Genomic DNA, 72,089 nt, shown 5'->3' on the forward strand with positions numbered 1-72,089 from the left:
GTCTTTTGCTCTTGTACTGTGCGCTGCTTATTGTTAGTTTCCTGTATTAGATCTATGTAATCCCTCCCCCCTTTTTTTTAAGTTTGAATGTATGTTGTTTGTTACGAATGTGACCCACTTGCCTTCTGTAGTGCCCTCGGGCCATGAGGGTAAGTAAATAATAAATAATAAATAAATAAATAAATAAATAAATAAATAAATAAATAAATAAATAAATAAATAAATGCCGACGGGGTAAAAGCCGCTGGAACAGCCAAAATGGTTGTGCATACTGTACGTGGAGGTTGTGGGTTCGGCCCCCACCGGCGGGGAAAGTTTTCTCAAATATTTTTGTTTTTCTTTAGATTAATGTTCCCAGACCCTAATTGAAGCTGTAAGTAACACCCCTTATGCCTTTCATAGCTTCATTATGTTTGCCGGCTTAATATGGCTGTTACCAGAGCGTGCGGGAGCACGCCTACGCACACACACAAACACACACACGCCCACGCGCGCAAACACACAAACAAACACACGCACGCACGTACGTGCTCTAATGTGCGAAGCAAAAAGAACGCCAATTCAACCTCCCTGCTGCTCATTCAAACGTTTCCTTAGGAAGAAAACGTGATCAACTCCTTGCAAAAGTGGCTTGGAGCACATTAATTTGTGTACTTATATGCATGCTCCAGTATTACATACGGTAAAAGCGCTAGCCAATAACGTTACCCACCCGGAGAATGAAATTGCTTATGTCGAAAAGGCCAGGGCCATAAAGATTAGCAGAAGTGACCGACGCCGCCGTATCCTGTCACGCTGGTGGCCACCCCGGCTGTTCTACGCGTAGTCGCTAAACGACAAACGACACCTCGTGGCTTAAACTATACCGGAAGCGCAGCTGTCATTAATTATCAGTAGCATATGCAGTTCTATAGAGTATATTGGTTCTTGGTGCGAGGCGTCGGCTGCCTTCGACAGGCACTTCGTGCTATTTTGCTCGACGCACTTTCCAAATTCAGTTTGTTACAGCTAGCAACGAAAATATTTTCCGAAGTAAAACCATTCTGCAGAACTCCATCTGATTGATGGCTCGGGTAAGAGAAAGTTATTCCTGAAAGATACGCGCAAATAAATACCCTTGCGTGCTCCTTCTCTGCTATTTATTTCTTGTTATATGTGAGAAGATACACATGTCGCTATTGAAATTTTGTTTCCAAGAAATGAAACCGACAATCAGGCTAAAAATAGCAGGAAATTAAAGTGCCTGTAAGCTTTTGTGGACGCTGGTTACGAAATGTCTGGTTTGACTGAATCATTGAGCTGGCTTAAACCTTTGGAGCAGCAGTAAGGAATGTGGCCCTATTCTGGAAATACTTCGAAGCAAGTTTTTTTTTGTACTTTGTACTGCTTTGAAACAGAGTTCTCGGGTAAATACTGTTCAGGCACAAGCTCATAGGCTCTTAGTTCTTAAAGCGGACACTCAATGCGATGTGACGTCACAGACCGCCTTTTAAGCCCCTGTTCTGGGCAAACTGTAGCTATTAGAGAACACTATAATTACCTACTCAAGAAGAAATTGTGTTCAACAAGGATTTGGATTTTGTATGCTAGGCATTGCGGAACATCAGAATGGATACTCAGGTATCCCGAACGCCGAATTCAGTCATATGTGCGCTTCTAAATGCCTGCAAACATTTACTGAACGAATGAAGCTACGGGTACATCTTGAAGTAGCATTAGAAAAAAACAGCGAAATGTAGCAACCTCTGCAAGCGTTTTCCCAAACTAAAAACAGCGAAAATTTTCTCCAACAAACCGAGAAGGACGCTTTGCGTGATAGCTGGAGCACATCTGAAATGTCCTCATTGTTGTGAAGTTTCTTTTTCCTGGTTATTTTTTCGTCCCAAAATGCGACCATAAATGGCAGCGAAGGTGGCACAGCGAAACGAATGTACCGTAATGCCAACGCTGAAGGGACCCGTTTGTCGATGCCCCCAAGGTTATACGACCGGAATGCACTAATAATGTGGCACTTGAGGTCATCGCCACATTTACTTCCTCGTCACTGTAGCGTATACGCTCAGCATCATTCAGAAGGTTCCTGTGTGCCTGCAACCTTTGGCGACTGTGCTTGCTCGAAAACATTTTTCCTCATTAGCTATGCACACGTCGATTCACATGCCTGCTTATGAAGAACTACCCACGCGAGCGCCGAATCAGCGTATCCGCTTAGAAAATTGCAAATGAGCTACACTACGTAGGTTCCGTAATTGATGGGCAGCGAACGCGATACTTAAAGAGGCGTGGTCGATACGTTCCTTGCGAAAAAGTAGCGTGGGCGATCGTCCCAAATTTATGTGAACTGAAAGTCAGGGAGCAGCAATTATCGCCCACTACAGGGGCGGAAGGTTGGCCGCTACTCGGACAATTTTTTTTTTTTTTTTGCTTTCGCGATATTTAATCTTCTGCCGGGATTAAGAAAGAAGGACGTCGGCATGTCGGTGATCGTAAGAAAACAAGAAGGGCTAAACGAGCACGACGCACACTATAACACAGTCCCCTGAAACACTCATTTCGTGTCATGGGGTCACCCACGTTTAACCACGCAGAGACGCGCATGTAAAGAAAGAAAGAAAGAAAGAAAGATGGAAGGAAGACAAACATGTTGGATCGTTATTTATGGAGGGGAACGGATTATTGTTATGCGATATAATAAAAGGGATCTTCGGGCGTGCTCGCAGAGCGGCGGCCTTCCTTCGCCACTCACTGCGAAAAGCCAGCGGCAAGCGCATAACAAGTTACGACCACTTTGGCATGAACATCGTCACATGGGTGATTTTGGAAAAAGATAAGCTCACAGGAAGTAATTTCCTATGTATAAGCTGTCTCTGTAGTCGCCGTCGTGAGTTATTTACGCGCGTGAAATTTTGAAGTAAAATACGGCTTCAGCGTTATTGCAAAGCTTCTTCCGTGTCTTATGTAGAGCTGAGGCGGCGTATAAATTGTGTTTAGGAAGGGCAAATTTTTAACAGCGAAGCTGTTTTAGCTCGGCGTAATATGTCGTGACCCACACTTATCATCATGAACCGGCGCGCGCTCTCTTTGCCCTCTTCCTCCTCTTCGTCCTCTTCTTCGTCTTCTGCTTTGCTCCCAGAACACTGCGCCGATTTGTCCGGCGTATAGGAAGGGGGAAGCACAAAGTGAAGCAGATATGTGAGGTTGAGGAGGATGACGAAGAAAGAAAAGGAGAGGCAGAAAGAAAGAAAGATATACACAAAGATAAAATCTTGGTGAAAAAAAATTCATCATGAGGCAGCAGGATTCAGGCACGCTACAGCACATAGCATAACCTTGTACAGTATCGTATCGCAAGGGGGCAGAAAAGGGAAGTGATGGTGAGGAGGAGGGAAAGAAGGATGGGAGAGAGCAAAGCATAGCATATAAAGAATGAGAAAGAGAAAAATAGAGAGAGTGTGGGACAAAGATAAGACAGAGAAAGAAAGATAGAAAGAGAAAGAAAGAGAGAAAGCGAAAGAAATAGAAATACACAGAGACGAAAAATGTTGCAGTGGCTTAGCTCGGCTATGCCAGGATAACGTAGCGTTAGCGAAGGTTCAGCTAATTATTCTTAGCTCCTAATTGTCTAGGATTAGCTTGATTATCATGATTACTGCTGCTCCAATCACACGCACACGGTATACGTATTATGTGGCACATGTATATTTATTTTGCCAGGCAACTACTTCGGGATCCGATGAGTTAAGCTTCTCCGCTCTTCTGCGCCGTTGAGCAGCATTTCCGCTCTCCTTCTCCATGGCTAAGCCACACTGGCAAACGCCAGTCAGAGGCGCTATCAAGCGGCTCCAGCGCAGTCTCAGACGGCGACTGCACAGCGAAGGCGAATAGCTGCGCGCGCGCCGGCGCCAATACGTCTGCTACGGCTACGACGTCACTCCTCTGGAAAGCGCAGACCGGCGGCGGCGAGTCGCGCGCGGCAGCGGCGGAGTGCGCGGGAGGTGCCGGCTCCGGTGTGTGACATCACTGATCCTCGGGAATGCGCAGCACGGCTCTTGAGAAGCCACGCAAAACTGGCTCGGCTAGGCCAGCGCAGCTAACGCTACAAAAAAAGACAGAAGAAACAGTGAGAAACGAGAAAAAGAAAGAGAAGAAGAAAGAAGGAGTAAACTAAAGACAAACAAAGAAGGTCGCCCAGCTCTACAGAGAAATACAGAGAAGTAGAGAAATAGGTTGCTCACCGAGCGGCGACGGATCGTGCTTCGCTGTGCCAATCTTTGCGCTATTTAGTGCAAAACTTCCCACATTTCTCATTGAACAATTTGCTAGTTTTTGATAAAACAATTCAATGGCACCAATTATATAGGTGCTTGCGAGCGTGTGTTCGAGATAGTTGTGCATTACCGGCGTGTAGCTAATATCGCTAATACAACGTTCGTCGGCTTCGCTTTTGCCGAGTAAAGCGTCCAGCCATGATACCTAACCAACTATTCTTGCCTGACCAGGCCACGCATAGTGGCAGCGAAGTGAAATAACGAGGATATAGAATGCTATGGAGTGATATAATAAATTCGCCTAACTGCACATGGCTGTGCGCATTGTTTTTTTGTCTACCTTTCTTTGGCTTTTCTTCTGATCTCTCGCATATGTCCGCGTGGTCTTAGGCTTACTTCACTCTCATTTTATACTTTCTGTGCTTTCTTTTTTCTTTTTTTTTAATTTTCCAAATGGGAGTAGCCCACGCCTTTAAGCCCATGGTCCGATCTCACATTTTAACACGGAAGTGTACCATGATTAATTAGGTTGGTGCCTCAGCCTAAAGCGATACAGCTGCGCTTTGATTACTGCTTTCACCTATCTCCCAATTACGGAATAATTGCCACGTTTTTAGAAAAGTCAGATTGTTTCCTTAAGGTTCGCGCTAATTGTAGCTCTGAACAACCTCGTTGATATGACAGCATAACAAAATTTAAGACTAACTTATCATTTCACGCTTGCTGCATGACCAAAAAAGGTATACTCTTACATAGTCACCTACTTCTGCTATTCGACAGTTTTTGGTAAACAAACAAGGAAAAATGAATTCTTCCTAACAAACGAATACTGTGGTACCTGAGTGTTACTCTCAAGGCTACTTTTCAATGTGTGGTTTGAAAAGCTGACCGTGCGCTGTCTTGATTTAGTATCTACTCAGTACTAAGTAGCTAACTTAACTTGTAGGGAAGATAGGACACTTTCTTAACCGAAATAATAATGTTGCATTTCAAGGTCATCACCAGAGCAAAATCGAACTGCAAAGTTTACGATAGTCAAGAGTTCGACGAAGGTTCGTCTGGTCATGTATCATGACGAGGATGAAGATGCGGTCACTGACCAAGTCAAGGTGAAAACACAGAGACGTTTTGGGACCCGTGCGTGTTCCTTGATCACACTCTTTTTCACCCTGTGATCAAGTAAGCCGTACGGGTCTCGAAACGTCTCTGTGTTTTCAGCTTGACTTGGTCAGTGACCGCATCTTCATCCTCAAACTTTACAGCAGCATTGACTGCAATGTGAAATCGCACTCTGCTATTCTTACGAAGCCGAGACAAATTGCTGAAAACTTTATCTACAATTCGCGATCCCTATGATGGCAGCACAATATAGCTGCGGCCAAGTTTTCGTGAACAAATAGTCATGAGTACATTGCCTATGCGAAAGACCGTGAAAACTTGAAAAGCCTAATTCATTGGATGAGAAATGCGAAACTAAAGCCAGGTGCACATAATTTCAGTAGCAGCAACGACAAAAAAAAAGTTTGGTAAATGAATGCATCAATTTAGTATGCACTTTATATTTAACGCCTCCCTGCCTCTTTGTGTTTTGCGCAAATATTCCACTCTAAAAAGCATTTATGTCTGCCGCAACTGGTACGTTGCGCAGCAAGTTGTGCCGAACAGGACAGAAAGATAAGATGTATGCTAATAAAATGCATAGCTGATTACACCATGATCTGAACATAAAACCGTATTATCCAGATATTTCAAGTGTCCGAGTTTAAGAAAATCCTTGAAGACCACGTTTTATCAACCTACCCAGACAACGAGAAAGAGCTAAACTTTCAGAGGGCTTAACCTTAATTTCCGTTAAATTTCACAGCGACCTCGGTCACGACACGGAGTGGTCGTGATGCAACCGACATTCCCATTTTTTTCGAATTGCCAGTCGAATTGTGAAACTCGACTGTTCGAGGCAAGTGTATACCGCCAATAAAGCGCGCCGCATTTGCAGGATGCGTTGGAGGCGACGTACTACATATAAAGGGCACAGTGTAATTGCGCTGATCTGCACTTAGGAGAACGGTCACGGCGGTCGAACGGGCCCCACGAATGTTACGTCTGTCCCCAAAATACTGCTAAGCTTTCCAATCAATTAGTGCACCGATGCAGCCTCCTGGCGCTATGAAAGCACGACCAATCTGAGCGGCACCTCAAGTGAAACTTGGATCCTGACAACCAATTCATTAGCAAGGTCTCTCTCCAATGGTGGCCTTACGTAAAACAATCACGAAACTTTTTCTACGCTCTCTTGGGGAGAAGGTTGCCGCAAACCTTTGGAGACTTTTACGCAGTGGGTGATAACGAAAATTTACGGCTGTCGAGAGCGAGGGTGCACGCTTAATTACTTTTATGGTTGTGCGTGTGCACGTGTTCTGTATGCGTGCGTGTGTTGTTTCACTTGTGTGTGTGTGTGTGTGTGTATGTGTGTGTGTGCGCGTGCGTGCGTGCGTGCGTGCGCGCGCGCGCGCGCGTGTGTGTGTGTGTGTGTGTGTGTGTGTGTGTGTGTGTGTGTGTGTGTGTGTGTGTGTGTGTGTGTGTGTGTGTGTGTGTGTGTGTGTGTGTGTGTGTGTGTGTGTGTGTGTGTGTGACGTTTAATTGGACCTGACGTTTAATTGGACAACACACTTGCACTACTGTACAAAGGGCGGCTGTTAGTTTACTGGTATATAGACTAGCTGAATTTCTACCGTCGCTGGGCGTAAGCCAGTCTACTATAGCAAGTAACAGTTTGGGGCAGAATGACCATGCTCAAGAAAACGTAACGACTATATATTGATCCCTTTTTTCTTCTGCCTTAAGAATTGTCTGGTCCGAACCGTTCTATGCTCACGCTTTCAAGAGAATCAGCCGGTCGGGAGCGGTGGATGATAAAACAAGAAAACAACCGCTGTACATTTGCTGATTACACTGGCTCAATATATCACAAGGCACTGTGCGTAATATTTCATTCAGGTATAACCCAGTGTTATACTCGCTACTTAAGAAATTGAGATTCTGAGGAGTTACTAGTGGTACGTGCTCGTGTTTCGGCGAAGGGAACCTCGCAACAGAAGGGGCTCTGGAGTCTTGCTGCCTCATATGGCAATACGTGTTTTTTTTTCTTCCTTTCTTTTCATGACCCGTTGCGTTCTTGGATCAGTGCACTGTACAAGTCCTCACTATTGCGTCACTTGCTATTTCCATAAAGTTTCCTATAAATTCACTAGACGGAACTCTGGCGCGGAACCGCATGGCGCTTCAGCCAGCATGGGAATGATAGGTAGTACACGGATTTGTCTAAACTTCGTTCTTTCGGCTCCGTTTGGCTCCGCGTCGCTTGCATCCGCTTTGTCGCAAAATGAAGTCGAGCAAAAGTCAGCAGTTCCACTTCACCACTTTAACCTTTTTAGGCTAGCCAATTCAAATCTGGTCACGAAGTTCACAACGGTCCATTCTTTTATTCGAAAGAAAACCAAAACACAGCACTAAACAAAGCCGCAAGTGCGTTCGAAGCCCGCAAGTGCGAAGACGAGGCAAATCCGTGTAGTACCCATCATTCCCATGGTGGATGAACGATCGCAGCGCCAGAGTACCCTCTAGTTAACTTTCGGAAACTCTATGACTATTTCTTGCATCTGCTGTATCAAAATGGCACTGCACTTCCTATAATGACTTTGGTGGATAAGCATTACATGCGAGTCTGTTTGCGCATCTGTGAAACGAGATGCAAATTGCACGCTCTTAGATAAGCCCAGTGGTGTATTGTGTTGCAATGCTGACTTTTTTTTTCCTATGCTTCTCTCCATCATGCATGTCAGACTTCTGTGCGTTCTGTCCAAGCCTTTGTTCTATTGCGTCACGTCAAACATAAACAATATAGTGTTATGCGATATAGTGCTGCGTAATACATTATTGTCATCGTCAATAGCACCACACAACTGCAGTCTTGATTCCTTAAATAAGGCTTACAGTCATGTGCTTCAACATTATTAATGCTTTTTTCAGCAGCTGACACGTCGGAACTACGCGTAAATTGGAACATTTCGTCATAGTCGCAAGAAAGTGATTCAAGCCTACCATAAGACGAAAGCCTCTCCCAAGGATCTCCAGTGATACCCTTGTCATTAGCATGTAGAATTAAAACTGCACCTTTCCTATTCATTTCTTAGTCGAAGGATGCGTATAACCGTCTTAAATTGAAATATAAAAAGAACGTATACAGCTGCTATGTAGAAACTAGCATTTCAAAAGTGTAAATTAAAGTTTAAGAAATGGCTCATTTAATTAAGAGTGCTGCCTATTCTCGTAAGCAATAGCTCGTGGATATCGAAATGGAAGTTCTAATATAGGATATGCACTGCATTGTTTTTTGTTGTTGTTTTTTTTACTAACGCAATTCCCTACACCTAATATATTACCAGAGAATCAACATCATTAGTAGAAGCATCAACAAAGTGAGCAGCTGAGTGGTTTCGTGTGTTGCCTTATGGACGCGTAGTGGGCCATTCGCTGATTCGCAAAAGGAAGAATTGTGGCGCAGTGGACACAGCGCAACTGCACTTGCACTAGGCATTCTAGGACAGTTTGAAACGGCTAATATGACGCGCACAGACGTTCGTTTCCTTGCGACGCGGTTGAGGCGTGCACCAAGAACCGAAGTCAGCCTAGCAATTGTGAAGGCGATGCGCACGGGGCCTGATTACGCTATCGAGTTGTATTCTTGAAGGCGAAGCTCAAGCGTCCTCCAAGTTTTTTTATTAAAATATGTCGTCGTTGTTCATCCCTTCAGGTCATATAGCACTCTTCAGAGCTCTCTCAAATGGGGCAGCGTCCCTTCAATTGTTGGGCGTTTAAGGCCACGCAGGCCTGTCCTAATTCTTGCCCAATGCACTCACTGAATAAAGCCAGTGGCTCTACTTTTAATGATTTGGCAACGCGCACATTTCCAAAAAGCCGAGCACATTACTGACGAGTCTGCCCAAACTTGAGTAAGCAGACCTTTGAACAATCATGTGCAGGGTCAGGTAACTTCTTAAACAAAAATTTCAGACATTTTCATGCACGCTACAAAAACTAGTCGGATGAGGGAGAACAATGCCATGAACTTTTTGCCAACTACGAACTTCAACAAACACGAACTGTAATGTGACGTGAAACCTGCTATTTTTCTAGTTTTCACTTCGTCGTAGTGCGCTTTCGTAAGACAGAACGACTGAACTGGAATGAAAACATCTGAACTGGAACGAAGTAAAAAAAGACCCTGTTCCCTTCCTCCTTCGCAAGACAATTTTAGCGCATGTTTTCTCAAACTCGCCGAAAAGGCACTTTTAGCATACGATTAATGCCCGAGAAGTGGCCGATGTGAACCATTCAATTACAACGTGAACCCTAAGTCGGTATTCAAGGTTAAGTAATGAAATTGTGAAAAATAATCGCGTTAGACTTTTTCACAAAGTCCAACCGCTGCTGCGATGCTGGATCAGCGAGAATCGTCCTTGAGTCTCGAATTGCACGTTTCATTTGCTGAGACCGCTGCAACACAAGCACGCGTTTTAAGTGCGCATCCGCAATTCTTTCCCGAGAAGCAAGTATCTAGTACGCTCTGCACGATGTGAATGCGTCGGCTATAAACCATTAGTGCACGGGCATACCTGCGGTGCGGGTGTCTTTGAATCGCTTACTGTATGCGTGGTCACGCACACGCGCTGCATTCGGAGGAGAGAAAGGATTAAAAGACCCACAAAAAACAACCAAATGTGTCGCTAACCATCGTCCTCGTTTCAGCGCATGACTATGGCGATTATGTAAGTGACTAGAAGAGAAAAAGCAAACGGGCCTCGTTGATTTGGTTCGACCAGCTAGTTCGGGTCTCCTGCAAAGGAAAACTGTGCTAGTGAAAGTGAACGTGCTGAGCTTATATTAGTATGCACACACAACCTTCCAACGCGTGACCGGTTTACAGCGACAGCCACTGTGGGAACGCAGCGCTGTAATTATGATCTGCACCAGCGTGCATTGCAAAAATTCCACGATATTCCTTCTGCGAGAATTTTATAAAGAAAGAATTGCGCAGCGTCGAAAGCATACGGGACTTACATATTACTAGTCTAATATTCTACCAGTCACTTGATTTTGTTCATTTAAATAAATGAGGGTGAAACGAGAATTTCTATCTGTTTTTGTGTGTTCATGTCAGGCTCCTATGAACTGGCCTAAAAGTAATGACCTTCAGTGAATAATATGAGGTAGATAACTGGTGTGCAGCAATTGTGTTTTGTTGTCAAGGGGATGGTAAACATAAAAAAACACAGAAAACTGTCGTATTCTACGTATTTAAAAAAGCACCATTCGTTTGAAAAAAGGCTGACAAAAAAAAACTGAGATTTCCAGTATCATCGTGTGTTGCGCTGGCACAACAGCATCATTTATTGTCAACGCAGTATCATACAGAACGTAACTGTCATTTCAGTGTCACTAAAATACTCTCTTCCATCGCTCCCTTTTTCATCTTGCAGGCAGACTCGTGTGTCAGTCGACAACGATATCATGTTTACATACACAACAATTCACAATGACTCGAGCAGTCGTGACCACCGGAGGAAGAACGGAAACACACGGCCATCGAAGGGAACGAAATCCGGTGACACGGGAAGAAAACACTCGTATTGTACAAGCAACAATTACTCCTTAAATATAAGACCGCAAAACAGCGATACCGGCGTACCCATACGCCTTTTGGTGCCAAGTTCATCGCATTAACTTAATTTCTGAAAACCTTAATGTCAGCACTTCATAACCATCATCATCTCAAACAGTATCGGCGCGTTACCATTGCAAGAGTGACGCCATATTCAAGTGCTTTACTTGTCAGCGGAGCCAGGTGCGCCAAAAAGGATAGCGAGAACAATAATTTAACTCTGACGTAAGCTGCACCACACCATCACTTCCGCTTGCTTCAAGCATACCTTTTTCACACCGCACAAGGCTTCAACGTGAACGACGGCACTGACAGTGCTTTCTCTTCAAGCAGCTAACGTGACAATTCAAATAACAACCGAACGATGGCGAAAGTGAGAGTGTGGAATAAGGTATGGCTTATGCAGGTCGAGTTGAAGCATGCGGAGCTGTTGCCCATGCGGTAGATAGTGAAGATGTTCGTGTTCACGTAGCACGCGCCTCAAACTAACTTGTCGGTTGAAAATTCGTCAGTATTCGACAACCAGTGATGATTTGACGGAGTGTGTTTGAAACAGCGCATACGTTATTTCCGTAAAACAGGGCATGCCGTGGAGGCGAACAATGAAAGCCACAACATACCCGGCGCGTGTAAGCGACATTAATCTCATTCATTCAGCAACAAGGAACAGGTGAATTCATACCCTCGCTTTCATGTGCAGGGACGAATACATGACGTGCAGAGGCAAGGCAGAGAGTTTCCGCACAGTCACGCAACAATACCCGAAAAAACACTCTGCTCAATGACATAGTTATAGACTGCGTACCGCAGGCGTGACCGCCATTGAGTTGATAAATATGTATGTGTTGGATCTCGTGGTTTCCAAACAAATGATCACTGAAAAATGAAACGCAAACGAGACAACTAGGCAGGAACGGAAAACACAGTGGTGCTTGGCACGTATGTCAATAGGAAGCAGTACATTCAGTCTTTGTCTACGGAAGGCGGTGTGCTGCACGATAGAGTTGAAGTCAGCGAAAGTAACACAACGCTGGTCTCTAGTCCTGAAAATTTGGCCACTTCCGATGTTAATTTTCGAGTTCCTGTTTTACCTTCGGTGCCTGCACGTTTACATGAGCGTTACAATTGAGTCACTGTAATGGCTGCAGTGCGGCCTCACATGGCTGAGCCATGAGTTACAAGGAGGAAACTGTGCGCGCATGAACGCGTTATTCAGAGCCTCGATCTCCAGAATACGGGGTCACCGGCCAGTCGCTGTTCATACAGCGCATAAAGGACGTATACGGCTCAGCACTTCCCCAAGGTCAGTAGCTGGGGGGACTTAGGGGTGGTTTATCTCGCAGTGGTCAAATCATACGTCACCTACTGCAAATATTTCACTGCAGTGGGCTCATGGTGTATCAGAAGGAAGCGATGTTTATGAGATGGCCATTAAATGTGCGCTAATAATGCTGTTCACGAAGAATGGTCTTGCTTACAAGAGCTGTAGTTAGAGCGATAACACGTTTTTGTACAGCAGTATAGCATGGGATGTTGCAAAAATACGCGTCATTCACCGCAAAAGAACTTTAAAGTGGATGAGAAGCATTAAAACATGACATATCGAAGATGGCGAAGAGATGATGAGAGGCGCTCTTTAAAACGTGAGGTTTGGTTACCCTGTCCATGTGTAGGGTATCAGACTGGACGTAGTCTAGTTAACCTCCCTGCCTTTCCTGTATTCTTGCTCTCTTTTTCTTGGTTACCCATCGGTAAAGAGGCTGAGACAAGATGCATGTACAAAAAATTCATGAGATCTCTGATACCGAGATGACTCATATTTGTAACTGAGAAGTACTCATTTAAAGGTGACTGCTGTTGATGCTTTACGTACGGCGACCGCTTAGCAATCTGATCAGGCAAGCAAATCAGGTGCCCCCCCCCCCCCACCAAGAAAAAAGAAAGAAAGCGAGGAAGCGATTCCCGCGCCTTTCTTCACGTGGCACGCAACGCTTCCTCTGTTTATTATTCGCGTTCAGTGTAATAACCGCTGCTCCTCAATGTTCGCGTGTAACATCCGCGCTGAAGTCTTCTTATCTTGACGAGTTAGTGGCACTTGTGGCGGTTCCTGATCGGCCATGAGGGCAATTTATTTATTTTAGTACTTCATAATGTAATGTCACTCAACCACTATATTTCTGTGCTTTACACACAGACGCAGTAAATACGTACTTCGGAAATAGTCTTTGCCAATTCAAGAGCAATAACTCACAAAATAAATTGCAGTGCTTGTGGAGTCGTAACTTTCTTGGTTAATTTCTCTCTGCCTGGTGTATAACACAAAAAAACTGCGATCCCCTACAATGCCATGAAAAGTCAATCGCCAATTTGGTACAACACTGCCTCAGCCTGCATATATATTAGTACTTATCTGCCTAATAGACTAAAACTGACCCCTACAGATATTCGCTGAACAGTCCGATTATAATGTGAACTTACAGGCATGTGCTTAGACGAGTGCTTTTTAGAGGCCCTGCTGTAAGGAAATGTGAATATGATGAATGAGAAAGAATTGAGGCGTATGAAGACAATTTTTTTTGAATGAGGGATTCACTTTAGACTTCTTCTGAGTCCTTAGAAGAATGTAAATGAAGAAGCGGAAAAAGGCGAAAAGTTAAGGCAAGGTACAGGAGGATAAATGTTTTCACGCGCAATGATGGGATGCTCAACTTCGCATGACACTTAGGCGCTCGTGCAGAGAGTTCAACAGCACATATTATTTGCGTGTGCTACAGACAGTGAAACGAAACTACAGGAAGAGTTCTTGGGGCCAGATGCAAGCGAGTAAGCCCAGTTTCTCGCCTGGTGCTCCCGATCTTGACAACGCTATCAACACGCGACCAAAGATTGCCCTGTCCTTGGTCGATACTCTGCAACCCCATCATCATCATCACAGCGTGTTCGTGGGCAAATAGCGGGTCTGTTCTGCAACAAAAAAAAAAAAACATTTCTCGGACGATAACTACTAAACACTCGCAAAAACAAAAAAGTGAACAAAGTGACACCACACTCGTTCATGTACGTTCTTCACGAATCACCCTGGGCGTCACCTCGATCCCTTGACTAGCGCTAGTGTGACACAGACTAACAGCCACGACACAGTCTTATTCGAGCGGACCCAGGACGCCGCAGAGTTCCTGTCGCGATTGCGTCGAAGTACGGCTTCACTGGGAGCGGCCTTCTGCTGACTGAGGGCGACTTCGACTTCGTTCTCGACGTCTTTGCCATCTCCCGTCCTCTGTCCTCCTTGGTGGACGTCCTCGACCGGAGACTGTGGGGGTCGCTCGACGATTTTGTTGCTTCCGTTGTCGTCGCCGGAGCTCTGTTTACCACCTTTTCCGGCGAAAGCGGACAGAGGCCCCTTTTTGTCGCGCAGAGAAGAAGGCAGCTCGGGCGGCTCGTAGTTGTCGGGACATCCCAGATCCTTGAGGCTGAGTCTGGCCACCTTGGTACCGCTGCTCAGGTTGCCCGGCGCCGGCGTCTGTTCGAAGCTGCATTTGACGTGCCGCAGCTCGCGCCGAAACTTCTCGTTGCGCGTGGCTTTCTCCAGGTGCAGGATCCACGCCAGGCGGCAGTCGCAGCCGAACTTGTTGCCTGCGGCAAGATGAATGCAAGGCACGGTGTAACACACGAAGCACGTCACTTGCAACGCTGGCACAAATAGCGAATGTAATTCCTGATTCTGTGAACAGAAAGCTTGCTTCCTGATCGACGTGCCTATGCTATCAATGTTTTGCCGGCGTTACGCGGTGTCATTGAATTTGTCTGGACCAAAATTCTACGAGAAATGATGCTGTTAGTGTTGCTACATTTGACAGCCATTCATACTGGTTGGTGAGGAACCACTGGAAGCACGTAATTACTGAAGCGAACCATGTAACTGGAAAATTTAGAAAAGCCACGTGCGCTCAACCACTCAATAGTGAATGTTTTTTAAGGAATCAAGTTCACTTTGGCCTTTACTTTTGCCAAGCATTGATGGCGTAATCGAACGTGTCGCTAGGTCTACTACCTACTTCATCCAATTGTGAAATTTTTCATCGAACTGTGAATACTGCCTATTTGGTCCAGTTGTGATGCTGGACACAGGCAAGCCGGGCGGCCAGTAGAAAAAATTGGAGGACCCTTAAGCTTCGCCTTTAAGAGTTGAACGCGATAGCGAAATCCGGCCCCTAGTGCGCACTTCAACCACTAAGTGCATACTTATTAATCTGTATTGTTACACACACACGCACATAGATACACATGTGTGCGCGCGCGCAAATGGTACAGGTTTTCGATCTAAAACAAGAATCGCATGGCCTCCAAGATGCACGCCGCGCGCTGGACATCTCAGAGGCCATAAAAAGTCGAGACATATTTCTCACAATGCCTCACAGATGGCAGCACATTATCTAGCGTTTGCTGTTTGCTTGATCAACGCCTCCTCGAGAAAGCCAGCGTTCGCTTGATATGTTTTCCGCTAGATGGACATAGTTGTCCATATTTAGAGCTGTTTGAAAGTTCGTGTGTGTTTTTAGCGGCGATGGCTGCACTATACCGGCCTTTTTCGACGTACTTTGATGGTCTCGCCAATGCGCCTACAAATCGCCGAGTGGGCTCGTTTTTGTCGTGACACCTGCCGAACAAAATGCGTTGAGACTCCTTCACTACATGACATTTATGTAGTGTTTTTTTTCTGAAGCAGCTGCGTTCGCTTGATATGTTTTCTGCTAGATGGACATAGTTGTCCATATTTAGAGCTGTTTGAAAGTTCGTGTGTGTTTTTAGCGGCGATGGCTGCACTATACCGGCCTTTTTCGACGTACTTTGATGGTCTCGCCAATGCGCCTACAAATCGCCGAGTGGGCTCGTTTTTGTCGTGACACCTGCCGAACAAAATGCGTTGAGACTCCTTCACTACATGACATTTATGTAGTGTTTTTTTTTCTGAAGCAGCTGCAAGTAACATCATGGCTTTGTGGTAGGACACCTGCTTGCCACGGGAACGGCCCGGGTTCGATCCTCAACTGGACCGAAGATTTTAATCTTTATTTTATTTGCTTCTTTCTCGATTTTTCGCTCGCGGACCATTGTTCGCTCACAACCAACGGTGCCGACACCGACACCGGAATTTCTGGGACACGAGCTCTCTAACGCTATCGCGTTAAAAGGCCTATTACGAAAGGGAAGCTTTGTGAAGTCGGCCTCAGGTTAGCAACGTTTCTTTGTGGATGTGCACGTAAACATGACCTATGTCTTTTGGCGTGTTCCAGAGTTACACAGTGATGTGAAGAGACCCAATTGATCCCACGTGTTTACCCGGAGATGAGGGAACCGCTAACGAAGTGTACAGAGCAATTCGCGTAGCACTCTATTTGCAAGCGTCAACACGCGCCGCTCTTCATTAGATTTTGTTTTCTTGTAACCTACTCGATTACGCGTGCCCTGCGTGGCTATTGGTGACGGCGGAAGAACACAGAGCTTACAACGAAGTTTTCCGGTTAAACATCCAATGCTTCGTCACGTTACTAACTGTTGCCATAAGTGCTCTTTTAGTTACACTACTTTATTTGTGCAAAGAGTGCTAGTACCGAGGAAGAGCTAACACACGAACCCTTGCGAAGCTCACACAGCCGAAAACTCAAACATAAGTGCCTCTGACGATGCAATAATAACGTAGCCAAATTGCAACGTGAGAGCCGAATCTGGCTCCGCAGCGTTTTTACGCCACCCTAAGAGGCGCAGTCACGCCTGGTTAGTGGGACATTAATATTCTGCAGATTTTATTAAGATTCTGCAGATTAATATTCTGCAGCTGCCTTCGTGGCAGCGAGTGGCACCGGAACGAAGCAATTACCCTAACTGGAACGACTAGCTCAGTCACAGTGGAAAATAAGACGAAGCTTTTCTGGAGATTGCGACAAGCAGGGTTTATACGAGCAGTAAGGCTCGCTTTTTACTGCAAAAGAAGTTCTTTCTTTCACACAGATCTTAACGAAAAATAAGTTGTGATATTTACTGTGCCCTAAGGGGAAGGAGAACTCGGCTGCTGGAAGAAGCGCGCATTTGAAAGAAGCCCTGCCTAATAAAATATAATTTGTTGCATTAAACCCCTGTTCGTAAACACGCATAAATGCTACCCGCTTGTTGTTGTAAACAATGTGCTAACACAAAAAAAATGAGGCCGAACTAACCTACCCTTCTGTGTTAGAGTAAACCGCACTAGCCCGCTTTTGGCGATGCCAAACAGCGCTTGCCAGCATGAGCAATTATTTAACCACATCTAGGCAACATTAGCCAACATGAGCAAACGTTTAGACATATGTAGCCAGCATTAACGATCGTTAGCCAACACTTGCCGTCACTAAGCATCTTTTAGCCAACATTAACCAGTGTTAACCAGTCCTGCTATTATGCAAGTAAACAGGGAAGGCCAGGACACCCCCATCCGCAAATCAAGTAAACTCGAGGGGGGCTGATGTCGCCAATGTTTGCTTTCATGTAAAATGATACGTTAGTCTTGTCAAGCTGTTAGAAAAACCATGCGATGCATTCCGCAACTATCGAACGTTCGTACACTCACCGGTGAGGCTCATGTCGAAGGACTCGGAGTCGATCTTCCGCAAGTCCTGGACCGTCCTCCAGGTAAGCGTGAGCAGCTGGTTCTGCGACAGGTCCACAGTGATCAGGTTGGGCGCGCCCATGAACATCTGCGCGGGCAGAATGCGGAGGCGGTTGTGTGACAGGTACAGGATGCTCAGTTGGGGCAGGCCGTGGAACGCTAGTGGGTCCACCTCGGTGACGCCGTTGTACTTCAAGTCTAGCTCGACCAGCTGCGGCATCCCACTGAACACCCGCGCCTCGAGCCTCTGCACCTTGTTCCGGAAAAGGTCGAGCCGGATGGCGCTCGACAATCCCTTGAACGTGCGGTCTGTCAGGTTCTCGATCGCATTGTCACTCAGGTCCACCTCCTTGACGGCGGTCAGTTCCTCGAAGGCCAAGTCTTCTATGGTCTTGATCTCGTTCCTCTCTAGGAACAGTTGCGTCAGCGCTGGAAGACCGCGCAGGGCCCCGGCGGGTACCCTGCTCAGCTTGTTGTCGCCCAATTCGAGCCGCTTTAAACGAGGCATCTGAGCGATAGACTCGTTCTCCAGGTCGGTTATGGCGTTCGAATCGAGCGACAGCCACGCGAGTCTAGACAGATTGTAGAAGGAACGCGTTTTCAGCACGCCCAGCTCCGACTGGGTGAACTTCAGGCGTTCCAGATGTGTCAACTGTCTCAGGGCTTCGGAGGGCACGAAGGTCAGCTTGTTAGCCAAGTTGAAAGCGTTGAAGGACAGGGAGACGAGGGACAGGTCTTTCTGGAATGACTTGAATACGGGGTGGTCCGCTGTCAGGGGCCTCGTGACGTAGCAAGAGACCTCGGTGGCGTCGTCCGGGATGTCCTCGGAGTCGCAGCGACAGTACAAGGGTTGGTCCATGAGACGACACAGGTTCGGCACCACGTCTTCCGATTCGACGCCGGCTACGGAGGGGAAAGTGCATGTTGATGCGATGAGGTAAACGCTGAAAAGACAAAAGAAAGGCGGATGATAACTAGGAAAGAAAATGAACTCTACCTTGTAATATACAAAGTATACACAAAGGATGAGTATACAACTTCGAAGTGTAAGTATTCATACAGGTGAGACTTTGATTTGGGCTACTTTGTTAGTCGTTCTTCAAAAGCGCAGCGCGAGTGAAACAGAACACTAAGAAGAAACACAAAACGACATCACAAGCACTGTGATGTTGTACGGTTCTTGTTGTTATCTTGTTTTATTGGCGCTAGCCTTTGAAGAACTATTCAAAACACTTTTCTAAGTACAATTGTTTAAATACTATAAAATCGCACTTAATATCACGGGGCAAGTTTAGCGGACATCCGCAAAGGGTCAGAAATTTTTCGGAAAAGAGAAAGAAATGAAACCTAAGGGTATTGACAATTTTTCGGTGTCAATTACAATTTATTTATACATCTAATTTTTTTTTTTGCAAACCACCACTGTTATTGACTACAACACCCTTTCGACGCTCCAGCTGTCATTCACGTTTAAAATAAGCCGCGATTGCTGCGCAATATCCAAAAGAAGAGGAAGCAAAATAAAAGTAGCTCACCCTCTTCCCTCGATATATACTTCCGCGAAACCAAAATAAGAATTCAGAAGGCAGAAAATGGCTACGATCCAAGTAGGCAGGCCTATACCCTCTCTCTTTCTCTTTCTCTTCCTCTCGAACGACTTCTCATCACTCCTAGCTGATCGCCTCAATCTTTCGAGGGGTCGGGTCTCGATTTACCCAAAGGGCTTCAATCAAGCTGAGAGGGCAGATCCCCCACAAAGCGAGGCCACCTCTTCACTAACCCAATAAATGGGCGGTCGCTTGGCGAGACGCATGCTGTGATGGTTCGCTGAAATTAATCCGGACTCGATCAGAAGGGTAAACAGGAGGCTTTCACGCTTTCGACGTCTTCACTTAACTCTGCACTCTCGTAATTCCGGAAGTGCTTCCGTCCGCGCAGCTTCCGTCTGCATGCCTCGCTCTTTTATTTTAGCTCTCTAATAGTTCATCTCTCCGCAGTATCGCAATCTGCAACGATGCGAGCCACACTTTTCGCTGATATAGCCCTTTCGTTCATTTGCTCCCTTTAATTTTGCCCACGCAAGATTCCCGCCTAATGCTGCTCCTCCGATGTAACGCAGCTAGGAAACTGCGGATTCATCGAGACGCGTAGACAGTACATACGCTCTTCACCGCTATTAACTGAGGCAATGAAGCAAGGTCTGAGTACGGGCTAGTTGGTATCCCATTTCCCCTCGCTGTAAATCACAATTTGAAATGAGGCAATGCAATGAGCGTGCTAGGGAACCAAAGATAGAGAGAGAGAGAGAGACAGAGACATGAGTGGAACGAGGGAGGGGGAACTGTTCCGAAGTATTTTCATCAAGACACTATGCTTTGCATGAAAGGCAGAGGTGGGATTCCCTACAAAACCAAGTATTAGTAGTTGCCGTTCATCATAATGTTCAGCACATCAGCGTAAAGTTAAACGGCCTGTCAACTGAAGATCCAAGTAGGCTTTCGCCTTCACATTCTGAGAAAGTGCTAAGCGTCCCGCTAATTCTTCGGAAAGGAAACAAAGGGCAGCGCTTGCGGCAGACGCCTGAACTTTTTCGCAGTCTGGAAAAACTGATTTACAAAATTGTCACTCTTTGTTGTATTGCGTCGGTTGATAGCCATTTAGGTAATCGGTCAAAATGCTTGCATATGATTCTTTTTATGGCTGACAAAATAACATTTTGATCAATTGATTGATTGATTTACTGATTGTAAGGTAAAGGAGCGAAAAGTCACCAGGGATTTAACACGTCCTAACGTCCTCTTCTGAGAAGAATAGCATTTATAATAATAATAATAATAATAATAATAATAATAATAATAATAATAATAATAATAATAATAATAATAATAATAATATTATTATTATTATTATTATTATTATTATTATTATTATTATTATTATTATTATTATTATTATTATTATTATTATTATTATTATTATTATTATTATTATAGGACGAAGAATATGTTTAACTCAAATGCCCTATGTTAGACACCTCTAAGAGCTAAGGAGTAGCCGGCGCCTTACTTGTGCGCCAACCTCTCCTTGCATCATGTAAATAAAAAAAAGAAAAGAAAGCCACAAGCGGCTGGACCTATAGGAACCTAGAGAACATACCAACTCACTAGAAAAACCACTGTGTTCCTGAATGTAATGAGCTTTGGTCCGAGTGCATCTCAGACATACGACACGTATACTGCTGCAGAACGACGTCCTGTTTTGGGACACCTTCTTGTCTGCCTCTGCATTTCATACCGCTCTCGAGAAAAAAAAAAATTGAGCACTTTAATGCTCCAGTAACGAGAGTTAGCCGCCTACATCGTTGGTGCAAAGGGCTACTTCGATGTATTCGAAGCGTGGAAATCCCTCACGACTCTCAATTGAAGAGAAGCCGGAGGTGAAGCTCCCAACATGCTGCCTATCTATGTGCTGTCTCGGGAGACATCTTGAATACAGCTGCGAAGCTCACGGGATATTTCCACTTGCATTGAGGCACAATTTATTCTTTGTGTAAACACAAACTCATTACGAACGGGAAACACACTGCAGGAAGAATAAGCTAGCACCCGTACTATGGCATAACGCTTGCCGCTTTAGAACCCCAGCCATATCAGTTTTCGGGCGCTCTTTTCTTGGGCGACACCAGCGGTCTTTACGTCATCGTCTCCGCCCGAAATAAGACTCTTTGAGCAATTCCCAGCAGACCAAGGAAACATGTAACGTATTGTCGCTGAATGAGAGGAAAATGTGAACGCTCTCTAATACAGAAAGTAAAGCTGGCATACTCTATCCGATTAGTTCCATTCAGTATTGCGGACATTGCAGGCAGAGTCAACGAGTCGAGAACACCTGCCGTGCTTCATTGAGTGCATCACTGCTCCAGTTATCATTGTCGCGTGCTCTGTTGCCTGTAATTTACTTTCTCAATATCGTGTTCCCAGAGGACCACCGCTGTCAGTGCTCGCGTTGTGCCTTGAACTAGCGGAGTAGTCGTCGACACTTCAGGCTCCTGCGCGGCAGGAAGCGCCGACAAGAGGACACGTTAAGCCTTGCGGCAGCGGCGGCGCTGAGAGAAACTGCCGAAATGCGAGTTTCGCGTGGCCGCTCAGTGACACGCACACTTGGCGGGTCACGTGCCCGAGACCTCCTCGAAGAACGGCCGTACATACCACGTTGGGGCAATGGACCGCGCCCACGAGCAGCAGCGCTTATCGGGGTCCCCTCAATAAATTTTCGCTCGCGCGAGCGACCAGCCACCGCACACTGTACCACACGCAAGCTGCCTTCGCTCGCCCTCCTTGTCGGACAAGACAGAGTGGCAGTGAGGGCATAGGGTGAACGTTGGGCTTCGGAGGCCCTGTACGCTTTCGCTTTCCCAGATGGCGTTTTTTTTTCGGGCACCATAAGTATAGCCCGAGTCGGTAGTCGCCTTGGACGCACGCCGTGGAGAGAGGAGACGAAAAGTGTTCGCGGAAGCCCACGCGCCGCCAGCGATAATAAAAGCTCCACGCACCTTACGCTGCGGCCACTCGTTGCTGCTTCCCACTCACGTTGGCTTGTGTACCGACACTCGGCGCACAAACAAACAAAACCAGCCAAAGCGCAGCGCGAAGCGTTGTTGCCACATCTACAGAGTAATACATACACACCCGCCTCGAGTGAGGCGGTTATGGTGTTCAGCTACTGAGCTTGCAGGATCGGGGCCCGGCCTCGGCGGCTAGATCATAGCGGGGGTAGAATTCACGGAACATTCGAAGTTTCTGTACACATTAAAATATGCCGGTTGACTGAAATTAATTCAGTGCCTCTCCATCACTGTCAAAGCTCTGGCAATGCATAAGCACACAAGAAAGTGGACGGGGGAGTAGCAGCCGCCTCAGTAGCATAAGTGCAGCAAACTCCAGGTGCAGCAACGTACTCGTGACGTGAACGTTGCGGGTGCGCCGCCCAAGGGTGGCAACTTCATTTTTTTTTCATCTACATTCATTTTCCGGTAGGCTACTTTAGATTCAGGCTAACCTCCCCGGGAATTTCGTTAAAGATTATTATCTCTCTATCTCAATTTAAAACTACACTAACTTTTCCTATGCTTCTATTGTGTTCATTATCACTTGGGTTCCTATAGATGTGACGCACAATGTTATAATGGGAACATTCTTTGAAATACTCATTAGTACTTACAGACTTGTATTGGAGCTACATAATATTAAAAGTCGTTCTTGCTTGTTTTCTCTGTTTAAAATGCGAGATATTTTGTTTGCCAGCAGGCAGGAAGGTGTATCCCACATCATTCTTGATACAAGTATCTCGTGCGCACACATTTAGTAACTTCATTTCATTTCATTTTTCTTCCCTTAGTGACCCCTCTAGGTGGTGTTACATAAGGGGTGGTTATACATAAATTATACAAATAGTAAATGGCATGGACGGGTGACTTGTCAGTCATGACCGGTGCGATGAGATATGCGGGCTGGAGGGGGGATAAAGTCTGCGCGGTCACGTGCGCTCTAATAGAAGTTCAGAGCTAGGGCGGTAATGCTGCGACGAAGTGCAAGAGTTAATAGAGATGATTCTTCCTTCAGTGATGACACACTGACATGGTACGAATATGATAAATGGAACAATTGTACCGCGTGGTTCTGCAGTGCCTCAAGTGAATTTGTTAGACAAGCCTGAGGCGGGCTCCAAATGGCAGCGGCAAACTCAAGCTTTGGTCTGATAATGGATTTGTAGGCTAGAAATTTTAAGTGCTTATAATTATGGTACCACCAAGAAAATGTGTTACTTGAATATGTTAAACTCGCAATGAACAAAGTCCAATACGTGCAAGAAAAACATTCTCCGCTCCGTGAGGGGCCTTGGTTTTTGACTTTATGGATTATTGATTTGACGGCTCAGAAAATTTTCAAAAGAACTATGAATACCCAATTGCACTGTCGCATGCACCCTGAAACTATAGCAGTTAAAAGAAAGCTTGTTGGATGTTTCTTGGACTGTTCGCAAAAGCAGGGATCGTAGCAAACGAATGCCCTGTTTCCTTATCTCTTATGAACATCTCAAAGGCATTCTCTGCGAGCCTCTGGTGCGTATCGGGTCGTATCTTTGACGCTGCTTGCGATAAGACCTCGGTGAAACTAGAATGTATATGACAGGCCGTAAGAAACATGGCTGCACAAAGGGGCACGGGATTTCTAGCAGGGAATGATTGTCTGTATTTGTTGAATTATGGTGTTAGATACTGTCCGCGGTAGTGAACACTGTAAAATACTATATATGTTTCGTTTGATTGCCAGCTGTAGTTTAATATCAGCAGTACCTCCTTCAGCCGTGTCAGTGAACCAGAAACGAAGACACACTCGGAATTGTAACTGTTCCAACGCAACAGCGAGCCAGTTCGCCATCCTCGATCGCTCCTTGCAAGCGTTGTCGATTCGCGTTACCAGCTCAATTGTCGCTACCGCGAGCAAAACAACAGCCAGGCACCCGATTGGTGGAGTCGCAAAAGTAAAAGAGGCAGAAGACGAAGACAGCGGTGTTGGTGCCTCCCGCAGTTTATGCACTCGGGCAGCCTTCTTTCTTACTGCCTTCCTCGCCGTCTGGTAAATCGCTGCCGCCCGAGCGCTTCCCCGCTTTCATCCGACTTCGTCTTTGCCTTTCGCGAATAGAGCCTCTACCCGGACCTTGGTCGCTTGCTTGATGTCTGTCGGGCGCTTTCTCTTCAGCCGCGCCAGTGACTCGGCTGCGCGTCTCGCATCTTCACGCTTTCTCTCGTCGACTACAGCACCCCATCCTCCTTCTTCTCTTCCCGTCCATCTGGCTGCCGAAGGTGGTAAATCGCGGCGCGGGTTTCGAAAAAGAAAGAGAGAAAGAAACATTGCCTCTTTCAAGACACCGCACGACTTCGCCGGCATTTGTTTGGAGGCCGTTGCACTCCCGCTGGCCGTAAGTGCCCCATATGGTGGTTGCGCAAGGAAACAGGCAGAGAGAAAAAAAAAGAAAGTACTTCAGAAAGCCACTCGGGGTGCTTTAGTTACGTGGACGTTTTGCTTCTTACATTTCTTTTCCTGTGTAGTTTTTATCATCTGTTCCACCGGCAGGCAAATAGGTTACGAAACACGTACACTAACGAAGCTAAGGAAACGTCTGCCAGCAGTTTGCATTCCGTACGCGTTCCGGGGAAACGCGGCATGGCAAGATGTTCCAGTCGCCACCTTGCCTCATGCAGTTCCGCTGCAACTGTGTAGCCGCGCCATTCGAAGCAGGGGAAATGGTGCATGCAGACGAACACTCACTGTTTCTTAACGGAAAGATGAGGTACCTGCGCCTGATTTCCTTATTATTTCTTTGTTACGAGAACAATCTTTCGTTGTAGACGTCATTCGTTGTAGTGCAGCAGTTGATCACGTCAGCTGTGGCCCGCGGCAGTGAATGAGGAACCGCTTTATAAGAAACCGCTTTATTCGAGTCTAGCTCGAGCTGCTCCACAACGATGATTATATATACAGATGAGGAAGTTGCACGAATGATGATGACGTCGAGATGACCAAGAAGAATCACTGGTTTGCTGCGCTCACAGTATCAACAAGTCAGATGCACTTCAACCTTCTGGTGCGCTCGATACGAGTACTTAAAGCTGTGTGTATGCATATAAACTTCGTTTTTAGGGTAAGGCAAGCGTGCTACCAAGCAATGGCACACTATGAAGACAAGCATAGCGCAAACGTCATACGTTATACAGCTTCCTTTATATGTATACTATACATTTTTATATCGACTTGTTCATTTTTTTATCATCCGAAGTTCCTTTGTGTTCCGCAGCAAACATTGTCAAACAGTTCCACGCAGTGAGCGCCGTCAGTGCGGTTGCGCACCGTTCACTATATATGTAAAGTGGAACTTGTTTGCTTCAAGGCTTCCCAGACACGGGAATGCGATTTGCATTACGACATGATGTACAACAAAAAACGGTTTGTACCGCATTCGCCTGGAACACAGACGCTGGTTACGTAGTCAGTATTTGCGATGGAACGAATTCGTGCGAACTCAGCATCATTGTTACACGTCGCAAACAGGAAGCCACAGACATTCACTCACGCTGTTGCAAAGACGAAGCCACAAAAATCCACTCGCGCAACGAGTGATGCACAGAATGAATTTGGTCGCAGCTATCGCGCTGCTTGCTTGACTTAGGTATTTTAGTGCCTTGAAAGGGGCCCCAAAGTTATGGCGCTTTCGACCTTACGGAACGTGACTCTGCATATTATTGCTCTTCGCTCTTGTAGTAGATGTCGGCAAGCGTGTATAATACAATAGAAGCAGGCGTGCGTGTTTTTTTTTTCTTTTTGTTGTTGTAAATCAGGAGTTGAGGGCAGTGGAGTTGGTTGAAGTACGGTGTACACCCTTTTCTTTCAGTTTTCATTTTGCTGCCTTATGTGCGCAGTGTCGGTTCTCTCGCCGTTGCTTCAGTCCTAGCTGTCCTGTTTATATTGTGTTGCTCCCCCTTGTTTATATATACTTTCTTCATAATTCTTACTTCATAGCTGTGCAATTGCGCGCCTGCATTTTATTAGAGACGTGACAACGCGTTTTCGTTTTAACTGAGCTTGATGTTTGCCTTTGTGCATGTCATATAACGCTTCCTCTAATATTACTGTAACTTCCGAATTTTCTGGACATGTCCTCGTTTATTATTATTATTATTTTTATTTCCTGCTACGCATTGCCTCCTAAATGCGAGGAATTCTTGGTATGTACTTGTTATACATGCAGCGTAGAGCGTAGAGGTTACAAATGTCAATAGCAGTAGACCACTGACATAAAAGAATAACTGAAAATTGAAGTGGTGTTTGTATTGTTGTCCGGCTGCTTGTTTCGGGTTCCTAAAAAATTGTGATAATAATTTCAATTGCGAGGCAATGCGTATTTTCTGTGTATGTATCATGAAAGGTGCTCTGCGTTTTAAATAAACTGTAACAGCCACTGCGGTTTCGCTTCATTTCTTCGCTACTCTTCCCTACGCGATACGTTTTTAAATGCGAAGCATTTCTGGCGAAATTCTGCGACTTTGAGCGTATCTATCTATCTATCTATCTATCTATCTATCTATCTATCTATCTATCTATCTATCTATCTATCTATCTATCTATCTATCTATCTATCTATCTATCTATCTATCTATCTATCTATCTATCTATCTATCTATCTATCTATCTATCTATCTATCTATCTAGCCGCCTACGACTTTGTGCTCTCCTGGTCGCTTGGTTCATCGAATGTGCACCAAAATTGGTATGGCGTAACATGACTGTATGACGAACATAAATGATAAGTCATAACAAGAAAATCATGACACGCAGGTCATGTACAGCATCATTTACATGCTACGCTCATGGTGCGCTGGCGGCCGTTTCGCTAGTTTGATATACGCCAAAATTGGTATCTTGCGACGTGACTGTGTGACGAACATAAATAACACGAGTTAACATGAAAATCATGACACGCATGTCATGCACAGCATGACTTACGTGCCACGCTCATGGTGCGCTGGCGGCCGTTTCGCTAGCTTTATATACACCAAAATTGGTATCTTGCGACGTGACCGTGTAACGAACATAAATAACATGAGATAACATGAAAATCATGACACGCATGTCATGTACAGCATGACTTACGTGGCACGCTCATGGGGCGCTGGCGGCAGTTTCGCTAGCTTGATCTACCCCGAAATTGGTATTGCGCGAGGTGACTGTATGACGAACATAAAAACTCGAGTTAACATGAAAATCATGACATGCATGTCATGTACAGCATGACTTCCGTGCCATGCTCATGGGGCGCTGGCGGCGGTTCGCTAGATTTATATACACCAAAATTGGTATTGCGTCACGTGACTCTGCAACGAACACAAATAACACGAGTTAACATGAAAATCATGACACGCATGTCATGTACAGCATGACTTACCTGTCACGCTCCTGGGGCGCTGGCGGCGGCTTCGCTAGCTTGATCTACCCCGAAATTGGTATTGCGCGACGTGACTGTGTAACGAACATAAATAACACGAGTTAACATGAAAATCATGACACGCATGTCATGTACAGCGTGACTTACGTGCCATGCTCATGAGGCGCTGGCGGCGGTTTCGCTAGATTTATATACACGAAAATTGGTATTGCGTGACGTGACTCTGCAACGAACACAAATAACACGAGTTAACATGAAAATCATGACACGCATGTCATGTACAGCATGACTTACGTGCCATGCTCATGGGGCGCTGGCGGCGGTTCGCTAGATTTATATACACCAAAATTGGTATCTTGTGACGTGACTGTGTGACGAACACAAAAACACGAGTTAACATGACAATCACGACTCGCATGTCATGTACAGCATGACTTACGTGCCACGCTCATGGGGCTCTGGCGGCGGCTTCGCTAGCTTGATCTACCCCGAAATTGGTATTGCGCGACGTGACTGTGTAACGAACATAAATAACACGAGTTAACATGAAAATCATGACACGCATGTCATGTACAGCATGACTTACGTGCCACGCTCATAGGGCGCTGGCGGCGGTTTCGCTAGCTTGATCTACCCCGAAATTGGTATTGCGTGACGTGACTGTGTAACGGACACAAATAACACAAGTTAACATGAAAATCATGACACGCATGTCATGTACAGCATGACTTACGTGCCACGCTCATGGGGCGCTGGCGGTGGTTTCGCTAGCTTGATCTACCCCGAAATTGGTATTGCGCGACGTGACTGTGTAACGAACATAAATAACACGATTTAACATGAAAATCATGACACGCATGTCATGTACAGCATGACTTACGTGCCACGCTCATGGGGCGCTGGCGGCGGTTTCGCTAGATTTATATACACCAAAATTGGTATCTTGTGACGTGAGTGTGTAACGAACATAAAAACACGAGTTAACATGAAAATCATGACACGCATGTCATGTACAGCATGACTTACGTGCCACGCTCATGGAGCGCTGGCGGCCGTTTCGCTAGCTTGATCTACCCCGAAATTGGTATTGCGTGACGTGACTATGTGACGAACATAATAACACGAGTTAACATGAAAATAATGACACGCATGTCATGTACAGCATGACTTACGTGCCACGATCATGGTGCGCTGGCGGCCGTTTCGCTAGCTTGATCTACCCCGGAATTGGTTTTGCGCGACGTGACTGTGTGACGAACATAAAAACACGAGTTAACATGAAAGTCATGACACGTATGTCATGTGCAGCATGACTTGCGTGCCACGCTCATGGGGCGCTGGCGGCCGTTTGTCTAGCTTGATCGACCCCGAAGTTGGTATTGCGCGATGTTACTGTGTGACGAACACAAATAATAGAAGTTAACATGAAAACCATGACACGCATTTTCCTCAATGACATACAAGACGATGTATGCAGCTCTTTGCTGGCTGCTTCGCATTACATCAATTCCCACAATGCGTGGGATCTGCCGGCTTTTGAAAACGCATCTTTCAGGTAATGCGGGGATTAGTTTGAATGAACAGGAATAGGGGCCTCAGAGAGGCTGGCCGACGTTTCGACAGGGTGACCTTTCCTTGTGAAATTCGCCTTGTCATCCTTGGCGTGTCAGCTTTAAGCGGGCTAGTCCGCGTCAAACAGCGTCAGCTACAACACGGGACATGACGTCAGCAAGGGATCCGCTTAAACCTAACGTGGCAACGATGAAAAGACGCTTTTCATAAAGACAGGTCAGCCTGTCGAAACGTCGACCAGCCTCTCTGAGACACCTATTCCTGTTCATTCGAACTAATCCGCACACTGGGTTTCCATATTTCGGTTGGAACATTTATTTTGCGCTGGCATGAGTCATTCTTTTACACTCGTACGCCGAGAGCGAGACGCAATCAGACCAGAACGCATACTTGCAGAGCAGCGATGTTGCTGCAGTGGTCTGGGGTATCAGTTAGCGTGCCAGCAAGCCTATTGACACACTGCTATGCGTCCATTAGCTATCACTATTCGTTCGTTATTCCTTTTGATTGCATCGCATCACCCTGTTGTAAAAAAAAAAAAAAAAAGCTGAGGATTCATACTAACACCGCCAGAACAACAGCTAACGTCGTGCAGCTAGACCAATCAGAAAAGATCGCTCGTGATTACTTCTCCGCTGTGCGACGACGCTCAAACTCAGTACGACCACGCTTACGGTCAATACTGCGCTCGCATCTCCGTTCGTTAACTCGCCATATACTAGACTGAGCAGCCGTGTCTTCTTTTACTTTCTTTGATTTTGTCGAGGCCGTGTGTTAGGGGTGACCTGGAGAGCAGGGGTTATATCCGTGTTTTTCTTTCTTTTGCTTCGCGTCAACTGCAGACGTCATACCCCTTTTTCTGTTCCTGGGTGGCTGCATAGTTCCTTTGGTAGCCGACAGACGGGAAGGAGGACTCTCTATTGTGGTGAAAGAGGAGCAGGCAGTTTGTCAATGCCTCGGAATTCGCGGCTCCGTACAGTGAGAGCAAGTAGTGCGGAAGTCGGTGAGGCCCTGATCGGCCGCAATTGACTGCCGCGATGGGGTGACAAATGACGACAGTCCCGCTGACCGCAGGGTTAAGCATGGTGCAGAGCAATCACGCTACTCCGTAGAAAGGATGACGTTCATTACATGACTGTGGCCACATTTTGTAAGCGTTCCTTTTTTTTTTTTTTTTTTTTTGGGGGGGGGGGGTTCGAATACATATTCCGCTTTTATTCATATATGTGCGAGTAGCGGATCGCAATGTTAGAAACGCGGGGTACCGTACGTGGTAGCCATGCTGTCAAAGGTGGACAAATGGAAAATTAAAATGATATTTACATAATGAGGTCCCAAGACTTGTAGACATAGTAGAAGGGCCTTACGCCATTTAAAAAAAAACAAGAAAACAAGGCATTGAACATTGAACCATTGTGTGCTTGAAGTAGGAGCACCTCTTTGTCGCGGGGAAGCTTATACCGCTGTCACACGGGCACTTTTAATCGCGATCAGTGCCGATCTGGATTAAGCTCGATACGGGTGAGTTGCTGCTACACGGTCACTTTTAATCGCGATCACTACCGATCGGGATCAAGACGATCGCAATCCGTGCGTCGCGATCTGGCTCACAGATCGCGATTTCGCTGACGTCTGCTGACGTGTTGAAAGCACAATAAACAAGAAAATCGAGCATAGTGCTACAAAAATATTTTAAAAAAAAACCAGCTTTCTATATAAAAAAATGTAAACTGTTTAAATTGAAACATTATTAAAAATTAAGCATATTTTGCACATTGTATTGACCCTACGCAGTTATGAGAGAAGCAGACGATAAGCAGACGACCATTGTCTCAGTACGTACTTCAACTGCCGCACCGTTGGAGTAGTTGGAGCACCCCGAAACAAATTCATTATGAGTGTCGCCAGCTTTTCGACTACGTCGCAGCGTACGCGCACTTTGTGGTCGAACGAAGAGACCTGTACATTAACTGACCGCTGGCAGGAGCGGCCGGGAGACTTGAGGCGACATATGCGGAACTCTGGCGTGTACAACGAAATTGCCGCTGTGCTGCGACTGGGTGGTTACGAGCGGCCGCCATCAGAAATAAAACTGAAGATTAAGTATTTCACCCACCAATAGAGGTAAGTGCAAGGAAATCTGTATTGAATGATGGATTTCTGACATCACGTTTGCAGAGGCACACAAAGTCTTTGATGATCGTGCGTTTCTTGAACGAATGTCCTTGCTAGCAAAGGTGTCTATGTTTTGACAGTGACATTTAAATGTTTAGTAGTATTTTGAGTGTTAGAGTAGGTGCACATATGTCCCCCTTAATTTAGCTCAAGGGGTGAACACATGGTGAATCTCAAACCGTCTCTCGTTCCCATTAAACTTCCACCTTTGGCGACGAACGACCAGCTTGCCGGCCAATGAAGCAGCTGTGCTTAATGTGTTGGCGAAAACCAAGCGTGTCTTCATTTCTTCGGTTTTCGCTCTTGCAGATGCTGTTTTGAGGCCGACATTGGCAGATTTATTTAGAAGAGCAGGAATTGTGCGCTTTTCTGCGGCACTCATTTTGACAGCGCAGTCAAAAATGCGCAGCGCCTGGCGCAAAAAGCAGATGACAGAAAGCGCGACTGCCAGCGTTGCCAAGTGTCGACGATGCGTGATGCCGCGATGCGAAGTACAACAAATGTAAAACTTTGCTCAAAGGAGACGCTCGTAAGCATGCTAAATGCTATGTAAAAAGAAAATGAGTTTCATAAACAATTTGTAAATCGTGTTACACGATTTTTACAAGTTTTTGGGCCCACTATCGCCACCTGGTGCACTTCATCTGACCAAAGCTCGATCTTGATTAGCTTGAACCATGTATCAGCGGCCATAATGTTGATCGCGATTAAGAAAAGCGATCCGGATCGCCCTGATCGTGATTAAAAGTGCCCGTGTGACACCATTACTAAAGCTCAAAGGTAAAACTACATGCAAATGCATGATGATAAACATTATAAGCGGGGAAAAAAACAAAAAAACACGAGATAATGAAGGCCAGACTTAAAGACAGGCTCAACAATGCATAAGAGCGTTTTAGATCATTGAACTAGTTTCGCTTTATTCTGCGGAATAATGAATGATTGTGCATGTAATGAAATATGTGAAGGACATTGCTTAATTACTAATGCGTGATACAACGAGGAGTCACGTCCTACGTTGACTTCACCATCCACACGCACAGTCGACGGCTTCAACTTGAAATAGCAACAGAGCTCATTCCGGTAACCTTGAAAGGAAGCTGTGACAGTGACTGAACACTCAGACTAGCGCGATGACTCTCCGCCCATGGCGCTAGCATAACCGGTTCCGAGCAGCGCTAACGGCATTTTTGTAATGTTGTAATGAAACGAATTACCTTAGAAAAATCGCCGATGTGCAGCGGTGAACATTGAAAATGAATATTCGATGGACATCGTGGTTCAGAGTAATTGGGAAACGAAGGGGCAAAGGCAACAGAGTTAAATAAGCCCGTGTTCAGTTCGCAGTGTTGACCATTCCTCTTAGGAAAGAACATTCATTCGTTCATATATGCCACACCCATCCGCATGCGGCACAATAAAGTTGAGTGCAAGTGGCTGACGAAGCCGCCAGTTAGGACGGAGAGAACACAAACGCGCGCTGGGGGAACCAGGCGTGTTCATACCGAGAAGATTGATGCGCCAAGCAAATGACAGGTTCCAAGCTTGAAACTCCAGCAGCGTCAGTTTAAAGTTTAATATAAGAAACTAACGCACTGTATTGCTTCCTATATTATATATAGTTATGAAAACCGATCTCCATGGCGAGGCATTTCAGGAGTGTCTTTTTCTGCAGCCAAATACGTAGGAGACGGCAGGTATGGGCAGCAGGTTAGCTAACACGGCAATGAAGCATCATGCCGCCGTAAAACCGGCATATAAAAATGAAAGCTCCTGAATGAAGGGTCACATACTGTTAGTTTCCTGCCGCTGCAGCTCTGATGATAACCAGCATTTACCATCAGAAGTGCAAACATCTGCTTTTGCCGCAGCAGCTGCAAGCCCCAACGATCCAGCTTTAGTGATTTTAATTATTCCAACGTGACCGCATTTAAATGTATAAGACAAAAAGGCGGTACACTAATATAGGCTACAGTAATGGCGACACGCATTTGCGCTGTAGTTCAGTCCACGTTACGAGAAAACGTAGATCGTATTGAACTGTCGAAACGTGCTGCAGCAGGAAAAGATAAAAAGAAACAGAAAAGTGGGCGACTGAGCCAAATGGGAATGTAAGTGCCTAAAGTTGAATGAAATTAAGTAAAGTAAAAGTGTTATTTTGCTTCACCCATTCCTCCTCGGTAGCAATCAAACGTCTTCATTCGTTTTTCTCATCTTGGCGCCACCATTTAATTTTATGTTTTGCTTGACTTCGACGCAGTGCAGCTGTGGACAGTCAACCAGAAAATTCTGCATTGGCAGTCAGCGGCAATCCTGACCGGCTGTAATGGAGTGTCTGTGCTCTCTCTCTCCTGGCTCTTAAAAAAATAAAGCGTGGGGCAACACTGTCACAATCAAGCATGGGTTCGGTTAACGCGAATATTTAACCTTTGTTATTAGCTTCACTACATTTTATGGCGCAAATTTGTCAAGGTTGACGCTAATTGGCAACTCGTAAGAAACTTTCTTGCGGAGCCTGAAGCGTTAACATTTCGTCTAGGAGTATAGCGCTTGCGCATGAAGGCCGCAATGCTTTGCTTATGCTCTAGAAGTGGCACGTCTGTTCCATGCGCTGGATTCTCAGGGCAAGGTCTGATGTACTCTAAATAAGCGTGCTAAATGGAGCGCATCCCGTGGAATAGAACTTTTCAGGTGAGCCTGCGCAATCGTGCGCGTGTGCAGTGAAGCGGCGCAATGAAAGGGGCGCGTGTAATGAAACGGCGTTGCGAAATCTGCACGCGTGAAATTTCTCCATCATGAACTAGATGCATTCTTTCGTTCGCTCGCTATACGCTTTGAGGCAACGCTAAACTATGCTTTAAGAAAAAAAAAAAGAGAACGTAATCTGCCTCTGAATGCTCGAATGGTGCCTATTCTGACGCGAACAGTGAAACCCCGGAGTGAACACAATAGCAGAATGGTTTTCAAAGATAGGCGTCACAATGGTGACACCGCTGTTTCTCGTTTTCGAACTACATGGTGCATTGTGAACCTAAGATGAATTCAGCCAAGCTTTTCCATTACATACATCTCTGAGTAGACTTTTATTTCGCTTCTTTTTCTCAGATGATTATTTTTCTTCCTCTTTCATCGGTTGAAAAAGGTAAAACTTACGTAAGCCGATAATATACTGTGTAATCCTTATCATCCCCCGAGGACAATAAAGTCCGCTGCTCTAATTTGCTAGTTATAACAAGAACTTGCAACGTTTACCAGTCAGTGGCAAATCTAAATTTCGAAACAGCCCGAAAGAACTGCTTAAGGGAACCTGCACTTGACCCCGTATTTCTACATATGCAGCAAAAGATAACAGTATGATAAGCAGGCACCATACAAAGGGACCGCGACACACACAAACACTATTCGCAAGGTTCAATAATCGGGAACATCGTAGCACGCAACCTTGCAGTAGGCACATTGGTCATTGATTTCATAGTGCAAGTGCTAATTAGTTCCTGACTGTTCTTAGTTATTTCACATTAGATAAGCGATGCGCCAGCAGCCATTTTCAGTTCCCAATACCATAACCCTTGCTTTCTTTCGCTCGCGTGCACTTAGTCACAAGAACGGGAGTTGTAGAATATATCCAAGAAAAGAAAGAACAGCCATCAATCACCTTGAGTAACGGCACCTATCACTTTTTTTCGAGTAAAAATTGAGGTGTGCATTTCCTCCGCCCTAGCCATTTTTTTTCTTTCCTTTTTCTGCGGCAACACACGTGATGTGGCGCACACTATACCAGTGGAAGAGAGCAGCCTATATACGTGATATGACGCAAAGTATGGCACTCGTTAAACGAGCTGGGCATCTTTGCGAAGTGACAGTGACGGATACAGATGCCGACTGGGACAGTTGCAACTTGTAACGAGGGCGCGGGGGTTGCCTTACGCAAGGGGAAAAAAAAATGGTGACAGATAACACGTCCGCATGCCGGGTGTCAACAGTGGGCGTACGCAAACCGCCATTACTGAAGCTAAAGTCGCGGTCTTGGCTCCGCTTCAAAGTCGGCCGCGCGCGTGGGTCTCCGACGAAAGGTGTCATTTGAGAGAGAGAGAGAGAGCGACGGCGAGCCAATGTCGATGCTGACCTCCCGCCCGCTGTGGGGACCGCCCGGCTGAATCACACGAAGTTGGCAACTCGGCGGCTTACTTTAGCGTGCTATTCATAGAAACTCGTTCATACAACGGCGAGACCGAAAGTTCGTGCCGGTGTCCCACAGACCTGCTGTACTGCAAGCGCAGCACTGCATTTTTTTTTACGCAAGCATTCGTACGAACGGAGAGCGGGAGGTGTCTGGCTTAGCTCTGCGCAAGGTGCAACATGTTGCGGCAGCTAAGTAATTAATCTGTGAATGAAGATCGAGCTGTGAAAAAAAAAGATTAAAAAGGCACTTCATTGCCGCATATATATGGAGATTGGCCAACTGGGAAAAATAAGTAAGAAGCAGAAGCGGCGCTAAAGCACGTCTCAAACTATACCAGCCCGAGCAATTAAGTATATTTAAGCACATGTGACTTATTTGCGCACGACCATCTCCTAGTATCGTATCAGTAAAAAAAATGGCTGGGAATGTCGCAAGCGTGAAAAATAAGGACTCAGCATAGTAGAGCATGTGTAAGCCATACCTTCGTCGCATTTGTAATTGATATTTAAAAGGTATATGCTACAATAGACCTTTTTCAAGCACACGAGCGCCACCAACGGGCGCGCAAGCGCTCATGGGAAATGTGTGTACGCCCCAGCAGCCGCCGCGACGAGAGAGCGGGCCTAGCGCTGTAGCTTTCCGCTTGCGCCGTGCCAGGACTTCTTAGACACAGTGAATTTGGCAAGGTGCAACATGTTACTGCGCAATTCAATCACTAACTTCAGTGTTTAGCTGCGACGGCCTCTCGACGATTTCCATCTGTCCCACTGTTGGACCAGTTGAGTGGCTCAGAAGCGTCACCTTTTATTTTTTTTTTTTTGGCGCCAGTGCGCCTTACGGCATAAATGAAAAAAAAAAATACAACTCGGTTGCTTATAAAGTGCAGGAGCGGTCTATGATTCGCGGATGCATTTCGAATCAACGTCCATCGACACTGTCGACGAGTACAGTGTGAGGTTCTGATATTTAAAGAGTACACTAGAAAGTGTAGTCGGATTTGGGGAAATGAGATACATTCATTGCGTCGCTCGCACTCTATATGTAACGAACGATAAGTGCCTACTAACCTTCGTTGGTGCTATAACTACAGGTTGGAATAATACTTAGAGCGAAAAAAGAAAGGAGCAGTACAAAGGAAATGCACAATCCAGTGCTCACACACAACTGAAAGTTTGTGTGTGAAAGTGAAAAAAAAAAGCATATATACAAAAACGGGAGTGCGTCGCGCGTGTCATAAAGAGGCACAAAAAGTCAAACAACCAAGGCGCGTGCTTACAGTCGATTAATGAAGCTGAATTCCTTGTCTTGTAACGACTGAGAAGATTGACTGACACAAAGTGTGGCGTTATTTGTGACATGATATGCCTTCGAAATTTCTCGCGTTGTCCGATTAGTTTGATGGTACGAAAGTACTGTGCTTTCGAAGATGGGATTACATTTTCATGACTGACATAGCTATGCGAGATGAGACGGCTCCATTCAATGAATTTCGATGCTCGCTGAGGCGCGTATTAATACATCGACCAGTCTAGCCGAAGTACACGTGGAGACAAGAAAGCTAAATTTGCGGTTAGCTCGTACACAGGCATGCCTCTGACCGCATTTTTCTTTGCCCACCGCAGACCCCTGCGAGCTATGCGACTAAGCATATTTGGGGCGGCAAACACAACGTTCACCCCCACATCGCTTCCCTTCGTTCTTCAGGTCACGCGACTTCTTATTTTCATTTCATTTTCATTTATTGACCCATACATATGTGGAATAACTGCAATATTTCTAGTTTCTTCATTATTTACGGATGGAGGACGTCCGTGTTAATCTTTCTTTGCCATGTCAACACATTTTCGCAAACCGATACAGCGATACGCAGGATATCCCGCCTCTTTGCAGCTGAAAACTGCTGCTCATCTTATGTGCGCAAGTTTTTTTTCCAATGCTGTGCGTAATCATGACACCACAATTCCTCGTTTAACAATGTTCGAATGCGCCGACGCGAAATTAAGCACCGATTTTGCTGAACGCGGACTATACTACCCGCAAACATGCTCCGCAGTGAAACCGCAAATTATCACAGCAAGGCATCTCGCAAGTGAATTCTGGTCCCATCCCATTTTTTTAAAGACGTTTAGAATGTGCTCACTTATTTATAGAGCGCATGACTTGTCAATTAAAATCAAATAATCATCTGTACACGTGCACACTGTAACACCTCTATACAGTTTGGTTAAACCCGATCACGAGCCGCTATGACATTAAATGCCATAGCGGCTTGTGAACAAGTAATCATTGAATAAATACGAATTCGGTGTTCCAGCTCACATTGCTCACGATAGCACGTTTTGACTGCATGTATCGGCACGTGATAACTTGCATGCCGCTGAACTGCTACATCCGGTATACATCCGCTCTGTAATACCTACACTGACTGCATCATTCCTTTCGCATTTCATGCGTAGAGATACATGCAGGTGCGTTCAGAAATGTGTAGTATTTAGGATTTAATAATAGTCAACCAGCGGCGACGCGTTTTTTTCGTTTGGTGCTCCCACGGCGCCAACGAGCAGCGAGCGACGGAACAGCCGGCGGGCTCGCCATACACCCTTTTCCCATAGTGCCTCGCGCGCCCGCGGAGGGTTCTGGGATCGCTTGAAAAAGGTCTATTATCTGCAGTTGCATGACTTCACTGCATACACATTTATGGGCACATTTCAGTAATTTCGCCCACTCCGCTGATCATCCTGTACGCCCTGTCGATGTTAAATGCTGTTGATTTTGTATGAGTGACTGTGTAGGTTTATTTGCCGATTTTCTTGACAGATACTGTTAACAGTTGCTAACGATGCTAGTGCGCATGAAGGACATTAATTAGCCATGTTTAGAATATAGTCTACACCACAACCCAGTACGCATTAGAGCACGACACATCTAGAACACATGAACGTACGCAGATGGCTGAAAATTATGTGTAGCAGCTATACGCAAGGCATTGGACAAAAAATGAGACGGAAAAAAAAAACGACACTGCATAATTTCGTGCGTCGGGTAATGTAAAAACGCATTGATTCGGACACTTCATGGAAGCCAATGAGAGAATAACACGCTCGAAGTGACCCCGCAAGCGCATCCGCTCGGCATTCGTAGAGGACGCCAATACTTTTGCTATCTCAGCAGAGCACAGTTAATGACTCAAACGACCATGGACGCAGCCAGGAAAGTTTTCGGGAATTGGGGGGGGGGCATGAACTCCCCCCCCCCCCCTTGTTACGCCAGTGCAAACGACGGTGAAATACCTGAGCAATGCTCTGAACAGACAGACTGTAAGAAAAGCAGACTGCAAAATAGGACAATGAACACTTACTTGACTGCATATAAGGCTAACTAAATTGTGGTTTGGGCGGGGATTAACTTGATCTGCATATCTCGAGGATGTCTTCATTCTGACACCGCAGCGTCGAACTAAAGGAGACAAAATTAACTAAGCATAGCTGGGTTTCCGAAATGAGCACTTTGGCGTCCCAGACAGCTCCCAGAGAAAGTATGGTGGAGCACAAGCAAAATTAATTTCCGGACTAGAAGTCGGTTCCGCTGTTGTCCGGCAGATCGGAAAGCCGTTAGTGAAGTTCGCCTGACATCACGGAAATGAAGCAGCCGTTTTCAAAAATACAAACACTGGCTCTCTTTGTTTCTAAAGCGGGAAACGATAAAAGAGAGCATCTACTAAGGTGTCAGTATCTTTGGCTTTATGGGAACGAAATGAGTGCTTGATTGTGCGGCTGAAATTTCAGGCTCGTATAAACGCATACAAAACGTCAGAAACAACAGAGGCTTTTGTTCTTCGGGGGTAATAGAAGTTAGGCGCACAATTAGGCCTTCCATAAGTAACAGCGCTCAAAATACATTCCAGCTGAACGAGATGACCATGCAGACAAGAAGTAAAATAATCCGCTCCGCGCTTGGCCTTATATGTATTTTAGTTCCCAGCACTGCATAGTAATTTTGCGACGACAGAACAGAGCTCTGAATGGATTTCGTCAACGCACTCCGTATGTATTCTGGCGTATTCTTCGAAGCATTGCGTTTTTTTAACGTGCGCAGGAGTTTAATTATATACATTCGTTTTTATATTTCATTCTCAGCTTAAATAGGGCTGCCACGAGTGCCAATCGAACACGTGACATTGCGCTGGGCAGTTGAATTCTTTATCACGAAGCCGCAGGCTGACATGTGGTGATGATGATATGGTGAAATACAGTAACAACGAAAACAAATCAAATACTGAAAGAGTTCAGAATAAAAAAGCACTGACTCACAAATGTGAGATAACATATGCCCGTGCATGCGCGAGTATGAAACTGTTACCTGTACTCCTTATCCCCTGAAGTACAGAACGGATGTCATGTTAAGTGTAGCGTGTAAGAGAGTTTCATATGGGGTAGCTTTCTTGTGTGTTCTTTTACTTATGTCGAGACAGATTAGATAGGGAGGGACACACATGCAATTGAATCATTGCCTCCATAGCTCTTGTATGTGGAGTACATTTCTCGATAGGTCACCATGCACGCGGCGCCAGCCTGTTATCGTACGCGGGCTTGCTCTTGAAGCGAACAGGCCTTATCTCACATGTATTCCGGAGCAGTATCGATCGATACGTGGCGCAACAACTTGGGACGCTAGGCAGATTAATGTAGGAAAGGTATTGAGGTTAGCTAGCATAGAGGCAAGCGTTAAGCACGTGGTCTTTACCTCTTTCGTATAGTTACTACAATACTTAATTAATTCCGGTTTTTCCTTAATAAACGAGTCCGTGTGAAAGATCCCAGATTAGGCATTTTGCCTTGGCAAATTCGTCAAGTTACATCGAGAAAAAGAATTGGCTGCGGCTTAGCTCGGCTAGGCCCGGTTATGCAAGCGGAAGCTTGTTACACTTGCAATGGTTCAGCTTGTTTACCCTCGCAGCCGAAGCTTAGTTCCCCAACCGAACGATATGGCTAGTCCAACGTGCCTTACGGCGAGCACTCAGTACCGTTGTTTCGTCAGTTTCCGAAACCGTCGCCGAAGTCGAACGCGAGGCGTCCATTGTCGCCCCTAAAGCTCGTCGCTGCCAGCTTTCTGCATCCTTCTTCTGACGTTTAGCACATCGAAGTTCCCGTTCTTCACTCGTTTCAGCCTGCCACTTGGCGCGTGGGTACTCATGTTTCCGTTTTAACTCGTTAGCAAGCCGAACGACACCGCAGGATGGTTCGACACAGCTTGCCGCTTTCGCCGCTGGGACTGCGCAGACAACTTTGGCCCAGATGGACCAGCGTCCTCGCTCCCTTCTTCCATCGCGCGACCATGGCACCGCGGCTGAACAGAAGCACTCGCCCGCTGACCCGACGTGGCAGAGAGCGGCGAGTCACGTGGTTAATCACGTGGGCACGGCTGGCGAGCCAGCGTTTGTCATCCTAGCAGCCATTTTCCTTCCTCCATGCTAGCAGCGGTCGGAGCAGCGGGGGCGGCGGCGGACGCTGGTAGTCAGGCGGCATGCGTTCTTCGATTCAAGGCCAAGCGTAGATACACGGCGAAACTCGCTCGAATAGGCCTGTAGAGCTTTCGCTTTATAAATTACTTTCAGCATTTTTAGTGAACATTCGCACGTCTCGGAGCTCTTTCCCCACAACCGTCCTCAGCAGCAAGACACACCGGCTACACCCTCACGTAAAACTGCAACTACGCTTCAAGAGTACCTATGGCTGGTTAAGCATAGTTAAGTTTAAAGCACAGTCGCTCAGGCTTCCATTTCTTTCTCGCCTGTCATGCCGGAAAAGCCACACAATAAACTTTACGACAAACTCAATACTGAACAAATAAACTAGGGAAAGAGGCGCACGCATAATATGACGCATGTTTTTTTTTTTTTTTTTCGAGGAAGATCTCTAATTTAGAGTCCAGCATTCTTATTTGTAAGAGAGACCACTAAGCGCTTTTTTCTCATTGTTATTTATGAAGCTGCGCTGCATATACTGCAAGCAACAGGTGTTGCTCGATGTACGAGCATACATTTACTGTACAAGTCGGAGCCCGGTGCAGATATTACGAGGAGTTTGGAGTAACGTGGACTGTCTATTCACCTTAGTCCTAACTAGAACAGTGCACGCAGACACGACGAGACGCCACAGGCGTAATTAAGGGCATGCAGCAGTTGTACGCCGGCGCGCTCGTTTGAGCTGTGAGCCTGTAGCAGTGAGATAAAGGAAATACACGGGACAGCACTGCGTGGACCGCTGTCACTTATGGTCGTGCTCGTCAGACGTGCAGCGTCCCCTTTCCCCTTGTCTCAGTCTTTCCTGCAGCTCGCCTGGCTGTGAACGAGGGCCAATAAGCGGTCGCTAGTTGTGCCTCGTTACGTGCGTCCGGCGTCCCCTTGTCCTTGTCTGCGTTTATGCATGTCGCCATTCATGGTGTGCGGTGGCATTAAGACTGCTGCGCTTGCGTGACACACTGTGGTCTCGTATAAAACGAATTCAACAAGTCGTTGCATGTGAAATATAAGTGTGACTACGCATGCTGCAAACTCGTGCCCCTCCCTACTTCTGAAACATCGCCACCAACATCACCGCCACCGAACGCGTGCGTCATCAACGCATGTTGAGAACTCGTATGATATTTCGCTGGTCGGAACACGGCAAGCACATTGCGGTTGATTTTTAAAAGAAACACTAATGTACAATTTTGAAATCAATTACAACCGACATTAGCCATCATAGCGGATCGTTTAGCCAATATAGGTCATTGCAATTATAGCCGAGAGAGAGAAAGATAAAATCGAAGGAACGGCAGGGATGTTTACTCGGTTTGCTACCCTACACGGGGGGAGGGGGAAGTGGAGAAAAAAGAATAGAGAGAGCAAGGAGGAAAGAGGCAACAAGTAATACGCGCACACACATCAGTGTTCACCGCACACACACAGACAGTCACAACCTAGAAATTTATACAGCAAAATATTGGCATAATTTCTTATTGGCATTACGATGAGATCGGTAAACATTGACTACGGTAAAGTTCCAGTAAATTACAAGTTGTTCGAATACACTGTTCTTTTGTTCTGTTTTTGAACACGAAAGTGTTTTATGCCGGGTCCATCAAGACTTTCATGACGTGTTTCCGTCACGGAAATACGCCAGCAAAATAAACGCCATGGGAAAGAAAGAAAACTATAAGTTCCGTTTATAAGAGTCGAACTCATGACCTCTCTGTCCGCGACGATGGCAAGCGGGTGTTTAACCCACTGAGCTACCACCAAACACATAACGGAGGCTACATGAACGCGCATTTTATCTTTCACACTTTCCTCTCACAGTGCTCTTGGATGGATAGATGGATGTTATGAGCGTCGCCTTTATAACGGGGCGGCTATATGTGGCACCAGGCAGGCTCGAAAAAAAAAAAAAAAAAGAAGAAGACGCGCCGTTGCTACGACCGTCCCAACGTTTCCAACAAAAGGGGAATTTCGTCAACGCTTTAACACACTGCGAGGTGGTGGCTTTAGACCAAGCCTCGCTCATAGCATTCATCCATATCGAAAAATAGCACTCCGACGCTAGCCTGGCTGGCTGTCGCACCGCGTTCCCCGCTCACTCTGTGAGAATTAACGGCCAGGCTAGAGGGAAGACACGATGCGCGTAGCGTTTCTCTTCCCGTTTCACGACGCTTTGAAGGAGTTCATATCGAGTATCAGTGTTTATTACGTGCTTGTTGATGCCATATTTGCGCGAGATTCACCATATGCGGTGTCCACATATGTTAAATCATGATCATGGGCGTTAGTCGTCGGCCCGAAGATTGCCGTTAGTGCGTCCACGTCAGTGAGGGAGTGCGTCCACATCAAACGTGAGTGCGTCCACATCAAGCGGTGCTATATCTGCCAGACAACAGTAGACATTGTACAGGCTCTCATATACCGATTCACTATAAACGATCAACTACTTCTCTGATGACACGTTTCACTTTCGTGTTATACCGATTTCTATGACAGAGGGATCAGCCATCTTTTTCAGGCAACAGACCAGCGGAAAAAAAAGTAGTTCAATTCCTCGCAGCTGCGGTCAGAAATAACCATAAGTACTGGGCAACACAGAAGAAATTTAGCGTAAGCACACACATGGAAAACGGAGGCCACCACGCCCTTTACATGTAATGGCTAGGAGAGGATGTCGCTCAGCGAGAATCAACCAATCTTATTGCAAGGGCGTGCGAAAGGGGCTCGGTGACCTAGATTCCTCCGTTCGTGAAAAAAAAAAAGAGTTCCCTGTTCTTCTTCAAGGACGAAGCTCGATAAAGTGGATCCTTCATTCAGAAGCGACTGATTACGCGCTACAGTACAGGTGCCGACCAATAGTGATAAGGACTTCAATCTCCCACTGCTCTCGCTACAGCTTTTTGACAAGATGGTATTGTCACGTGATAGACACCTTCAAAAACTGTTCATGTGTCATGTAAAACCGGGTTAAAATAAAAGAACGATGTCTAAATATTATAATTAACCAAAAAACCAAGAAGTAATCACAGTATTTAACCTAATATCGCTAAAAACGCCTCGGAAACATGCACCTCACTCCTGTGCCGCTCAAGAGATGGCGTCACCGCCTGTTCAAAAGCACGAATGCTCCTCCTGCTGGCACTTCACCCGCTTCTCAGGTGCATTCGTCGCTAGATCTTTGCAGGGGAAATAACCTGACGAAACTATATGCAGACGATGTACGTATCTCAACTGCCGTAATAAGCAGGAAGTCGATAAAGCGCAGCGAAAAGTAGCGTGCATGTCGCATACCGAGTTCGCGAATCTCACTAACAAGATTCTACTCATGCCGGGGAAACCATAGACGCTTACCTCAAAAATTAACGTCCTCGACGGCTGGTAAAGGGAGCAGTGAGAACTCTATGAACGAGAATCGCTGTGTGACCGAGCTACGCACTTCCTCAGTATCCACAGTAGTGGAGCTACTTTTTTTTTTTCTTGTACTGCATGGTATTATCGATGGGGCTCAGGGCAGACCATTGGGATCACAAAATTAAGCTCAAATTTAAAATGTGTATCTTGCTCCACCAAATTAATAAGAGACGTCATATGCCCAGTCCCTATAAGACAACCCACAGCGTGAAGCGACAGCGCAGTTTTAAGTGCATGTTACGCAAGGAACAATTCCCTCTATGCAAGTTCTGCTTGTGTCGCCATGTATTATAACACTCTCATTCTTTTATGAAATATGGCATGGATCGCTCTACGATGGAGGTGATCCAGTGCTGCTCTCCGTAGGACACTACGCTTAACCAGCCAGTGAATTCATTGATTCTGTATCGCAGGAAATCATTCTGTCGTGATACATTTTATTTTGCTGAATGTTCAGTCACCTTAGTTTTTTTTTTTCCGCTTCAACAAAACCTAAAACGTTGTCATTTTCCTTTCCAAAGCAATTCAAAGGATTCACGCTCCTGCGACGCCTGGTCCAATGAAAAGAAAATTCCATCTCGCCACTTTTTTAAACTTTCTCGTACGTAAAAGGCGCGCACACAAGCACGCATTCCACGCACGTGTATTGCCTATTCATACAGCACTGTGCTCTCAACGCTTGCAATGCGCCACGAGCTTTGCGAGTCGCTGTGAATTGGTAGCCGCATATAGCTGCTGCTATCCTCCCATTCGTAGGTTCAGGTGCTCCATGCTCGCCTGAAACGATTCCCGCTCAGATCCGTAAAATTGCATTTTGCGCCGGCACCTATTTCAAGGAGGAAGAATTTGTCTAGAAAAATAAATGAAAAAAGAAAACGGGACCCCGGCATGCTGAATGGGATTACAAAATGCAGCACGGCCGCATTTGGGAACGTTTCTGTCGAACCAGGAGGAGGGCGAAGACAATAGCATAAAAGTGAATCCCGAACTGCGCGCTCTGAGCGATTTGGCTTTTTTTTCCCACCATGCAAGGATTGTGTATAGTACGGAAGCGGGCCGAGAGCGGCCTCGCGCCCTATTTTAACGCCATCTGTGAAGAGGCTGCACTGAACAACTCCGTGCGAAAGTTCAAGCTCTCCAGCTGTTGTTTGATCTGTTTTCTTCAAAAGCAAACATTTCTTTGAGCGCTCCTCCCGGCTTTGGCAGCATGGCTGTTTGCCGTCTGCTGCTGGCTTGTTCGGTAAATGAGCGGGTGTGGTTGTGATTGTTGAAAGCAGTCCTTAAGCGCAGGCACAAACGATGGTGGTGATCACAAGCAGGCGAGGATAAGAACAAAGCAAACATGTAATAAAGATAATAATATATAGATTATGTGGGCTTGTATAATAAATGCACACGATATACTTAAATACCTACAATAGGTATATGGAATATACGCACACCGACTGGGATAGCACTATATTTTTCACATTTTACTCGACTGACTTCTCATTTAGTTACTGAGTACCTGTTAGCGATGGAGATACTATAATGTTTGGTATAACTTAGTTATATGATGATCATAATATGTAATTTGATATAATAATAAATTTACACGAGCATAAACATATATGAGTATACGAGTATAATGATATCTTTAAGCAATACAAATTTTTAAAGCTCTACGTAGCCTTACATACCACGCTGCTTGCACTTTCTAGAAACCAACACGCGATATAGTACGAATGGATGAGACCAGAAACATGGCTGGATGAAAGAAGGGAAGGGTTACGCCATGAAGTGGTTGCATTTATCCCTTCACGCACACAAACGAGTAAAAAAGAAGATTCGCACGAGTAACTTTCGAAACAACGACCCTGTTGAAAGTAGTGCGATGTTCGCGCAGACTTTATTCGACTTGTCATTGAGCGCTTCAGTGGAGAGCATTCTGATACCAATTCCATTCTTCCCTCCTCCCCTTTGTATTTTTTAAAGGGCTGAGAGGGTGGGGGTGGTTCTTAGTTGTCTTCCATTCTTTATACTCATTGAATTTTGCTGTTGTGCTTATGTGTTCCTAAAAAAAAGAAAGAAAGAAAGCTCCGTGTTTTTATGTTGCACTACACCTGAGCAAATCTATAGGCAGAGGGACCCTAGCCAGGCAGAGATAATCTGCCTTTAGTCCCTTCAACATAGGCAAAAAATAAAATTGTCTGAATAAATTAACTGAATTGAATTTTCTCCATATGTATCTTTCCATTTAGTAGTGTTTCCTTTTGCTGTTTTCGCGCCCTCCGGCCATAACACGTCGACCGGTGCGCTGGAATCGTCGCTAGCATTGTTGGCTACTGTCTGGCAGGAATCCAACGTTTGTCTTTTGAATATTGCATTATTGAGGCGTTCGCTGATCTCTCTGGTAAATGGAATGTGTTTGAAAGCTTCGTATACACCGCTGTTTTCTGGCAATTCATTTGTGCGATTATCTGTACCTATTTCGTATCTGTTATGAGTGTTCCTACTCTAAAAAAAATATAAATGCCTTCCTTGCTAATCTGCGTTCAAGTATAATGTAGCTGAAGTAAATGACGATGTTGATTTCAAGAACACTATTAATGGAGCGTTCGGAAAAGTAGAAACTTGAAGTCTTAATATTTCTTTTCAGACTAAAAAAAATAAATAACCCCGAAGACTCTTTCTAACCTAGCCATGTTCTATACTGTAATTATTACGGCGTCTGATGATGCAAGTTAGACTATATAAGATTATTTTTGTGTAACGTAGGTATTATTGTTGTATGGCGATGTCGGTTGAGAAAGATATTGGTTGCACGGCCTCATGTCAAATATTGCACGTTTGGACTTACGCGCGTGTTCACTTGGAATTATTGCATATTCATATGACTTACACCCCCCTCCCCTTGGTAATGTCCATACCTGGCCTTTAGGGTAAATAAATGAGAAAACAAAAAGGCGCATGCGTGCGTGTGCTTGCGTGAACTTCATAATAAGCGGGAAAGGAAACCCATGTACGCTCGCTTCGCGACATTGCAGAATGCATTCGTGTTATTTTTGAGTTATAGCCATCATACAGCGCACTAAGGTATGGTTATTTCTCTTTTATATTATACGAGCAAAAAAGGGAGAAATGAGCGTTGTACTGCGCGAGACAGCTGCCGCTATGAGAGAATTGTTTCGTACACATCCGGCCGACGCAAGGAATCATCGATCATTTCACCGGCCCGAAAAGCGAATTTTTCCATGCATACACGCTTGTCCCAGTCATATTCCTCGGCGTTCCATTTTTTTTTCCTGATTCAGGTGCGGTGTCTCAAACCCTGCACCTACATGGAAGAGAAAGCTAGCAGTACTTTAACAACCGTTCGTGCATACTTGTAAGTGAAAACGTCACTACATGCTGTTCTCTAGTTGTATGCTAGAAAGTCCCGCTTTTAATATATTTTTTCTTCAGTGTGCGAACTGGAGAAATTACGCACTTCAAACGCAGGCCTGTCATTCTCCTTAATATTCACCTACATAATATGTCACCAGAAAATCATCCCACTTTCTGTTTGTTCTCCGAATGACCTACATGCGAGGGTTCGAAATTGCACTTTTTTTGTTTGTTTTGCGTTTCAAATAATCGATCTTGCTTTTCTTACTACTCGACTTCAAAGCAGCTCTAGTTGTTCTCATGTTTTATAGAAGTAGCCGTGTCTTATTTCTTTTTCTTCCTCAAGGCGAGCACATTATTTTCGGTCGAGCGCAAAAAAAAAAGAAAAAGAAAAAGCGCCGACTAATCTTACGAGGGATTTCGCGCCTGTCTTCGTCGCTGATAGACCTGCAATTTGGAACTTTTCTGTTTCACTCTCTCAGTCTTGTGAATAATTAACTGGAAGCTCTAAAACATGTAATCGTTTCTTTCTTATGTGAATCTAGGTTCAAGGTAGGTTTCAGTCAACATTCAAGCCGAGCAACAAGATGGATCGGCTGAATAAAAGAAAAGGTTGCCGGTTACTCCATTTTGCATTTCGGGAATCAAAGAAGTCAAGAAGCATTATCAAACTGTCACAGGCTGAAATAGACACGTTCAGTAGCTATATAATGAATGAACCTTCTTAGTGCATATATGTTAATTTTCACTAAAGATTTCGTTGTTCTAATTATGTACATAGATAGCTATATGGTAAGCCAGGAACTCGAGGCACGCTAATCATAGTGCACCGATCAAAGGTTACTATAGTTTCGCTCGCAAAGATAACGCACTATCAAGCTTCCTTTCTCCTAACGTTTGTTGTTTTTTTTTCTGTCCGCCTAACGAATTAACTTCATGAGACTGAAACAGTGAAAATAAAGCAATTTCTTTAACGGTGATTTTTTTTCTAATAAGCTATTTTCATGCGCCCCGCCACGCCATTCACGCCGTGCAATACACCGGCATAGGTTCAGAGGAACGGAAAGCTAGGCTTAAAAGCAGGATTCTGTGGTTTCGCACGTCAAAACAACGATGGAACTGCGGAGAACGTCTCTGTGGGGGACACTGAAATAATTTTGACCACCTAGGGCTCTTTAACGTACACCTAAATCCAACCCCACGACTGTTCTTCCATTTCGTCACCCATTGAACTGCGGATGCCGTGGCCGGCAATCGAACCCGAATCCTCCAGCTCCTAAACGTTAACTGTTAGGCTACCACGACGGGTCGAAAAACTAAAATATTCGCGACACAATACCGTCGCTAGTCACCACAACCTTTTTTTTTCAGTACGACCCAGTGACCCGGACTAGCTGATTGCGGTTCGAACGTCAAGAGACGACATCGAATCATGATAAAAAATGGAAATGTCAATTTCGATCGACCTCCGACGCTTAAACACTCAGAAGATGACCGCGAAGCCGCCCGTCTACGTACCTGGTCCGGTGCTCTTATCGATACGATAAGACCCCGCCTATATTATTGGTAGCCCCGCGATAGTGCGTCACAGCTGCGCTCTCAAAGGCCGGTTATCGGGATATTGAAGTATTGTGCACGGCTAAGACTTGTACTGTCACATTGTAACAGTAGCTGACAATGAGATCATTGCGAGCGTCACACCAGAACAGCGAGTTACTCAACCGTCACGGGTGGCATTACAACAAATGCCGGCTTGTGTCTTATCAGGATAAGTGCAAAGCGAGATTCACCCGCCACGATGGTCTAGTGGTTATGGTGCTCGACTGCTGACCCTAATGTCGCAGTATCGTATGCCGGCTGCGGCGGCCGCGTTTCAATGGAGGCGAAAATGCTAGAGGACCGTGTACTTAAATTTAGCAGCATGTTAAAGAAACCCAGGTTTTCGAAATTTTCGGAGCCCTAAACAACAGCGTCCCTCATAATCATATCGTGGTTTACGGACGTAAAACTTTAAATTCTTACTATTACTACCGAATCGACATTTATTATGGTTCCGAGAAATTTATACAGCGAAATATCGGCACAATATCTTATTAGCATTGCGATGACATTGGTAAACGTTGACTACGGTAAAGTTCCGGTAAGTTACAAGTTGTTCCAAGAGACTGTTTCTATCGTTCTTTTGTATGTCAGACAACAGGTCAGCAGAAAAAAAATAATAATTAAATTCCTCGCAGCTGCGGTCAGAAATAGCCATAAGTACTGGCCAACAAAGAATAAATTTACCGTAAGCATACACGTGGAAAACAGAGGCCACCACGCCCTTTACGTGTAATGGCTAAGAGAGGATGTCGCTCAGCGATAATCAACCAATCTTATTGCAAGGGCGTTGAAAAAAAGTTCCCTGATCTTCTTCAAGGACGAATCTCGATAAAGTGAATCCTTCATTCAGAAGCGACTGATTACGCACTACAGTGCAGGTGGCGACCGATGGTGATAAGGACTTCAATCTCCCTGTTGAAGAGTACAGCTGCCACTGCTCTCGCTACGGCTTTTTGACAAGATAGTACTGTCATGTGATAGAAACCATCAGAAACGGTTCATGTATCTTGTGACGTGAAATATAAATTCGTCCCTGTGGCAAAAGAGTAACAGAAATAAAAGGCACGCGTATCCTTACTAATCTAATCACCACTTTATCACTGCTCTCGAATACCGCTCGTGCTTATCCCGTACTGGATGTCTCCGATAAACTGGCGTGATGCAGTTCATTGCAAGTTATGACAATAAGCTTCTCGGCCTTAGTGGGCTTCAAGAGCAGTACGTGAAAATGAATGAGCTTTTTTTTTTGGGGGGGGGGGGGCACGTCGCAATTATTACAGCATCCGTGCCAACCACTATTTCATTAGCGTTCCCCTTTCACGCTTCTTGATCCGCTCACGGAAGAGAAGCTACACCACGAGGCAGACTCAGAGAGAGTCCGCTCAGCAGCTGCCGCTGCAGATCCGGCTTACGGCTGACGGCAGCTGCCAGTGACTGACACGCCCGACCACAAACGCGCGGCGCCGCCGGACAGCAAGCGGTGTCAGACACAACAGAGCGCAAAGCGCTCCTCCGCTTATTCGCTCACCTCAGCAGCATCGCCGGCAAAAACAGGAACGGCCGGTCACGCCGCATGGTCCGCTCCGCCGGCCTCACTACGTCCCTACGAGGGGGCAGCGTCCGACGGCAAAGTGCCGCGCCGGACATTTCCCCACTCTCGCCACCAACCACCGTGCACCACCAACACGAACAGTGCGACAGGCGCCGAAGGCGAAGCGAGCCTGGAGCAGTAGTCCAGCGGACCGAGTAATCCGTGAGACGAGGAGAGCAGAAATCCGCCGCTGCTGCGACCACCGTGATGCGACCGGCACCGTGCCGCGCCCGCGACTGCCGCTTTGCGCGCTGTGTGGAGCGCGTGCGCCTCGAGCCGGCGAAGTGAACGTCCGAGGCGGGGCGGCACAGTCGAAGCGTCGTCTCTTTGCCGGAGGCCGGTCGAAATGCAACTCCCCCCACTCCCCTCTCCTCTCCTCTTCAGCCATCGACGAGGAAGTTGGAACATTGTTTAGTAGATGATGTGAACTTTGGATGACCGGCCACTCAAGAACAGACTATGTCATTATTCAAAAATTACCCTCGAGCGATTTAGAAAGGCAGGGGAACAGGGGAAGCTGCGGATAGAGGAGGAAAAAAAAAGAAAGTAGGAGAAAAACACGCTACCGCTTAACTCAGGCACAACCTGCTATCTATCTATCTATCTATCTATCTATCTATCTATCTATCTATCTATCTATCTATCTATCTATCTATCTATCTATCTATCTATCTATCTATCTATCTATCTATCTATCTATCTATCTATCTATCTATCTATCTATCTATCTATCTAGCGAGCATTCCTAAGAAGGTAAAAAAAAATATTTCAAATTCCTGCCAAAACGCTCCACGTCCAACGTCTCGCGAAACACGGTAGTGCCTTCACGAAAGCGATCATGTGTCGCAAAATATTTCAAGCAGAAGTAATATAAAGGAATCAACAAGAAGACATAATTTACCATCTTTGTGGTCTCTTCTCTGCCAATAGTGCACAGAAATGGCAAAGGTAAGTCGCGTCTCCAAATGAGAACGCCCGTGTTGCAAAGGGCTTTAGGGAAAAGGGAAAACTGTGGAAAAAGAGACAACAAGTAAAGGTAGCAGAGAAGCATGGTGTCACTTAACTCAGACATAGCCTGCTATATAAAGAATGTACAAAAATAATTACGCACACTGGGTATTTTATCGCTCGCGCTGTCGCACGGGCCCTTACAAGCATGCTTTAGTTGTATCAGGTAAAACTCGATACTGATCGAGCAGTGCCGCACGTCGTTCCCCAGCACGCTCGAAATTCGCAGTTTCTGAAGAATCGCGCTTGTCGTTTCGTTCGCTTAAACGCCTTCATAAAAATAAGCGTTGTTTGGAGATCGAAGGGGCTCGTGTTAATCTTTCCTACCACATTCAGCTATAGCTATAGCTATAGCTATAGCATTCCGGTAGTTCTGCAAAGAATGCTCATGAAGGTGGCGTGCAAGAAGCCATTCCATTATCACGAACCGATGCAGCGTCAAAGATTCGCTCACTCGCACATGATCTAATGCATTCAATGTGGAATACGTCCGGTTTTCAGCATACCCGCCTTCACCGTCTGGATCCATTACTTCAACTTCAAATTCCACCCGGACTATCCCGATCCGAAACAATAGTCCTGTGCCGCCTGTGGCTTGGAGTGTCTTTCACGAACAGCTTTGCTTATCGAATCGGAATGGCAGACAGTGCTGCCTGTGCTCACTGTGGCAGCGAGGAAACCATTGCGCACGTCCTGTGTCACTGTCCTCATAATAGTTCCCAAAGACAACAGCTCTCAGCAACGCTAGCACGCCTCGATGACCAGCTGCTTTCGGAACAATCAATCTTGGAGTGCCGGAACGTTCTATATACATATATATATATATATATATATATATATATATATATATATATATATATATATATATATATATATATATATATATATATATATATATATATATATATATTTATATATATATATATATATATATATATATATATATATATATATATATATATATATATATTTTTATATATATATATATATATATATATATATATATATATATATATAGCTTCCAACCAGAAAGCGACGAAGGCGTTGCTGAAGTTTCTCCGCTCAACCGACCTCGTTAAACGACTATGATGCTCCTGTGCTAGAGTGTGTGCGTTTTCCCCTCTTTTTTTTCTTACTCTTTTTTTTTCTCTTCCTTACCTTTCTATCCCCCATTACCCCTTCCCCCAGTGCAGGGTAGCAAACCGAAAAACTTCTGGTTAACCTCCCTGCCTTTCACTTAACCTTTCTTTCTCTCTCTTCAATTTACACGGAACTATTTGGATTGTTGAAGGAGATTGAAACAAGAAACTTTGAACAGTTGAAGGATTATAAAAAAAAAATAGAGCATGCTTGAAACGGGCATCCCGGCGTGCTCATTTTGCATATAGGCAGTCTACTGCATGCAGTAACGAGAGTGCGTTTGAGTATTTCTTGCACAGCCGGCCTAGCCAACTCATCGAACGTGCTTAATTCAGCGAACTCAATCGCAATGAAGAGGGAACATCGCTAGGGACTCCTACACATCTTTTCAAAACACACCTCGACCTCATTTATATTCACGCACATTATATTTGTTTCAAGAAAACAGCGCGCTTTGTTGAAACGCAAACAAAACTCGACCGCTCATTTTCCTTGATTTTCGTGCACGTCTAAAGAAGTCGCGTCGTTTCTTTCGAATTATGCAGGGCCAACTACAGCCTAAAGCATTAACGTCACAAAGTTACGGTTTATTGGTGTATCAATAGTGCTCAAATCTTCGATGACGATTGACTTCAAAGCGGATAGAAATAGCCCGTGTTGCAGTTGCATTATATTTTTATCCATTTCGTCGCAATCGCGTCGTCCTCCTAATTCGATTCCTTGAGGACGTATCTCAGCCACTTGATACTTTCGCAGCCAGCCTTACGACGAGAGTTTCAAGTTGGGTACGGAGTTATAGGGAGGAAACATAATCGTACACTTTAAACAGATAAATAACGCAAATAATTTGCCTAGCTTGTGCATGTATAATTAAAAATCAAATAGTAGAAAGAACTGTCGTTTTGGTGTAGCGTCGGCTTACATGATACGCAAGAGAAAGTCATGCTTATTTTGACATGTAATTTATGATACCTTTGCTTCTAGATTCACTCTCTGTTTTCATCGAACATCACATCTAGCTTCTTTGGTAAGTTAATATAGTACTCGTTTATAATTACGATTTGCAGTGTTCGAGTTTCCGAGTCATTGTTTGCCCGCTTACTGCTTTATATCGTTGTCCAGTCGAGCTGTTACACCTTCAAAATTCCAATAAGAGAGTGCTGGACGGTCCACAAATTGCGAATAAATGGCTGGTTGGTTAGCTGGTCGTTGAGTTTGTTGACTGTGCTAGCGACAACAGTTACAACACCCGCTGCCATTTTCAGCAGCTTTGTAGCCTTGGGTCCTGTGAAGCTAAGCCTCTTAATCGCAGGTACGATACGGAAATTGGCGACTTAAACAAAATAACCATAAACTCAAAGGCGGCAAGCACGAGAGAGGAACGTTAACTAACAGATACAAATTAAAGAAAGGTAGGATGCATATGCAGCTTTTCTGGACACCAGCGGCCTAGTTCGCGTGAACGACACCACGTGGCGTATCGACCTTAAAGAATTCAAAAGTCCCGCCATGACGTCTGCAGTGACGCGGCACTAAATAAAAGAGAATCAAAAGAAACAGTACACACGCCCCGAGACTGTCGCTTCACCTCGGTGCGCAGAAAAGAGAGCTCTGTTTGTCGGCGTTATCTCGACGGCGACGACTGGCAATGAATTGGCAGTTTTTCTAGACGTGCCATGCCAGATGTCTGGCCGTTATAGACGCGCCCACGATGCATGAAGAGAATCGTGTTTTTATTTGTTTGTATGTTTAGTTTCTTGCGCTGCCGTACCGGTGGGATAATGGAGCAGCATGCTGCTTCCCGAGTTTCTTTTTTCAGCTAGCGGGAACCATTATGTTGGGGTACGGACAGGATATTGTTGTTGCATAATAAACCGAATTTCCTTTGGTGTACCACTTGGGTGATGCTTGTTTGCTCCTTGCGATACCTCAAATTCGAACTGGATAAGTTTGAGAACGCTAGGCATGAGAGTAAAAAAGAGGAATTTAAAGATAGTTTTTATTTGTTTTCATTTAGTTCTTATTGAAATGTGGCTGTCACCGCAAGCTTCGCGCCGTCTAAGAGGGTGTGCAAAAATGATACAGGCGTTGAAAGATGATCTTGTACACCGGAAAATGTGAACCTGATTAGTTTTTTTGTTAGGAATGAACGTATAGTAGAACATATACGACCGAAGTGTTGTGTAATAATCTCTAGATCTTCCGTCTATCCCGCTAAAAAAAAGCACTTATCTATCCTAATTGCATTTCTTCTTTCTCTTTCTTTTTTTTCCCTTTTTTTTCTCACGGTCGACTGACTCATATGCTCGAGGTGATTGTCTTGAATCCTGTTGGCGCAGATACACCAATAGGTTACTCTAATGGGCTGGAAGTTCTCTTGAAGCTCTCCTTACATGTTCTGTAGGCGCAGTCTCTTTCAACTTTGCACTACAGCAAGCACAAAGTCGATCATGAATCACCTACTGGCCCAATCGTCCACTTTGATCAGCACAAAGAAATTCAGGAGAGCGAATTTTGGCGTTTTTGCGCTGACAACAACGATTGTTAATGCAACATAATACAGTAACTATTCCCACAATCTCTCAAAATCACTTCTTTATTCTGTATCACTCCTGATGTAGAATACAAAATGCATTTGACTTGCTCAACAACGGGTCACAAGACACATCAGAGAAAAGCGAACCCTTTAATTCCCCCTTCTTTCGTTCACTCAGCATATGAAAATTTCTTCAGTTGTGAGTGGAGCTCCTTCTGTTGCCACGAAGATGTGCAGGCGTTTCAAAGGAAATCTTAAGCCTTTCTTTCCAGGAGGTTCCCTTAAGAGAACGATGGTGTTTATGCGCACAGGAATTTTGATTAGTAGTTTTTCGCTCGTAGCAATGACTCAAAATACCAGCCTTCAGCCAGATAAAGCTTAGCGAAATCTGCTTTTTCCCTTAATATCTACTGCGTTTCAAGCAGTAGTCTTCTTCCTCTGAAAGCCCAACGGAAAATGACTCACGTCGAATAGAATGATTACAGCTCCGCTCGAGGGTCTTCAAAACCGGAGCATTTTTGTACTTCATGATGCAAAATATCAGCCGCGTATTGAATCCTGGAATATTCTGGCTTGATAGGAATGTCAAAGCTGCGAAGGCATTCCTGGTTGCGATTCTTTTTTGGCTCAAATGTGTAGGCCCACCTTGAAAGTCCCTTCCACTGTATCGGGTAGTTTTGTCTCTATTGTAGATAAGGAAATCATAGTAAAATAGATAGTAAGAAATATATAATTCAATATTAAATTTTACTGCAACATAAAAGTTGCAATGGAAATACGCGCAAAAGCGACTAAGAAAAATGAATAATATTTCAGAAGACACGATAACTGGTATGTAGCCTCGACTTTAATAATAGGGATATCTGCACACAGGTGTGAAGTCTGGTTAATGCGCATCGATAGCACAGCGCTATCATAGATGCACGCGTTTTAGAAAACACCCTCTAGACATGGTATTCCCTCTCAGCTTTGTCTGAGTAGAAATAGGTCAAAGAATTGAGTTCCTGTCAATCTGATAACATGTTATTTTTTTTCTTAGATTAGGCCCTAAATCTGCCCTAAATAATGGCTCTGCGCTGTACAGCACACACGTGTGCTGTAGAGTGCAGAGCCACCACTTAGGGCATATTTTGTAGTGACGCGGAAATTACCTCCTTAATAGTGAGAAAGTTCAAATATGTATACGCAACAACCTTCTCAATATTTACTTAGTGGACAAATATTTGGGATCCGTGGAACATGAGGTGAGCATGAGTGAGGTCACGCCTTTTTAGAGTAAATACTTAGTCTATCACTATATATATTCGCGATGTGCTTTCTTAAAGGGACTGAGAACCGATCGGAAATGTGTCACAAGACCCCTGGCTGTGAATTACAGTGACATAAACGAGCTTTTTTTCTCACCATATGATTAGGATTTGTATTGTTGAATTGCGCTTTGAAAGTCACAACGGCATGTCGCGTTGCCTGACGGGCAAGCCTTCATAGTGCACGAATGAGATGTGCCAGATGCTGTACGCAGTCCGCTGCTATTTACTAAAGAAAAAAATGCGTTAACAATTAATCCGCACGTTAATAGGCATTCTCGATTTATTTTGTGCTTATAAAAGAGTAAAAGGAGTTGACGTTGACAGGTGGCGTTGCCTTCGTGACTACTAGTGAACGCATGTCAAGGCACACGGCGCATGCGCCGCGGCCGCTTTCTACATTGAATGAACTTCCAGGTAGCACACATCAAAAATCGGAAAAAAAGGGATGTTCATACCCGCTGGGCTGTGCATAGGCTTCCGCAAGACACTGACCTACGTAGGCGGTGTCACGGCTGACACGTTAATGAGGCATCTTTTCTTTTTTCAGGAAGTACTACCCCGCAAGGCATTCTCTACACACCCAAACCAAACACACATTTTGTATAATATAATATAGACTATATATTATTATATATATATATATATATATATATATAATATAATACTATATAATATATATAATATATATATTATATAATAATATATATATATATCGTGCATTACCGACACGTGTCATAAACCTGAGGCGAACAAGCAAGGCGAGCTTTATCTGTTCATTAGTTTGATGAACCGTAATTAGGCTTGGCTCGGGAACACAGTGCGGAGGGCAATCTAGTGAGCGTCGAATACTTGGTTCATTGAATCGGTAAGCAGAACTGTAAAGCGAAAAGCGCTTGTTAGTTTTGAAGTCTTCTTCCTCGTTCTTTTCATTCATTCTGTTGTACATTGCTGCTAACATGGGTACCTGTTAAGGGAAAGTCATCAGTAAAGACAACATGCATGTGTCCATGCCTGGACTTCCCTCTTAGTTACTCCCTCTTATTACTCTTTCAACGGCGTGAAGTGGCGTTGCGGCAACAAAGGCAGTGTGTAATCGGCTAATATTTCCTATAAAATTACCTATGCTTTTCAGGAAAGCAGCGTACACTAAAGAACGTGTTGAAAGGGTGTCGTTTCGCCTCAAAAAAACAGTCCTGATATCGTGCATGCCTCTCGATTGCATTATCGCCGCGCGCCCGGCACTTACAGGTCACAAATGGCATGCACGTTATGAGCGTGAGACAGCATTCTTCATAGGAAAGTGGCGAGTGCGGAGAATTCAAGAAAGGAAACGCAAGCCAGCAGCAAAGCAGCCGGTTTAAGATCTCTCCGTCGTTGCTATGGCAATGGCGCGCGCGGCCACGCTCGCTTCCGAGTCTGCTTGCCTACCGTTTCGCCGTCTGTTCCGTGCACACCGGTCCCCGCCGCCGGCCTGCGCCAGTCAGCGAAGTGGGGGGGGGGGGGGGGTGGTGGTAAGGAGAGGGGGCACTTGCTGAAGGCCTTGACAGTTTGAGAGAAACACCTATTCTCATTATTCTTGTTGGTAAAACACCGCCTCCGTCAAACTTTTGGGAGGGGAGGCGGGCCCTTGGGGCATACCCCATAGCTACGGGCCTGCCGCCTGGACTCCTAGGTGGCCCCGGTCGGTCTACGAAACTTCTTCCGAAGTACCACGGCCCGTACCGTATGGTCTAGCAAGCCTCGTACTTCATATACGCCGTCAAGTCGCTTGAGACTTAGGGCTCGTACACACCGGCGACAAGCAAGTTGGTCGCAAAGCGACTGGTCGCAAACGGTCGCAAATGGCCGTTTTGGCCGCGAAGCGACTGCTTTGGCTCAGTCGCTCGCTGCTCGATTTTTCAGTCGCGCGACTGCAGTCGCAAACATCTGAACCAATCAGATGCGCAGGAACAGGACGTCAGCCTATTTTACGAGGCAACGGCAATGCGAGCTGTATACGAGCAGACGTGAATTCTATGTGGCGACCCATATAGGTCGCACACAGGTGTGAACATCGGTCGCTTTGAGTCGCTTTTTGACCGCCGGTGGCAAACGGTCGCGCGACTGTTGCTAGTCGCCGGTGTGAATCAGCCTTTATTGTAATCAAACAATGTCGACGCATGAGATTGTGCATATGGACCTGGTAAAGCCTCACTGTCACTGTGCAGCTGTCCGTAATTAGCCAGGATGGCTCTTTTTCGGAGGGGAAGTAAATGTAATGCAAAAGAGCACCACTACTTGCAGAAGCAGAGACACGGCCGGTCTGGAGGCGCGCGCTCGCTCCTTCCTTTACGGCCTGCGCACGGGGAGCTTTTGCTACCTATGGCCGCAATTTCGTGGGGGCGCTCCGAGCCAACTGCTCCCTAACTCACTCCCGGCCCTTGCAGAGGCTAGCGCGCGCAGGGAGTGCTCGGCTTCCGACTTACCGTGGCGCTTTCTGAAGTTACTCTATATGGTATTCATGGTACCAATGCAATAGAAACATGGTAGCAAGTATATATGATGACTCTGGTAAATTCCGCTTTACAGAAGTGGTGGCGCAGGCCGCTCATAAGCCCGCTTCTGTTGCTCGGCAAAGCATCGACGCGGTTACAACACAGCCTTGTTTTTTTTTTTTTAGGTTTCTGTAACTTCGAGAATAGGTAAGAGGATGAACATTGCACTTGGTTGAGGAAACGGTTTAATCATGGTTTAGGAAATGTTTATTTCAAATGTATGTGCCGGCCGTCGCTGTACTTGAGAATAACAGAATTGCACATTTTTTGTTGGAGGCATCTTAATTCGTGCTTTAATATTGAAACAAATACTTCAAAAAAGTGAAAGTCACTGCATAATGGGGACGGCCACGCTGCAGACAAAAAGGAAACATAAAAAACTTTCAGAGAATCCTTTCAGTGGTAAACAGAATGTTTTCCTTGGTACTACAACCATATCCGCATGGAGAACTGAAAAAGAAAATCACTGCTGGTAAAACACTGTAGTGACGATCACAGTTTAAAGGAGTCAAGTCTGTCACAGCCTGATATGCTTCCGCGAGGGCTTGTGAATAAAACCGGAAGGCCTGTCATTCTGATCTGTTAACTTTTTTGTGTAGTTAATAAGAAGAATCCGGAGAAACTTCTCAGAAATAATATGAGCCAGCACTCTCGCGTGACAGTCCAGAAGTGGCGAATCTTCAAGGTATGGCTCAACAGTCAATTGCAGAGTCTCGAGGATAATTTCGTTCGAGGAAGATATTTGACTGCTTTCTCGAAGAACGTTACAATTGTGTCCAGCATTGATAGTAACTCCGGCTTTGGGTAGTGTAGATCATAGGCTTCTTGCTGACGGAGAAGATTATACAAAGGACTGCTCGTTTTGTTTGTCGTCACTAGCATGGCGCATGTTTCGCAACCGACATCAGTGATGAGTTTGGCAATGTAACCACCTACATACACCAAGCCTGAATAGGCAACAGAGTTCGGTGGTTTGCGAGGAGGTTCTCGCAGAGCTTCAAGTTCCTCAATAACATCTTCCGGAATAGACACCGCCGCTTCTTCAATGTTTTCGTCGCGAATGCCCATGTCTTTGAAGGTAGCGCCTTTTCCTTGACAATGTGGGTCAAAGCAGCTGTGACGGCTCTTGCGTCTAGCGCGTCATTGCCCCCGCACATTGCCCTCATTTTTCCAAACAATGCCTCTATAGGATCACTGCTAAATTTCTTCGTGAGCACGTAGTTTACTTCTTTTCTCAGAAGAAATCGGACTGTCTCCACTGTGGACTGTGTGGTGAAAAGCAGGGCAGTGTACGTCTCGTCTGTAAAGTTTCCAACGCCAGCGGCGACAGGAATCCTGGATGCACTTAATGTAGCCTGAAAATTCATTTTCCAGCCACAGCAATCTAAGCACACGGGCCTCAGGCATTTTCGCCTCCATCGAATATAAGGTGGTCGGGTCTTAAAAAATATTGTTGTCGCTAGTAGCGCTGCGTGTGCGTCTTCTATTGCCGAGTGCCGAGAAAGGCAGACTGTCCCCACACGCACCTGTACTTCCTTCACCGCTTGCTACAACCGAAAGAAGTAATTAGCACGAGAAATTGGCCGGGCACAGCTGGTTTACAACACGAAGCGCATGCGGCGAAACGCGCTTTGGGCGGTTGGCTCGCGACGCCCTCACGCGGAGCGCGCCGTCGTGACTGTATAGAAAAAGTTCCATTGTACTCCCGGCGGCTGCTCAGGCCGTAAGGGAAGGAGCGAGAGCGCGCGCCTCTAGACCGGCCGTGGCAGAGAACGCTGCTCCCGTAGAAAAAAGGCGACGATTCAACAATACAAGCTTTGCGTTGGTTCTACTATTACTGGTTACGTTTCTGCGTCGTCTCTAATAGTAGAGTACTTCTTTAAAACGCTTCATTATATTACAAATGGCTGCCCTCATGCTTGCCTTGGTTTCGTTTTTTATTGCCTTCTTATGGTTGAGGTTAACTAAAATCTGGGTTCCTTTTCTTCGTTATTAAGCAATGGGTTGCGTGGTAATAAAATATAACACATTAGAAGTTTACTTGCTCCATTTCCAAAAGCGAAACCGAAACTGCAGCAAATATCTTGGGTGCAATGCTCCCAGCGAAAAACAAGCAACTAAATCTTCAACAGCGTTGTACTAGTAATATTAATTGCTGGAGTTCTACGTGCCCAAACCACAATATGTTTATGAGGCGTGCCGTAGAGGAGGGCTGCGGAAATTTCGACCACTTCAGGTTCGTAACGTGCATCTGAAACCAAGTACACGAGCCTCTAGCATTTTCGCCTTGTTCAGAAATGCTGGAGCCGCCTTCAAACCTGTGCCCTTTGGGTCAGCAGCCGAGCACCGTAACCGCTGTACCACCGCGGCAAACATAAGCAACTCTGAGAGAGACAAAAAAAGAAGAAAAAAACAGCAGTGGGATTCGAACCCAGGCCCCAGCGATTGCGCGCAAACAGCCAGCACGGATGATCAACCCATTCAGCCACAGCGCGTGGCGGCCAGCCCGTGATACGATATCTATTATAAAGATACTACTGTCAAACTCTCCTTGCAACGCTCCTTGCAACTGTCCCCATCTTCCAAAGAGCAGGAACGGAATGCAAAAGTGAAAACAGCTGCTTTCTGTTTGCAAAAATGCGCTGTAGACCATAATTCGATGTTTCACAGCGCAAGGAACGAGGACGACATTGGAAAACACACACAGCGCTGAACATACAACTGACTATATTTTCGAACTTACAGCAATATATATGCGCTCTTCACCAGGAAATAAAAAAGAATAGAGCAAATGAAGCATACAAAATATTCCTGAAAAAATCGTAGAAGCCCAGACAATTTTGAAACGTCATAAAAAGTGCACGAGTGCAGCTTCGCTTGCTCTTTCGAGCAACGAAAGTGAATTTCTCGTGATTGTAAAATATATGTGATATCGATGATGGGTTGTTGTTTCCTGCGACTACAATTTTTTGTACACCAGGCCTGCAATTGTCGCGTGACCAAAATCACGTAACATCGCACATCTACTTATGTGACTATAATCACGTAACAACTAGCCACGTTACTAAAAATCACGTAAAATCACGTAATTAGTCTCGCCACTAACTTCCCGTAACGTCACGTAACTATTGACGTGACGTGTTGGCGCCAAAAACTTCGGAACAACCGGGTGCCGCGGGGCAACCTCAGCGTCTGCACTGGACTCTAATAAAGATGTACGTACTTTCTCTCTCACGTGACTAAAATCCCATCACGTAACTACTAGTGACGCGACATTTCCCCTTCACAACCACGCAACAAGTGCGTAGTCTGGGAAACCGACCGAAACCTGAGAAGAATAGATTATCCAAGCCTAGCCATATCCTATAATACTATACTAGCAAAAACTTTGCACCTCTAGCAATAGCTTGGTATTACTAGCAAAACCTGAGAAGCTAGGTCGAACGCTAGCTCCGCTTTCGGTTCCAGCCTTGCGCAACCAGTACATGCTGCGCAAATTTTCATTTACAGAGGTTTAAAATGGCATCTTATTGCGGTACGTTGAGGTGGGCTGCGAGTGCGTGCGAAAAGCTGCTGAATCACAGGATTTTCGTTTTGTAACTGGGAGCACCAGTCCCTGGACTTCCCGAAAGCTTTGATCCACACACGTCATATCACACGGACCAATCCGATGCAGCGCACAGTGCTTTGTGATGTTAAAGGAGAAGGCATGCTGGTTTTTTTCTGTTCACGTAGGGCGATAGATATGACAAGAGATGAATAAAAATCCCAGTTTCACCGCAAGGGCGATGCAATGAGCGCGATAGCAACAAATGAAGTAAAGCTGGCAGCTAACTCTTCTAGATGCAGTCTCGCGTAACTCTACAAAATGGTGCTGTAAGAGAACACAGCCACTCCAGGTAGGAAAGGAGATTTCGCACAGTCTCTTCGAGTTGAGAGCGCAGCATATAGAAGGGCATATGAGCCGTCCGCTGATGCTTGTCGAGATAGCGATTTTGATTTCATTTAAGTTAGGGCGAAATCATTGCACTGCTGTTGGAAAAATTTTGCCTATTCTTTAATTCGCTTATTTGTCTGTTAGTTTCATTAGTAGTGTCTAACAAAAAAAAGAACCCATCGAAAAATTCCCCTTCGTTCGTTAAGATTACGACAAACACTTGCGTTAGCCCAAAAGTAAAAAGCAACTGCAAAAACGTCTAACTTTGTCATTTAATTACTATGCCTCGCTTGTCTAAGCTTAGTTCGCTTCCTTTACGTTGCTGAATTGTAGGTGCCTGAGAAGGTCGTAACGACATCATTGAGAAGGGAGAAATAAGTTTCCACCACAATACGCGTACGAGAGTTCGAAAGAGATTTGTTCACCATAACTCGATCGGGTGCTCTGTTCCTTAGACGTTTATAAAAGAATAAAGTAAGAATTACAAATGTAGATCTGAACGATCTGATAAGCGTGGAGTGTTTAAACATGCACTAAAAAGTCACAAAATAAAGAGAAAAAGAAACGGCAGCTCAAGATCACAGTCAAGAACCGAAACCGAAACGAAAGCTTTCTTTTTGCTTCGGCGGCGACATCCTGTGCGAAGCTGTGGAACTAAGTCACGGGTTGAAAGAAAAATGCTGATCCGTCGCCAGGAATCGAACCAACGACGGCGCGGCCATGCCGCGCTTTGAACTTGAGCGATTAGCTCGCTCGGCCACGCTGGATGCCTTGTGGCTGGTGGTAAGCAAGGGCTTATCAATTTACCACAAACATTTGAACGACCGCGCTTCAAAAAACGCGTTAGGGAACAATGTTATGCCAATTGCGGCAAGTTGAGAATGGCTTCAAACGAAAGCTGAGTGTCAGGACTACATGTGATTTCCTGACCATTAACATAACTTGCTTAGTTTTACGACAGTGACCGTTTTTGCCTCGAAAAACAGGCCACATTTTTCGCAGTTTCCATAGACTCCCATTGTACAATCTTTAACTGCTCTGGGAACAAAATTGAAGCTTACTGCAACATGATCGCTGCAGTCCTGTCGTGCGTTTAGGTTCCCAGAAGCGCTCTGTGGTCTGCGTTTTTCAACATTCACCCTCTACACTTAATTATTCGGGAAAAACTCGCCAGTTCCATTGAAAACGCGCTAGCTTCGCGCCGGGGCCGCCAGGGGCGCTGGCTGTGATGTGTCCACAAAAGCTGGATATGTTCTGTAAAAATATTTCTTGCGCAATATTACAAACAGGAAAAAAATGTCTCTTTCAAATATCAAAATAATATGTAGGCACATTTTTTTTTCTTGTTTGCAGTATTGCGCGAGCAAATTACATGGACACTCTCGGCATGCTTATGCCGTCACTGTCCCCCCCCCCCCCCCCCCCCCCCCCGCTGTCATGTTCCGTACAAAGTACAAATCAATATCTTCGCCCCGCGCATCGTATGGTCTACGCACTAGTAAAAGCGCTCGAGCGCTGAGGACGACCGCCGCTGAACCAGATATGAAGCGAGCCGGCCTGGCAAGAGAGTATTATGTCAGTGCTTGTGGGACTACGAAGCCAAGGCTTTCGTCTACAGGGCGACGAGGTCCGCAGGAGCCGCAAACTTGAGGAAGGCTTGCAGGGCTGGTATCTTAGACCGTGCAGGAAAGAGGAAGGCCTCCGCAGTTGCCGCAGAGAGACCAAGCTGTCGATAATGGCTTCCCATCTCGCATCTTTCAGCGGCCCACAGCAGGGCAGGAGCAAATGATATGCTCCAGCGTTTCTTCGTCCGCGCATCTACAGCACGCAGGCAATGAGCAGCGACCCGTGGAATACACGTGTGCCGAAGGCCAGGCGCTGTCGGTCCGCAGGCGAAGCAGCAGCCACTGGTGGCGTCCTCTCTAGGCCGATCTCTCTAGGCCGCGGTCTCCGAAGGAGACCCAAACAGCCGACTGGCTATTCTAGGGAAAGTAAATGGGCAGCGCACCCGGAGGTCCGTAGGAGAGTCGACAGGATGCAACGCCTGTCGCAGCATAAGGAGCGACAGATGCCAGGCGTGGGCCTCTGCCAATGAAGGAACCGCCGGTAACGGGTGGGGGAGTGCCATGAAGTGCCCAACTGCCATGCGGTGTTGCCGCTCAAACTGCTCCTTGCGGTGTAGCAGCAGCTGCACAATGGGCAGTACATAGCTTTACACGGTCGTTGCCGCCGCGTCATAGAGCAGAAGGGCCAGCCGCGGGGTGCGCTATTGGCCACTGTTCAGCAGCTTGCCCACAGCAGTCTGAACCTTGGTGGCCTCGAATGTGGTGAGTTTGGCGGCTGGTATCCAGGTGAGGCTGTGATCGGTCCTTAGCCCAAGGTACGTCACTGCCTCGCTTCAAGGTATTTGCGGGTCTCCCAGCAGAAGCCTTCGGAGGGCCCTCCGCGTAGCGGCTCTGGGGTGAGGCATAAGCGCCTCCGTCTTCGTGGGTGACACGACAAGCCCGATATCCTTAAAGAGACAGACAACTCATTTTTCTCGACCCAGTTTTTTACGGCACGACAGGAAGCTCACCCTTCGTAGCGTTTGTAGTTGCAGTGGTTTATCCAAAAAACACGTACTAGTTATTTTATAAGCAGTATTTTCGATCTGAAAGGCTCCAAACACGCATGGAGGCTTACTCAGCAACGCTGAGAATTGATTAGCGATGCCGCTAGCCCCTTGTGAAAGCTGTCGTTGTTTTGCTTTCGCAGAAATACTGTAATATGGCTTAACCACCCTTATTTTTGAGCTTTCCAACATTTTTGAAAATAGCAAGCTGTTACAATAGATGTGTGGCTTTATACACCTTCCCGGTATTTGTACAGCGTTGTGTGCGCCTGCGCCCAAGGTTGACCTGCGCCTGTGTCAAGGCTGGCTTGTCCCGGCGCCGTTCCTCTTCTCCGATACACGGAGCCAAGCCAAGTAATCGAAAACGTAACTGTGCATATGCACGGCCGCACCGAGTAAGCAGCGCGCGTCGTTCTGAGACGAAGTGTAGGTAGCAAAACTATGTCGCTCCAAAATCTTAGCGACCTGGAAACGTGCGTACACGTTTGCATGAGCACGCTGAAAAGTTGCTCAAGACGCACTGACGAGCATGGAATTCATTACGTCACGCGAAGGCAGCGCCACTTTAATGCAATACTACTAACGCAGGCCTATATGTACATATTATGGCAGTAAGGTCCTTTTAATATACAGAAACGAACAATATTTCAATACTAACAAAAAAAATCGTAGAACGCGTACAGCATCAACGGTCACGTGGCGGTCTTCACCGGATCATTCAGTGTTTTTTGCCGCCAGAGGCGTCCACAGGTCATTTTTCGCGACTGTTCAATTAATAAATCGAATATAAATCCATCTCTCACGACAAAAAACAAGCTTGGTTTGAGTCAGCGCAACGGACAATCTTTACATGAGCGAGAGTCAACTCATTTCATATTCCTGGGCAGTTGTCGGTCCCTTTAAAGAAGGTGGCCACAGCATTGAGGGAGCGCTTGCAGGGAGCACCTCCCGGCCGTTAGGTTCCGCCTGGGTCCCCTAACCCACAGTGCTACGTCGTCCGCGTACAAAGAGCACTGCGTGGGGCAGCGCTCGGTCAACTGGTAGCGTTGCTGGTAGCCCCGCCAACACTAAGATGAAAAAAAAAAAGTGGCTCAGGACATAACGCTGTGGGCCGCCGGCTGTCATTGGCCTTGGATCACTGATGGCGCGTCCAACTCTAACCTGGAGGGTCCGTCTGGTAAGGTAAGCGCTTATGAAAGCACTGAGGCGCCCATAATGCCGAGCTCGTCCAGAGCACTCTCTATGACCACATGTGGCAGGTTCGTTGAAAGCGCTCTGGACATCCAGCCTGTACGAAGAGGAGCACCTTTCCCTTGCTCCTGGCCACCAAGCAGGCAGGACACGCCACAGCCGTCTTTCGTCGTGCGAAGAGGCGGGGGCGGGGGGCGATACGCAGCACGGAAACCGCTCCGCTCCCTGGAGCGGCCGCATTCGCTTTAACCAGCGTTTTGTAGAATTACGCGAGATCGGATACAAAAAAGGTAGCTGCTCCGCCTTACTTCGCAGAGATTACAATTTGTTGTTACCACATGCACAGCTTCCTCGTTGAGGCAATACTGCGAGTTTTTCTCAAAACACCAGAATAAACACTTCACCGTCGTCATCTCAATCATCACCATTTGCATGAGGCGCCATATAAAGCAAGAAGAGTCATGACAGTTCTCTCTCGTGTTTCACCACGTGAAAAAATTCAATGCAATTCTGCTTGGCTTAATGGCGCATACAGATATAATTACCCTCTTAACTTGCCGTAATAAATTTATAACGCCCTTCAACTACGGCACACAACGCAAATTTGAAGTCAAAGTTGAAGTAAAATAAAATTGGAAAGAACTTCATTCTTTGGAGATAATTTGCCACCATAATGCGACAAGCTGTTGCCCCGATAAATTAGGCGTAATTCAAGTTATTTGTGTTGTGTTTACTGTTATAAAGAGCGGTGCATAAATGATGGAAGCTGGTATGAAAGAGTTTCAATATAAGCAAATACCGAGTAAGCCTAATTGGTTCTACGTGGGCACAGTTGACAAAGGTACATACCAAGTGAAACCTACTTTAGGACCCATATGGAGAGAAAAGAAATATTGAATAGCGTTCACTTACCATTCGCACTCGTGGGCAGTACAAGTTTCGTAGAAAAGCGGTGGGTACCACGTCTCACGTTCACAGAGTGCCAGACTTGTACACCTTGTGCTTTTAGCTACTGGTATCTCTAGAAAAACAAAGGCCTGTCTCTCTGTTGGGAGGTATCAGTCTGAACACTGAGGTAAGTTCTGGTTTCATAAAACTGATTGCAGCTTTGTTAAATGTTAGAAAACGTCGGTTTATAAATTAGCTGTTTTATTGTAGAAAATGGTAGCGGATCTAGTCAGGCCGTACCGGACTCGGCCTAGACCGAAACTCTGCCCCATCTTCGACGTAAACCCGCTGCTGCAATACGCACAATGCGGCATTACGTCCTTAGCTTCATATCGCACTAACAGCCGGTCATGGGACATGGTGTCCGCGACCTCGATCCTTTCTTTCTAAACTGGTTTATGTCAGGCCATCCCTATGTGGAATGTGCGTTCAGTGAAGTAAAAACTGGAAGCTAGAGCATTCCTTTTCCTTTCTCGTGCGTTCTTCGTAGAGTGCCTGATGAAAAGGTTTGCGGAAGTGTCATTAATAAGACTATTCTCTGCCACTTAAGGTGATGGCCTGCACCAGCCTGGGTGAGAAGAAGCCCCAATCTGGAGCGTTCAAAAGTTCGCTTGCTCCCCAAATATACGTTGAAATAAGCGGCAACGCTGCCTCCTGTGCAAGACGCATATTTGAGGTATGTATTACACATTGACACATGCGTGAAATTTAGACAAGAGTTGCAGAAAAAAAACATGGTTGATCCCTCAGTCATACGAATCGGAATAACACGAAAGTCAAGCGTGCCCTTACAGAAGTAACTGAATGTTTACTGCACAATGATATAAGAGAGTTTGCACAATGTATATTGATGTCTGGCAGCTAGCTATAGCACCATTTAACGTGGATGTACCCACTTTGATGATTGGTGGTACATCTCCAGCTCGACGACTAACGTCCACGTTAAATGATTAAACAAACCCGTTGTAGCTGTAGTAGTTAACGGTGAAAGCGTAATCAGAGAACTAGGTGGTGATAGCCAGGAGAGCGTCTACTACTGGACGCAGAACTTGGTCGCCATCCCGCGGCATGTTAAAATGCGATTGAACACCACGGCCGGACTAGAGGGAAACGCAAAGCGCGTCCTGCCGCCCCGGTAGCCCGGCCGGGATTCGTGTATGTTTTCAGATCGTGTATATTTTTTCGACGTCATTCCGTGACGGAAAGACGTCACTGAAGCCTTCGTGGACCCCTACATAAATAAAACACTTTCGTGTTAAAACCTATTAGGAGTAACCTATTTTGTCCGCCATGTTTCGCATGGGTTGCTGCTGTACCCGGCCATTTAGAACAAGGTTTCCGTATGCATATCTATACGGTAAGCTTAACGCTCACTGCGCCCTTGGACAATTATCTAGAACATATTTTTAGGCTATCAGCTCCAGCTCCATAGAGCGGTGTGTATAGCCGCATGGTGACATATAAGCCTTGCAATAAGACCACACACACTTTTACGTCAGTGAGGCTGAGTTTATTTGCCTAAGCGTTTACCGAAGGAGGCAATACCTAAATAGTGGATTTACATAGTGCACATAATTTACACATTCGTTAATTTCAAAGTTATTATTTCCATGATGCTGAAAAAGGGCGGCCAGGTAATGACGGCAATGTGAGCAGGAGGGCAGTTCCAGTCTTTGGTCTTTCGTGGAATGAAAGTGGCGGAGAAGTAAGTAGCTCTGGAACGTCGACGTCTGAAATACAGCATATGACTGGTTGCGTCTGGCGGGTACGATGTATGGTTTTTATTAGGCTTGCTGTAAAGAAATGTGTGAAAGAGAAAAAGACGAAGTACGTCGGCGAAAGAGCACACCGACTAGAAATACACAGTCATCTCCCCAAATGTAGTTCGGATGGAAACAGTATTGACAATTATTGTTAGCAACGAGTGATTCAATATTACCGCTAGATGACACCATTAGGTAGGAGGAGTCTCGCGAGTTAGTTGGGCCATCACTGTGAAGCTTGAGAAAGCAATTTTGTTCATTGCAGAAGACCTTGACGACTAAAAATCAACGGCCCCCTTTTTTGTGCACAATGTCATTAGGCACATCACAGAAGTACAAAGTTTCCTTGCTACGAAAATGGTCTCCGCACTCTGAAAGTTGGTGGCTGTGTAGCTCAGTGCCATGACATCCGATACGCTACGTTCTAATTAAATAAATAGAACGACTCCACAGATATATAAGAGGAACTTTACTGAGAGACTCGCAAGACAGCCAGGAAATTTCTAAAAAATGATTAAAGGCTGCTAACGCGGGAACGCTGTTCCACATCCACATGTAGCGAGCAGACGCGTAGACGATAAATCTCTCCGTATTTGAGGCCAAAGACCAGTTATCTCTGCACGCTTGCAAAGCTGCGCTAAAAAAGTGTCCCAACGAAACGAATCCTTAAATTTATTACACGTAAAAATTGTGACATACATCACTAGCGTTGTCGCCTCTCGAATACGATCTCGGAACAACGGCGCATTCCCTTAGCGCGATAGGTCTACCTTCACCTGATCAACAATTGTCGCCAAGTGACTCTCGTAATGGCTATAGTGATCACTAACGGTACGCGGCACCGTTAAACACTATACGCCTAGTGCACAGCCCTCAGTTGGCACGATCGTTTATCGTTTGGATGCATCCCAACAGGTTGGTTGATTTCCTCTGAAAGATCTGCCATCTGTATACCTGCTGAGCAGTGGCCGAGATTACGTACTGTACCGATTTTCAGTATTTCTGCCCAAAGCTATAAAGAATATATCCAGTTCATATTTAAACCGCATTCTCACTCCTTTTTTTCATTGCAAAAGCGATAAGAGTGGCACCCCGAAAAAAATGCGCTGTTGGCGTGGCCGTGATGCTCCCGGTAAAAATATTGGGTTTGAGTAGAACACACTAGGAATAAGAAGGCGAAAGCCTAGTTGGACCCACAGCGATGTGGAATGATCGTATGCGTCCACACGATTGACGTAGAAGGGGTATTCACATGAGTGAAAAATCTGCGGGGTACACGGGGAACTGCGAATCATGTGATCGCGACATCACGCATTAGTGAGTACAAGCGATCCCCCGCACCTCTTCGGAGGACACGAGGACCTTTTCCCCGACACGACAAACGATCCCCCAGCGGTGGGGATTATAGCGGAATTTCGGGCTCTTGTTTGGCCACATTGTTGCACTTGTTTCTGCAGAGAGTGGTAGTGGGTGTCCAGTCTGCAGCTGGTCGTCTGCAGCTCGTCGTCAGTAGCTGGTGAAACGGGCGGTACAAGCCACCAGAGTAGTCTGGTAACCCTGGTCTCGCCTTCCGTTCACCTCGTCTAAGTCAGTGGGGGACAATTGTGCCGAATTCCCCTCGCGAGCTGACGTCACTACGCGCCGCCTCTGTCGCCCGCGCATTTGTCCCCCGTGTGAATACCGCTATAGCCAGCGTGTATAGAAGTTTTCGAAATGCGACATCAGTGCTTCTACGTCTAGCGGGCAGAAGTAGCCAAAGTGGGCCCGACCCCAACCAGAAGCGAACATGACTTGTGCGTCTCTCACCATCTAAGGGGAACCGGCGCTGGAGTTTCCGCAGACAGGGTGCGCCGCCCTGTCGGGCACTGCCGGAAACACTTGAGCATACAAACAAATACAAGCGGTTACTACACTGCCGGAAACACTTGGGCATACAAACAAATACAAGCGGTTACTAATGTCAACCGTGCGGCCGTGTGCGATCATGAAACGAGAAAAAAGAAGCGTCGAGACCGGCTGTATTGTTGTAATCAGAAATGCCACAATTAGAAATGTCTTT

General features: G+C 45.8%; 1 protein-coding gene across 1 annotated transcript; it reads right to left on the minus strand.

The window, feature by feature from the left end:
* Positions 1 to 10,689: 10,689 nt before the first annotated feature.
* On the minus strand, positions 10,690 to 51,245 carry LOC119393410 (connectin). Its single transcript, XM_037660409.2, has 3 exons — positions 50,990 to 51,245; positions 17,594 to 18,576; positions 10,690 to 14,622 (listed from the first exon to the last, which is right to left on the minus strand). The coding sequence occupies exons 1-3, from the start codon at positions 51,106 to 51,108 to the stop codon at positions 14,075 to 14,077; spliced, it is 1,650 nt and encodes a 549-aa protein (XP_037516337.1). The 5' UTR covers positions 51,109 to 51,245; the 3' UTR covers positions 10,690 to 14,074.
* Between the last annotated feature and the right edge of the window lie 20,844 nt (positions 51,246 to 72,089).

Source organism: Rhipicephalus sanguineus, chromosome 5, assembly GCF_013339695.2.
Source record: "Rhipicephalus sanguineus isolate Rsan-2018 chromosome 5, BIME_Rsan_1.4, whole genome shotgun sequence".
NCBI classification, from domain to species: domain Eukaryota; kingdom Metazoa; phylum Arthropoda; class Arachnida; order Ixodida; family Ixodidae; genus Rhipicephalus; species Rhipicephalus sanguineus.

Excerpts from the sequence above, each read along its gene's own strand:
- LOC119393410 (XM_037660409.2), bottom strand. The coding sequence starts at position 51,108 with ATGTCCGGCGCGGCACTTTGCCGTCGGACGCTGCCCCCTCGTAGGGAC. Across the intron at positions 18,577-50,989 it reads TTGCCGGCGATGCTGCTGAG|CGTTTACCTCATCGCATCAA; the intron begins GTGAGCGAATAA and ends TTGTCTTTTCAG. Across the intron at positions 14,623-17,593 it reads CTTCGACATGAGCCTCACCG|GCAACAAGTTCGGCTGCGAC; the intron begins GTGAGTGTACGA and ends ATCTTGCCGCAG.